At 35.5% G+C, this 72,089-nt stretch overlaps 2 protein-coding genes, 1 non-coding gene and 1 pseudogene across 4 annotated transcripts; 2 read left to right on the top strand and 2 right to left on the bottom strand.

Moving 5' to 3' along the window:
• Positions 1–2,550: 2,550 nt before the first annotated feature.
• On the top strand, positions 2,551–4,149 carry LOC143574602 (proteasome subunit alpha type-6-like; annotated as a pseudogene). The gene is made up of 8 exons (XR_013142629.1): positions 2,551–2,658; positions 2,750–2,832; positions 2,924–3,020; positions 3,119–3,177; positions 3,274–3,356; positions 3,743–3,838; positions 3,920–3,979; positions 4,057–4,149. The product of XR_013142629.1 is annotated as a proteasome subunit alpha type-6-like (transcript).
• A 1,937-nt stretch (positions 4,150–6,086) lies between these two features.
• On the top strand, positions 6,087–9,701 carry LOC143574601 (transcription initiation factor TFIID subunit 12b-like; the record flags this gene model as incomplete). The annotated part of the gene is made up of 8 exons (XM_077059187.1): positions 6,087–6,383; positions 6,892–7,092; positions 8,109–8,612; positions 8,812–8,886; positions 9,052–9,130; positions 9,344–9,408; positions 9,528–9,569; positions 9,645–9,701. Coding segments are annotated over exons 1-8 (1,320 nt in total), but the record flags the coding sequence as incomplete, so codon positions are not given.
• A 4,082-nt stretch (positions 9,702–13,783) lies between these two features.
• Positions 13,784–18,844, bottom strand: LOC143574597 (lipoxygenase 1, chloroplastic-like). The gene is made up of 8 exons (XM_077059184.1): positions 18,515–18,844; positions 17,644–17,924; positions 16,762–16,999; positions 15,806–16,141; positions 15,534–15,727; positions 15,154–15,455; positions 14,815–15,078; positions 13,784–14,730 (listed from the first exon to the last, which is right to left on the bottom strand). The coding sequence occupies exons 1-8, from the start codon at positions 18,840–18,842 to the stop codon at positions 13,974–13,976; spliced, it is 2,700 nt and encodes an 899-aa protein (XP_076915299.1). The 5' UTR covers positions 18,843–18,844; the 3' UTR covers positions 13,784–13,973.
• Positions 18,845–44,245: 25,401 nt separating this feature from the next.
• On the bottom strand, positions 44,246–44,327 carry TRNAS-GCU (transfer RNA serine (anticodon GCU)). Its single transcript has one exon. It is a non-coding gene; the product is annotated as a tRNA-Ser (tRNA).
• Between the last annotated feature and the right edge of the window lie 27,762 nt (positions 44,328–72,089).

Raw genomic sequence — 72,089 nt, 5'->3', positions numbered from 1 at the left:
TTTGATCAAGGTTTTGGGCTATGACTCTGACTATGGTCTAAGCCATATAATATAATAATAAAATAATATTTAGGCAGAACCCCTACCTTACGCGGGTATTTGGAGTTTATATGCCTAAGCTTGTATGGGCAGTACTTCTACTCTCTATCGCGTATTGAGGCTCAAACCGTCGGAACTTTGAAGCTTGGAACGCACTACGAGGTATGGCACGCAAAACGAGGCTAACTATGTGAAAGTGGTGGTGTTGGGTGTGAGAATGGAAATGCCGTGAGCCTCCCCTTTTATAGCCGAAATTGGGTACCATCACGTAGCGCGATGGTCCCTTTTACTTGGGCATCGCGTAGCGATGTTAGGGAATGACATGTGTTATGCTGACTCAGCCCTAGCGTCTGCCACGTGTCCCCCCGTTGCGACACGTGTCTAATGACTCATACAACCTCATCGCGTAGCGCGATGGTCCCTTCTACTTGGGCATCGCGTAGCGCGATGTTAGGGAATGACACGTGTTATGCTGACTCAGCCTTAGCGTCTGCCACGTGTCCCCCCCGTTGCGACACGTGTCTAGTGACTCATACAACCCCATCGCGTAGCGCGATGGTGTTGTTTCTGGGCTCATCGCGTAGCGCGATGGGTCCTGGAATAAGATTTTTCACTTTTGGTCCTTCGTCTTTGATAACTTGCCACTGCTTAATCTACTCTATATCGCGTACTACACCATAAACCGTCAGAGCTTCGGAACTTGGCACGTTCCACGAGGTCGGCACGCAAACCGAGGCTAACTATGTGTGTGAAAGTGTGTTGGAGGTGTGATTTGAATGTGCCGTGACCCCTTCCTTTTATAGCCGAATTTGGGATCCATCGCGTAGCGTGATGGTCCCTTGTCTTAAGCCATCGTGTAGCGCGATGTCAGGAAATTGACGCGTGGCTGCTAACTCAGCCCTAGCGTCTGCCACGTGTCATCCCGTCGCGACACGTGTCTGTTGCGTCATCATGGACCGTCGCGTAGCGCGATGGTCTTGAGGCTGGGCTCATCGCGTAGCGCGATGGGTTCCAGAATTCATATTTTTATTTTTAGTCGCTCGTCTTTGATAACTTGCCACTTCTTGATCATACTTCCATTTTCCAAAAATACTAAAGCGGCCCTTATGCAGCTCGCGGCGATGCGAGCGTGCGAAGTGCGCCATCAAAACGCCACATTACGCCCTAGTTCGTGTCCGTGCGCGTGCGCGTCGGGTGCTTCGCACCCTCCGCTAGGACTATGGAGAGTGGTTAGCCACATTAAAACATTTCTATGGAAACTTGCTTCCTTATAAAGAGCTTCCAATTCTTTTCTTGTTGTCATGTGGGATGAAAATTCCATTCCTTGTTTATAACCATGTAGAATGCTTCCATTTTCTTCCATCTTTCCATGTGGGATGGAATTTCCTAATTCCTTAATATAAGATGCTTTGTTTTTTTTTCTCTCCTTTCTCTCTCTTACTTGTTGTAAGAATATTTTTAATCCTTTAACTTTCAAAGTTGACATTTTTATTCCAAAATAATTAAGGGATTTTCTAGGATGTTACACTTTGAAACGAATTCGGGTTCGCGTTCGTTTCTTTGGCCGGTTGATCACCCATCGATCTTCGTCAAACCTTAGCCGCGAAAACAAGTCGTACTGTTGAACCTAGAAAAGAATTAAACCACCTTGTTTTTTTTGTTCTTCGTTAGCAGTAACAAAGAGGAAACAAAACTAACTTTTTTTTTCAAAGAATAAAACTCCTTTTGACGTTTTCTTTTCTTTCAATTTTCTCTTTTACGTAGCCTACCTGTCACCTATTCACCTTTTGTGACAAAGCTTTGTAGCCACAAAAACAATCTCTCGTGACCTTGTACGTGACTGCATAACCAAAAGAAAACCACATATTCCAATCGAAGACTTAAAGGAACCTGCTTTTTTCTCCACGTTCACCACCGTCGAACAGAAAAGAACAACCCTGTTTTTTTCCGGTTACCAAATCTCAGCCTGTCGCAGACCCTTGTCTCGATCGCTGACCCTTGCCTTAATTATTAGATCACAGCTCTCCTTACCGATCACGACTTTGATTGATAAACACCAACAGCTTAAACCGCTATGATACCAATTATGGTAATCAAAGAATGAAATCGACACAGACAATATGGCTAATATCCGAACTTTATTGATCAAGAAATCTGACTAAAAAACTTTATACAATTTGTCCCATACCCTAAACACGGTATATATATACTAACCTAAGCACGTTAGAATATATTTAGGACAGAATAAAATCAACATGATAATTATCTCCATCTAAACCTAAAATAGATTTTCTATAAAATAATTATCCATAAATAGGCCGATTACTTGCACGCCAAGATAACCGGTTCTTGTATCCCAAAGTCTCTCCACGCAATAGCCATAAGGCCACTCGGTAATTCCCCACAAAGGCCGTCTCTTTCAAGTCGGTAAGCATCCTTCATTAATCCCTCTTTCTTTCTTTCTTTCTTTCTTTCTTTGTAATTAGATGATGCTATTATTATTGGTTGGTTATGAAAACAACAGAATATGCGTTTAAAGCTGTGAAAGCAGCTGCGGTGACTTCAATTGGCGTTCGAGGCAAAGACTCTGTCTGTGTTGTCACCCAGAAGAAGGTCCCGGTGGGTCTAAAGCTTCAGATTATGTATTTTATTTAATTTATTGTATGTTTGCTTTAGGTTATTATGGTAATTTAATTTGGATTGGATACAGGACAAGCTGTTGGATCCAACCAGTGTTAAGACATCTTTTCCCGGTCACCAAGTTTCTTGGACTCTTGGCTACTGGCACCACAGGTTGCTGTTTTATCATAATTACTCTTTAATTTTTTAACTTTTAAACACTATGTGAGTTAAATGTACTGTTTCTGTTTCCTTTTTATTCCAGCTGATGCAAGGACCCTGGTTCAACAAGCAAGGAATGAAGCTGCCGAGTTTCGTTTTAAATATGGATATGAGATGCCTGTTGATGTATTGGCTCGATGGTAATCCCGTTTCATTTCTCATGCTTGGCTTGCTATTATAATGACTACAATATACAAAAATGGGTTGCTAATAGTTTTTGTGAAATTGTGTGTTGCAGGATTGCTGACAAATCTCAAGTCTATACTCAACATGCTTACATGAGACCACTTGGAGTAGGTTCGTTTCTTGCTTTTATGGGAGTCACTAAAACTTATTCTGCGTTTTTGTTTATTACTTGTCATGCGATCCATTGTTTTCGTTCGATTCCTACAGTGGCTATGGTTTTGGGTATTGATGATGAGAATGGGCCTCGACTCTTCAAATGTGATCCAGCAGGCCACTTCTTTGGTCATAAGGTGTGTGGAATTTCAAAATATGAATTTTATATTAACCAGAAGCAAACATTTTTCTAATATGATTTTGTTTCATTTATATCCTTTTTAAAAGTTCGAAATTTCATGCAAACACTTCTGAACTTCACAGTTCACACTATCATTACCCTGTTCAGAACACAAGAATATCATATCTAGTACAAGAAACAACACTAGTAAATGTTCTCTCTATTTTTTTTTTGTTGAAACGAAGAAAAAATAAATAAACTGTTTTATTCTATCTAAAGGGATGGGTAATCATGATATGTTTTGAGAGGGTAAATATGATATTACAAAATATAGAAGGATATGTATGCAATTGCAGCTCAACAAAGAGTTTTGATTTACAAAAAATTGTAATCTTTTGTCAGGTAACTAGTGCCTGGCTGAAAGAGCAAGAGGCAATTAACTTCCTGGAGAAGAAAATGAAAAATGATCCTGAGTTTTCTTATGACGAGACCGTACAGGTGCATTATTCTGTTTCTGGTCTGGTTCGTGAATCATGTTTTGAATTGAATTAACTAACATGCTGCATCCGCTGCTTACAGACTGCGATTTCTGCTTTGCAATCTGTCCTACAAGAAGACTTCAAGGCCAATGAGATTGAGGTATGAATATGAAAATTACACCTTGACAAGTTGTATATATGGTATTATAGTTATTTAGTTTTGAAGACTGTGAGCAGGTTGGAGTTGTGCGAAAGGAGAATCCAGCTTTTCATGTGCTGTCGACCGAGGTAATTGACGAGCACTTGACTGCCATAAGTGAACGTGATTAAGTGTTGTGTTTTTGAAAGTGAGTGAATGATTTATGTATGTTTTGCATCGATGATGTTATTTTCCTTGATACGTGGTACCTTTCGGTGATTGAAATAGGAGGTAAAGAGTAGTATAATCTCCCTGGAGACTGACTAGCTTCTATTTCAGCCAAAGTTTTTATATTTGTTATCCAAGCGTGATGGTGAGGATCATCAGCATTAAAACCAGCTGGCTTGAAATCTTAAATTAAAATTCTTTGAGCCAGGGTCAGGGATTTGAATTTCGGCAGGCAGTCTCTAAAAATCGATAAGGAAACGTAATGAATGTCATGTGATTGGGGGAGAATCTTATTGAATCCAATACATCAAGGGGTGTTCACGGTCCGATTTTGATAATTTTTAAGTTAAATTGTAAGCCAAACCTCTTTCGACTGTTGAAAACCGAAACCAAACCGTTACTGATTCCGTTTTAGTTTCACGGTCTAAATAAAAAGCTTTCAAATGAGTAGGCTGTTTTCATGATTGCAGCATTACCCTTACGTTTTGGGACTAAATGGATATTCAAGAGAAAAATGAATTAAAAAAAATAGTACCACCATAAATATGTTTACCATTTTAAAGTTTTGACAAACCGGATTTTAATAATCCCAACTAACTGTTGTTGGCCGATAATAATCCCAACTTAGTTTATTCTCAGTGGTGTTCCCAAATTTAAAAAATTTGGCTCTTAATGGTCACCCGTTAAATAAACCTAACCTTGTTAAGTTTTTTCCGAATTTCGAACTCATTGTTTAGGGTTTTTGATTGGAAGGAGGAGATAAGTCGATTGATGTAAACTTTAGCTCGATATGATGCTTCAAACGCCTTGATTAGTGCTTCAAATTAGGTGTTTGGACTTCAAATTAACAAAAGTTAAGCCGTTTAGAGCATTGTTTCAAGTTAAGTTTTACATCAATCAACTCGTATCCTTCTACCGATCAAAAGTCCTGAAAAATGAGTTTGAAATTCAGAAAAAAACTTAACGCCGTTAGGTTTTTCTTAACGGAGGACCATTGAGAGCCTTTTTTTTTAAATTTGGGACCACCAGTGAGAATAAACTAAGTTGGGACTATTATCGGCCAATAACATTTAGTTAGGATTATTAAAATCCAATTTGCCTAAAGTTTTTTTACGATTTTAAAAAGTCTTATCGAAAATGATACTCATTCTAGAATGGCCACTTCAAATAAAAATAATTCTTCAAATGCTAGAGAGCACTTTTAAAAGAGAGTTCTAACATCAAGTCCTCATGCTCATTGAAGGAATTGATTACGCAGAAAGCATCAAAAGAATATATGTCCAGTCTGTTCTAAATAAAAGGATAATATAAGTATTGATTCATCAAAAGAGAGTCAAGTATTCGAATATTAAGATTTTTATAAATCTTATATGTTAAATACGATTTTATAATTTTATGATTTAATCGACACAAATATAAATGAGTCTGCATGGCTCATAACAAACAAAAAGTTGGAGTTCCCATACCTGTAAATTTGATTATGAATATGACAAACAAGTGAAATAGAGGCCAAAAAAGCTCAAGTTTTCAAAGAGAGGCTTTAACACAAAAGTTTAACGATCTAGAAAATTAGGCACACATGAACGCAATAAAGAGAAGACAAAAAAGAAAACGTTTTTATAAAATGAGAGTGTTCTAAGTTTATCTTCATTTTCCTAGTTTTCCTTACATCCCTATTGTAATATACCTATGATGAAGTAAAAACTATTTCTATTTCCGTATAATAAAATGATTTAGAAATATTTTTCCTTTAAAAAGAAAAACACAATACGCTGAAGGTTTGGTCTAAAACAACCAACCTTATCAAACCCCCATTGTCATATCCCATTGAGACTGCAATTCAATTTTTTGTAATAATGGCGGATGGTTCGTCATCATCCCCAATTCAATCAATGGATCAATGTCAAACCCTAACAGACAACACCAGCATCACTCATTATTGGTTCAACAACAACAGCAGCATCATCCTAATTTCCAAATTCATCAACAACGATTGAATCACATACAAGAGCAGCAGTATACTACTACTACTACTAATAATAATAATAATTTGAGTGCGGGGGGCAATGCTGCTGCCGCTGCCAGAATTTACGGCCAGATCCAGCAGCAACAAATTGGGAATGCCAACTTGATGGGCCAAACCGGTCACCTCACAATGCTGCCCGGTCAAGCTGCACAGCTTAATTTACTAGCTTCGGTAACACTTCCCAAATGTAGCACTAATTATTACTATTTAGCAGTTAGCACAATGTCAATTCCATCAGTGTTGAGAAAGAAATAGGGCTGACAATTTCCTGTTAACACACGTGTCTTAAACAGAAGACCTGTTTAAGTCCGTTCCTGGCAGGTTAAACACCTGTTAATACCATAGTCATATTTTTTAATTTAAAAAATATATATTTATTGAAGTATGGTATGTATAAATGAAGACTTTTATGGTTTTTTGTTTCAAACAGGTTAAGGATTATTATGTTGAGGATTATGTATTTATGTATTAATTAAGAGTAAGACTTTTATGAAGTTTTAACCGGTTTCCAAACAGGTTCATGTTCGTATTTGGAACAAATGACACGATTAGTTTTTGATTTGTGTCCGTGTGTTATCGTGTTGTGTCTTGCCTGACCTGTTATGCCAGTCCTAGAACGAAAGGTTACCTTTTGTTATATCAATTTGATGTCTAAATTATTGTATAATTGAGTTTGCAGCCAAGGCAAAAAGCCGGGTTAGTTCAAGGGTCTCAATTTCATCAGGCAAACACAGGTGGGCAAGGAATTCAAATGGGAATGAATTCGATGGGCTCGTACACTCAAGTCAGGGCAAATGGGTCCCTTGCTTTTAACCAACAAAGGTTGAATCAGGCTGGTCAGATGCGACCACAGCAAAATAACGCACTAGCATCTGCTCAGGTATGCATATTATCAATCTTATATGTTAAATGCCAGGCCTTAGTAAACACTGTGCAGATAGGTTTCAGTAATACTTTTTATTTCAAGATTGCTAATAGCTGTATTTAAGAAGATGAAAGTTGTTTTCATGCTTCTTGGACTGGTCATGAAACTTTAATGTGCTATAGATGTGAAAATATGATGTTTTTCTATGATATTTTAGTGATGGAATGAGTGCATATAAGTGAATATGATGTTTATGCTATTATAACTTGTGGTTTGCTGATGTAATCGTAACTTGAGCTTGATGCTTTTGATATCTTCAGACGTTAAAGTTAAATTGTTTACTTGAACTTTTTTTGTTTGTGTTTTCTTGTTACGACTTACGAGAACATATGTATTTTTAGTTGATTGTATTATTTTAATATGCTGGATTTGAATATTGAAATAGGGCTGCCTCTTGAAACATACTGCCTTTGTTAAAGTTTCTTTCTTTTTTTAGTTTGAAAATCATTTGGTTCTTATTTTAATTAGATGTAGTTTCTTCTAGGTTCATGGTGAATAATTTTAGCAATAAGTGCAGGTGTATGATATACATCATAATAGTCATCTAGGGTTTGCCTCAAGTTATGCATAAGAAGATAAGTAGCATGAGTGTTAAACATCTACTTCTTTTAATAGATCAACATAATTGTTGGGAAATGAGTTCCGAATCTCTCATTAGATTGATGGTTTTTTTCCTTTTAATAAAAGATATAACGCATTTTTACCTTTTTATTTGTTCTTCATTTTCATCTCTTTTTCTTCATATCACTTATTAAAATTTAAAAGAATAAAAAATGGAACTTCTTCATCTTTTTAGAATAAAACACATTTATTTTCTTTGTATAAACGAGTTATCATGTTTCAAGTCGTATATGGGAAAGAACCATTTAAAATGAAGGAATTTTAAACTTAAATCATAGAACAATATTCGAATTTGTATATTTGTATCCTTGCTAATTTCATGAATTTATTTCTGGAAGTTGCAGGCACAGGGCTTGTCTCGAACATCATTCATGAACTCACAGTTGTCACAATTAGGTCAAAATGGTCAATTAACCATGATGCAGAACAATCTAACACAACAACAATGGTCAAAGCAAATGCCTGCCATGTCTGCACCCAATTCTCCTTCATTTCGACTTCAACAACAGAGGCAACAGGCACTGTTGAGTCAACAACTTCCTTCTTCTCAATTGAACAGTTCTATGTCTTTGAGCCAACAACAATTATCACAAATGGTTCAACAACACCAGCAGCTACCAAATCAGCAACAACCAATTGGCCATCAACAGCAACAATTGGCAACTCAGCAACAACTTTTTCTGCAACAGTCACCAAGAATTGCAGGATCTGCAGGCCAAAAATCACTAAGTTTAACCGGATCACAACCTGATGCAACCGCATCGGGGACCACCACGGGTGGCAGTTCAAGCCAAGGGACCGAGGCCAGCAATCATCTTCTCGGGAAAAGAAAAATACAAGATTTGGTTGCCCAGGTTGTTAGTCTATTTGAGATTCTGCATTTTAATAAGGCATATGAATTTAATATTATGCACGCGATTTAGGGATATAAAAACGAAATATCCAATATCAGGAAAAATTTTCAATAACTAAATTTTAGGATTTGATGATTCTTGTTCTAGTGAACTTGGTACAAAATTATTCGCATTTAGTGTTGTCTGTTTTGATGTTCAGGTAGATCCAAATGCAACTTTAGATCCTGAAGTTGAAGAGCTTCTTTTGATGCTTGCTGATGAGTTTATAGATTCGGTGAGACTCGCAAATATGTACCTTGTTATTTGTTTGTCAAGGTGGGCAAATGGGCGGGTTGTATAACGGGTCAAAACATTAAACATGTTCAGGCCACTAGGCCAGGTGAAACAACTCTGCTATACGTCACCAGAAAATGTTGAAAGTTGAATTGGTTATTTGTAGGTTACTTCATTTGCAGCAACGTTGGCAAAACATAGAAAATCGTCAATTGTAGAATCCAAAGATGTTTTGCTACACCTAGGTATGTGCTTCATCCTGACTGACACACTACAAATATTTTAAGTATTTAGTGAATCTCTTAATGGGTTGAACCTAAAGATGCACAAAAAGGTCTGAAAAGTATTTAGTGAATCCTAGAGTTATTTCTACTCACTTTGTGGAGTCTTGCATGCTCTGATATTGACAACTATTAACCAGCATTTAAGTAATGTGTAACATTTTGTATATTCTACAGAAAAGAATTATAAATTAACAATACCTGGATTCTCAAGTGAAGAAAGGAAACATGAACAAAAACATGTGAGTTCACTTTGTTTATTGCTAATGGCCTACACTATATTAAGTCATTGTTCATATAAATTTGGCATAAATTGGTTAATATTGCCTCCTCGTCTAATTATCTGAATTGTAATATGCAGCGGCAGGCAGCAAGTGATATCCACAAGAAGCGTTTGGATATGGTATGTGTCTGATCATATATATTATCAACTTGTGATAATTCATCTAAATAACTAAACTATCATTGATTAACTCAGATACAAGGACTGGTGGAGAATTCATATTCTGAAGCAAATATGATTAATCCTAAACCGGCCAGGCCTTCCGACCAGCTCATTCCTCATTCAATCTCTAATCAAAATCAGCAACACAGACAAGGCTTTTGATGGTTACTAGTTCAGTCTAGCCCAACTACTCAAATATCTGTCTGGTGTGTACCTTTTTTCTTCACTTTTTATTTCAAATTTCAGTTTCATCACTTCATGTTATTCTAATTTATACTACTCATTACTTATGAATGATTTGATCCAGACGGGAATAAAAATTAATCCTTCAAAGTAAACAAGCCAAATGGATCAAAAGTCACTCCAAATGCTTTTTTTTTTTTAATTCGTAAAACTTCTTAAATCATTTTATCGAAGGTCGTATTTGAAATAATACAATTCGTGTGATCATGTTTAACTTACCTATCATTTAAAAAAGTTGAACCAGAAAGTGGTTCGCGCAGCATAAAAAAGTTGGATCATTATTTAAAAATCATTGTTTAAAGCCCAACATTTGCAAACTTAATCGTTTTAACTAAATGGGCAGCATAAAAAAGTTTGATCACTCTTTTGATCATTGTCAACAAAAGTTGATTTGTGCTATGTTTCGGATCTTGTGTAGAATAAAAAAATCTAGTAAAAGGTAACTTGGTTAAATGGGTAGAACATGTTGAAAACACCCTAAGGTATCTTCCAAAAAAATTAGATTATTATTAAAAAGCCGTTGATCTAGTTCATGAGACATGAAACTAAACTGATATCAACAGTTATGAAGCGGATTTTACCCAACTTTAATTTCGTCATGTGTTTTTATCAAATTTTTGTCACTTGCTAATCATTTACCAAAAAAGGCTTATTTTTCCACATCTGCTATTTTATTTTGTAAGCTTGACCCTTTTGATTTTAATTACTGATTCATGTGTTGTATTTTTGCAGATTGGAGTGTGTGAATATAGGAGACAGGGAGATAGTTTCAGTGAACAAACTTAACAACATATAAGTTATGCAGCTTTTGTGGTAAAATCAATCCAGAACAAGTTTGATTTTTTTTTTTTTTTTTTTCCAAATAGTGGTTGCAAATGCTAAATCTTTTCCAGATTTTGTTATCATTCATTCTTATATGATTAAAAAGCTTTTCCTAATTAGATTACCATAACTATACATCATACAATGAATGCAATCATATTACATAGAATAAATTAGATGATTTGATATCAGTAGTCATATTACCATAACCCACCACACTATACAAACACCACTGATCATATGGCTTGTACACCTTTTATACAGCCTATATATACATCAATAATAAATAAAAGTTAGTTCTAAATGGATTAGATATATTTTTTAAAAAATTATGTTCTTTTCTAATTAATTTGTGTTTTTCAAAAACCAAAACTCATAAAGTAGTGGTTGTAAAGCATATTGAGGCATGACGCGAGATGATGATGGCTCGTATCTATGTAGTGGTGGCGGCTAAAAAACTGATGATAGATTGGGTCGATGATGGTGACTAAGGCTAAGGCGGAGATGGGTTGTCAAAGGTGGCGGAGAAAAATATCTAAATGACTAAATCTTGTAAGGGCTGGACCGCAACTTTAATTCATTGATATGGAAACAGCCTAAATGACTAAATCTAACACGCAAGGCTTTTGAGAATTAAGCCTAATGAGAAAAATGTGTCATGCATTTTCATGATATCACCCAAAATTCATAAACAGAGCACTCTTTTTTTATTTATTTATTCTTAGTTTAATGAATCAGATTTTGGTTGTAATATCTGACTAATTTACAAATGGGTCATATTTGGGTTGACATGTTTAAACCTTTTGATTAAACATTTCAACTTGCCGACATGCTTAGTTAAACAACCAATTTTACACATTTATCACAACCACTAACCCACCCGGTTAACTTGACTAGATAAATTGGTAACCTGAGTTGAATTTGGTTATACGATTTATGTGTGATTATCGTCGTCGGCTTTAACACGAATAAGTATATGGATTATATTCACATCCAGTTATTCAAAACGCCAACTTAACACGGTTGACAACCCCTAGATCAATATATAAAAATAATATGTCATAGGGTCCTAGTTTTCATATATCCTAAGAGATAAAGACAAAAAAAAATTTACAAAGTAAAATGTCTTTTAACTTCTATACAAGTTGTTGCTGACAAAAAAGAGGGTACACATTTACTAGACATGGTGTATGAATATAAATCCCCTATGTCATACTCATGTAGGGGACTAGGGGTCTACTTTCACTAGCCATAAAGATGCAGAGTCCAAATCAAATTCATTGTGTTCAATTATTAAAGCAAAAGTTGAACACATGGGTCAAATATATACTTCTCCACTAGAAGACATTGACAGAATTACAAATTTTGTCCTTTAAAAAAAGCCAAATTACGGTTCGTGTCCTTTTCTAAGTTTCCTTGCAGGCGGTGTACTTTAAACTTTTTTTTTCTACACGTTATGTCCTTTACGCTAACTGGGTTAGAAAAACTCAGTTAAGTATGACATGTGCCAGACATGTGATGGGCATAATTGTAATTTTAATATATCCCTCCTTTCTCTCTTCTTTCTCTCTAAGCCACCACCATCACCATAAATTCCGGCCACCATAAATTCCGGCCACCTCGTTGCAGATTCCATTCAACCCACCACCACCACCTCCTTCAGATCTTTAGTTCCTTTCTTCGATGACACTTCAATCAAACTCGCAAGCTTCATAAAATTCAATTTTGAATCATCTTGACCGGAAGCTATTACAGGTTTCAATGTGGAATCAACAATTTTGGGCTTTAAAACATCACCATTGAATACCGATTTCGACTTGCTCACATAACTATCATCTCTAGTAACCAACTCAGACGTCTTCACCGCCTCTTTCTCAAAATACAAACTCGAAACCGGCTTCGAAACCACACTGACCGTACTCGGTGAAGCATAACTCGACAAACTTGCCAAAGCCGAACCACCCGACTGCCCATTCCGGTCCCCACAACAGCTGGAAGCTCTCAGAATCATTTCATCAAACACTTGGTGGGTGTTTTCAAGATCCAGCAATTTAACAGCTTCCCTCTTCTGCTCTTCGGTCTGAAACCTCACAAAACACTTCTGCATCTCCACCAACACATTAAACAGCTCATCTGGGACATCGTTCCGCTTCTTTTGGCGGGCAATCGCTTCGATTTTCGCCTGTTCTTCGGTCTCCAGGTTCCGAATTAATAGATCAGACACAAACCCAGACAACTATTAACCCTAGATCGATCAATCGTTTAATCCTGACTATAAACGATCAATTAACCATAGGGTTAATGATCTACGCTCAAAAACGATTTAATGCTTACTTACCTGTATTGATGATTATACGAAGGTTATTAGGAGAATAAGTAGGCCGGCTATATGAGTAGAAGAACACTATAAATCAGAGGCTTATAACATAATTAACTATAGGGTTAATGACGGTGAGGGCTAGAATAAAGTATCTGCAAGATTAATTTGATTATATCATCAGTTTTCGTGTGATGGTGTTTGAGGAGTGGTTATGGTGATGATGTGGTAGAACAAAGTGTGTCTGATCTATTAACACATTGGTGAAACAGCAGAAGAAGAAGAAGAAGGGTAGGCAAAAAGACAAAACTACCCTCACATGCTTCTCACGTGATGGGATTTAACAGAGTTTTTCTAACCCAGTTAGCGTAAAGGACATAACTTGTAGGAAAAAAAAGTTTAAAGTACACCGCCTGCAAGGAAACTTAGAAAAGAACACGAACCGTAATTCGTCTTATTTTAAAGAACAAAATTTGTAATTATGTCCCACTACTAGAAACCAAACCTATACAACAGTCAACATTCAATTACACAAACTCCCAATTTTGACTTTTAAAGTCAAGACCCAGCCAAACAATCTTGCTCATGCAAGCCCCGTTAACTCAACAAACATTAAACTCGGCTAATTTCTTCGTCCTATGTTTCATACCTATATTCATTTACAGGTGAAACCGTACCAGGACACGAAATATGAAATATTGAAACACATATAACACCATTTCGTTCTCGGTTTAAAACAAGGTTTGTCCAAAACGACATTGTGAGCCAACATTTATTTAAAATCAACAAAAAAGTGATTCTGGCCTGAACTGGACCCGGGCACTAAACGGGCCAGACTATACTAACAACTTCCAGCCCGATGATGTCCGGTTTCGGTTGGTTTACCGGTTAGGGCAAACTTTGGTGCAACAAAAAATTGTTAAATCTTACAACTTAATACAACACCATTACACAATATATTACAAACAGGCAAAAGCAGTTCAAATAGATACACTATTTGGAACCCCTCTGCAAGTGACACCGGGTTGCGAACTGGGTGCAAGAAGTTCATATGGCAGCACGCCCGCACCACACCGGTTCTTTAAATCCGTGTCTCGGTTCCTTCTCTCAATCTCCTTCTCTATCCTCTGAATCTCAGTTGAAAACCCGTAAAAAGCTTCCACCATTTCTGCATCCCCGGTCCAGGTGTCGGTTTGTTGTCTCTCACCAATATACTCCTCATCAGGTGAATGAGTAGACAATGTGTCCACCACTGCCATATATTTTGTCGACTGCAACATACTTGGTAACGCAGACAGAAAATACTTCTGTGGATCTTCAAGAAAACTCGTGTATTCGGGGTCGTTTTCGTCTGGAATCAGTCGCCGCATTAGTGGCGGACGGTTTGGTACGAAGCCACCGTACGGGTATTGACCGAAGTTAAGCGCTGCATGTTGGGCTGAAGCTAGCCAGATGACGGTTGTCAAGATAGCAGTCACGTCGTCAGGGTTAGCCATCGTGGGCCACCACATCTCATGGCGGACATCCTCGTGGCCCACATTGATTGACTCTGTGTACCAAGCTTGGAGCTCTCTGTCATTGCATACGTGTGATGAGTTGGGATAGTATCGGGTCACATAAGTTTTAACCCATTTCTGTATGGCTTCCCAAATCAAAAGCCCATCAGCAGCATACGGGTAATCATCGATTAGAAGCTTCAGCCCATGTTTCTGGCTCGGGTCTGGAACCGCCATACCCCTATGAGGACAAACACAATCATCAATTATTCTAAGCAGTTTGATTAAAAAAATGATTATTAAAAATTAATGTTTACATATATACCTTCTTATGAGATCAGCTGGGAGACCTTCTAAATCAAAGCGCCAACTTTTATAAGCAGCAGCACTTATTTCCATAGCATAACGTCCAGGTGTAAAGCATTGTTCTATCACACCATCTGCGTTAATTAAGTTTTGGCGGGCAATTGCATTGATTTCTAACGTGTATCTCATATGCGGTTCCAAAAGCTTATATATTGGGTGCATAGCACTCAACTGTCTATGTGCAGACAATATAAACGGTTCCATGGTTGCATGTGTCCGTAACCTGGTTACAAAAGAGCAAGTTAGTTGATTCATATGATCAATACAAGAATGAAATTACATGTATTGGTGTGCTTACCAGTGGTTAGCAAGCTGGTGAACACCAGCATCATTAGAGCAGACATGTGCTTTAGCCAGTTGCCAGGCCCAATTGCTAGTGGCATCTATTGGTGGGCTGACCACACGTTTTGACTGTGAGCCGGGTAAGGCTCGTGGTAGACTAAGCTCAATTGCAATAGGCTTAAGTGTGCCTGATGGGTTCAAGTAAAATATGGTGCGGGTTGCATATGCTTTACGCCCATCAAGTGAGTTTATTCGGTCAAGAAATGGTAGATATATGTCATGGTAGTCGATTATGAATAGCTTATTTTGCTCCATAGCCTGTAAAAATGTACAAAATATTCATCATGTTTCGGTTACGTATCTCATTATTGAAATAATTGTACAAAGTATTTTCACCTGTTGTATGGTGAGGCCATTGAGATAACGTGAAATGTGTTCTTCTTTGAGGGCAGACTCTTGTACGCCATAGATTTCAGGGTCGAGTTGACTCACTGGTGGGAAAACTTTAAGCTTTTCTATGTTGACCGGGTTGACCCCCGCAAGCGCTTGCCGAGCAAATTCATCATCACGTAACCATGAAAATTTGTCCTCTACAAATACAAAAGAATACTATAATATTCCAGGCAGTTTTACAGTATTCATAACTGAATTACGAGTGTGATGCTTACTTGAAAGAATCTTGGGGACGTCATATTTGAGAAGGCCGCCACCCTGGCTAGACTCATGGAGCCTAGTCACCAAATTTGGCAACCGAAGTTTTTTTAATAAATCATCTTGAAGCCCAATTTTGAGGGGAAGCCCTTCACTGTAAAGACTCTCAATTTGTGAGAAACCCTTGAAGTCGTGTTTTTTTGAAATATTTGCCACCATTGAGGGCAAAAGATTATGTAGCACCGCCTTTAACCGACTCGTTGAGAATGTATTTTGCTTTGACTCATCAAATTGTTCGTCTCTTGGCACATATAACGGAAAAGGCTTCTCCACTCGACTCTCAGCTAAAATATCTGTAAAAATCACACAAAATTAGACGCTGTTACAGTAACTGTATCTCTAACAGGTCAAATCATAAAAGTTAGCTGAATGGAAAATAGATTGCATACAACCTTCTAAATCAATAAAACATTTTATTTAGAGACTTACTATTATTGTAATAATACTTTTTCTACAATCATCATTAGCATGTTCAACATTTGTAGTGAATCATGTTTACACACTAGTGGGAAAACACAACTTTATTAGCATATACACAAACAAATACTTTAATTAGAAATGGGCCACTCGGGTTACACTTTATCTCAAACGTGACAAATTGATTAAATCAAAAGGTTAAAGATAAAAAGGAAGCACCAAATTGCATTTTAATTTGATACAACTTCTAAAATGGCTTGCTGTATTTCTTGTAATACTATAAAAGGAAACATGCCAAACATTCTTACAAGTGGCCCCTAATTGTATGTTAATCAATACAGCTAATTAAATCACTTTACCCAAAAAAGAAAGTATGGTAATACTATATTTGCATAATCACTTTTAACAAGCAAACTATTCTGACTACCCAAAAAAATGCCTGTAATGGAACCGAAACTGTTACCCAACCCAGTAAAGGAGAGATTAAAAAACACACCAGTGTCACTCGGTAAGCGGCCCGTGCGACACCGCCTTGGATACGGGATCTTTTGACCACCTAATAACGGTCTAATAAAGTCATTTCCTCTGTCAGGATTTCCAAGATCATTGTAAACATCATAATCGTAAACTCGGTCTGATAACTTTCTCACTCCTTTCCCATCACCTCTTAAAGCTTTAAGCTCTTTTTCTCTTAGTAATTTTAGCCCGGCTGGCGTCTGATCTGGCAGATATGGCTGTTGAATTGTACAATAATATCCATAAGGTGTATGCATATACAAATTCTACACGTAATTGCTTTTATGCAAGTTGTCAATGAATTATTCATCAATTATATGATTTATATCTCATCTGATTAAAAGTTGATATAATTGTAAACTAGTTAAAGATTTTAACAACCAGTGACCCTTTTAGTTTTAGCAATAAACTTTAAATTAGGATATAAACCAACTTACATTTCTTTATCAACTTTTGCAGCCAGGTTACCTGCACAACCTTATTTTAGTTGTTTGTTTTCAATTGTTGATGTGACATTTTATTTGTCAGGTAGTTTATATGTAAATATAATTAATTCTTTAAAAATATCATATTGTTTCAAAGTTGTAGATATCTTTATTCAACGTTTTAACTATTTTTTCACATAGGCAATGTTGTGTATGTCAGATCGACTGCTAAATTCGGTAACAAATTGAAAGTTGGTTTATGAAATTTGGGAAAAACTGTAAACTTCATTTCTATACATTAAGTTTGTCCTATATTATATCAACTACTAGATGAACTTTGTGTCAACTGATCACGGTTTAACTTTATGTATGAAAGATCAATATTTGAATATTCAAGTTCCAACCTTTCTTATCAAACAACTAATAACAATAACTACCTGGTTAGAAAAGAAGATCCTGGGATCAGGATGATCAGTGGTGGACTGAACCCAAGAATTGCAAGGGAAATACACCGGGCCACACGCAAATCCTTCAATGGTAATACTCTCCAAATAAAACTCCTTTTGATGCTTATTAGTAATAGTAATTGCTCCAGGTATCCCAAAATCCGAATCAACCAAAATATCAGATGTGTAATTAACCTTTTCAGACTTGAGATTTGATTTCTGTTTCCAGTCTTTCAACAATGCTTCTTTACTCTTCTTTGGAGCCCTGGTTTCTTCACCATCAAATCAAATAAAAGCATCCAAATCATAAGTAACCAAAAAAAAAAAATCCTGTTAAAGAACAATATGGGTGCAAACTAGTCGCACTGCTCGCGAGCTACTCGAGATCAGTTCAGTAAAAAGCCCGAAACGAGCTAGCCCAAGCCTCAAGTAAACTCTTTAGTTATCGAGCCCAAGCTCGAAAATTTAGGCTTGTCGAAAACTTAATTTTTAAGTTTTAACTATTTTGGACTTCCCCGTATTAATATTGCACTGCAAAGCCGAGCTGCGAGCTCGAGCCAAGCTTAGGGTTGTTAAGGTTTTTCTCGATAGTAATAAAAATTAATTAACAAATAATAAATGAGCCGAGCCCGAGCCCGAGCCCGATCTGAACTTAAGCTTAAAAAAATGACTCAAGAACCGGGCTCGAGTTTTAGGAAAACAGCTCAAAATGAGCCAAGCTCAAGCTATAAGTCAAAACGAACCAAGCTCAAGCTATAAGTCAAAACGAACCAAGCTCGAGCCTAATCCAGCTTGGGCTCGGCTCGTTTACACCAGCAAGTGAATCTATTGACTGAGGCATTTGGTCGAACAGGTGGCGTACTTGGATCAATATCATTGCTGTAAAGCTGCAACACAACATTTCTTCCGATCTGATCAGCAAAGGCGTCAATCTTCTTGACGAGTGTGTCTTTGAAATCCTCCTGGTGCTTGTTCCGAACAGTCAGCACAGCTCTGACCTTGAAAGTAACCGCCTTTTCTGGTTTCACAAGCTTGGCTATGTCTTCGCTTATGGCCGCCTTCACCACCCGACCCCTCGTTCGACGAGTATTCACACGCAGTTGGTTCTGGTTATGTTTAAGAGTGCGTGAAAGAGGAAACATGGGTTTATCGGTTATGGAACGACCCATGATTTCTTTAGCAAGTGCCATGTTAATTACAGGTGAAGACTGAAGATGGGAAATTGGTGGGAAGCAAAGCAAGTGTGGTGTCTTATATAGAAATAATAATAATAATAATAATAATAATAATAATAATAATAATAATAATAAGGTGGAGTGAGTTTAATGATGACAACGACGAATATACCACCGGCCAATGGTAGTCCACTACGTACATCAATCCCACGTTTAACATTCGGAAATTGTTCTAGTGTACTTGCATTACACACCCACATTTATCATTATTTGAATTTCTTGAAAAGTTGGTGATGGTTTTGTTATTATTCCGGAATGAAAAGCTTGAAACAAGAAATAAATAAATAAGAAATGGTAGTAGTGAATCAGGTTTGTGTTTGATACAATTTTTTTAAATAGATTCGCGGTCTATTCTCAGGATACGCCGGTTCGAAGCAGCAGCGTACTGCCGGACTTGATTACTTGCCTGAAACGAAACCGTAGTAATGTTGTAGCAAAGAGTTAGAGAGAGTTGTGTGTTTTGGTGTGTCTAGAACTGATGCATTGGTTCTGGTTTTATAGCCATAAACCATTACTTGATAATGACCATTAAAGTGTAACAGTGCGGCAGTTTAAAACATTATGAAAATAATGATCATCAATAATCATTGACTAATAGTAACAGTTTTCTAAAATGCATTAGTTAATAGTCTAATCATTGACTAATAGTAATAGTTTTCTAAATGCATCAGTTAATAGTCTCAAAACATGTGCAAAAACTGCCTCACATGGGCCCGGGTTTTCGGAGTTGCATTCGTGTCCATGGGACGTGCGGGCATGCACGAGTTTGAAGCATTCCAGTCCAGAAACCCAATTTAGCACACCCCTCCCTGTGTGTGGGTAGGACTTGTGGTAAAATATGTCATAAAGATTCAATGCAGTAGTAAAGGCTATACATTATAAACAACTCCTCATTTTGTTCCCACATCGATATAGGACAAGCTTTTACCACTTTTATGTTTGAGACATTCATTCACACACTTATACCCAAAACTTTCAACAATCCCCTACATGAATAGAGGTTGAAACAACATTATTTTGATTAGACTTCAGCAGTTGAGTTTTGCATACAATAGGTAGGTGTTACCCTTTGAACCTTTGCTTATGAAGCGACTTAGCCCACTGGCTTTGAGTAGACAGTGATGTCTTTGAACTCGTTTGTCGTTTGTATAGACGACAATACACTTCACACATGACTGTTTCTGAAAAAGTAAGTCCTCATAGTTATGTTCGTTATGGTCATGAACATGAGCCTGGTTCTATGAGAGCCATTAAGTATTATTGTGCACCAACAATACTCTTCGAAACGACCCCACTTCTCTCTCACATAGGTGGTTCACCATGTACGGTTACCTTAATCGAATCATTAAAAGCCATAGGCTTAGCCTCACACTTGTCACTTTAGGAGTGGACTAGGAAGTTTACCAAACAATGTACTAAACTTCCTTTTAAATACGTAGGATTATCCCCCCCCCCCCCCCCACAGTGACCTCATTAATTCATACAATTAGGTTTTCCTATTGAACTCAATTCTGGGAATCTTTAGTCTGTTGAGTTAGTTTCCTTCATATGAACTTTAATTTTTCAAGGGCTTCAGTCCCATTCCCAATAACAACTTCTGAACTAACTCTCTACTTAGGCCTTTTGTTAGCGGATCCGCAATATTATCCTTTGGCTTTACATAGTCAACAATGATAATTCCTGTAGAGATTAGTTGTCGTACTGTATTATGTCTACGTCTGATATGTCTGTTCTTACCCTTATACATTATACTATGAGCTCTGCCAATTGCAGATTAGCTATCAAAATATTTACAAATGGCCGATGCCGGCTTAGGCCATCTTGGTATATCCTCAACAAATTGACGTAGTCAGTCTGCTTCTTCGCCCACTTTATCTAAGGCGATCAACTCTGATTCCATCGTGCTATAACCGTTTGCTTAGACGATTTCCACGACATGTGTAACATCTCGAAAAATTCCATATTAATTTTGGGCCAAAGATGACAACTTTGAAGGATGAGGGATTTAAAATTTCTTCAAAATAAACAGAAAATATAAAATATGGAGGTGAAAGCATCCATATTGAAGAATTAAGAAAAATAGATTCATCCCACATGAAAATGAAGAAAGTTCATCCCACATGGAAAGAAGAAAGAAAATGGAAGCATTCCATATGGGTATAAATAGGAAAGAAAACTTTCATCCCACATGAAAAGAAAAAAGAAAATGGAAGCTCTTTATAAGAAAGAAAGTTTCCATAGTAATATTCTTCTGTGGCTAACCACTCTCAGTAGTCCTAGCGTCTGTTGTGAAGCACCCGACGCGCACGCGCAAGGGCTCGAGCGATGGACGCAATATGGCACTTTGATGGCGCACTTTGCACTTTGGAAAGTACAAGGACTAAAAGCGGAAATCTGAATTTTTATCCTTCGCGTTACACGAACGGATCATGTATAAAGTCTTCGCGCTACGCGAAAGACAAAATAAATAAACCGGCATAAAGTGGCTTCGCGCTATGCGAAGAATTCAACCTTCTTCTCTTCGTGTTATGCGAAGGAGTAATAATGCATGTACGACATGTGTGGACACGTGGCGCCACGTGGTGAACCAGACGATGACTCATCAAATTGTATGGCGGTTCGCGCTACGCGAACGACCATAACCTTCCCCCTTCACGTGGCGCGAAGTAACTCAAAAGTTACTATAAATAGGAGGGTTCATGGCACAATCCTCTTCACACCAAAGCACCGTCATTCTCACACACTTAGCCTCGTTTTGCGTTCCAGTTCTTGTAGTGTGTGCCAAGCCCCGAAGTTCCGACGGTTTAAGCCTCAATACGCGATAGAGAGTAGAAGTGCTGCTCATACAAACTTAGGCATATAAACTCCGAATACCCGTGTAAGGTAGGGGTTCTGATGTGATGAAAGCGGTCTATAAAAACTTAACATAACCTAGACACTCTAGTTTTAAATTTATAAATCTAGACTCTTCTAATGCTAAAACACTAGACATGCAAGCGTAACTATTGACTATAGTAAAACCTAATGATGTCCGGGATATCGAACCCAAAGAACACTAGCAACACCTAAACTAGACTCTGACTAATAACTTAAATAAATAGTTTAATTGATTTTTGTGTATTTTATTTATTAACTAGTTTTTCTACACGACGTGTTGCGTCGGGGCAGCTGGCATAATCCCATCGTTGAAACTCGAGCGCTGGAAAAACCCAAGCGTTACGACAATGAGTTGATACGAATTTGGTCGGTACCTGCAGCGTTTTTTACGATATAGACACCATTGGTAAAATTTGAGAGTTAAAACCCAAAAAATTAATTCGTCAAATTAACATATAGGAAACAAAATATTTAAGACGATGTTTATTTGGTTGACAAACTCGGAAATAGTGGTAAAATACAAGCGTTGTCGGTCCCGAGCATTGGGGTAGTAAATCGTCACGAATTCGGTTGGTTTTGATTACATACCCTTACGGTGCCGGAAAAAAAAAACGAAAAAAATATAAAACTGGAGGCATTCCAACGACCAATATGGGGGGGTAGCGTTGTCTATCATGGGCTTTAAATAAGGCCGCGATTCTGCGCGAACTCGATCGGTTCCTTTTAGATTTGTTATGGATCCAGAACTAAAACAAAAAAAAAATAAAATAAAGTTTGGCCGGCTTCCATTATGTTTATTATGGTAACTGAAGTAAAATAAAATCACCAACCGGTGCCGCAAGTGGCCAATATGCCACTTGCGGCGGCCACTTGTGGCACCAAATTTGTTAATTATATATAGTAATCATTATAAACTAAAAAAATACTTCAAATAAAACTAACACTGACACTAACAGACTTTAAGGCGAACTCAAAGATAGGAGAAGCACTACCTAGGTTTAGAATCCTACTTGTGAATCTTGGATCTCTCTCGGCTATGGAAACTATGATGGCAACGGGATCTTAAAATACGACACCCTTAGACAGCCTATGGATCCCTGATCATTCTCCGGGTGTGGCCTAAAAGGAAACCTTAAGGGGCGTGTAAACTTATCGGTTGGTTGGATTACCTCTCAGTCTCTCTAACAATACTAAAGTACCCTAAAAGATATATTACCTCTCAGTCTCACTATCTCAATACACCCTAAAGTGCAAGGGGTAACCTAAGAACAATAAATAAAATATAGAATTACAATGAAAATATGGAAATCTAGGAAACCTCATGTCAGAGCATTCTAGCCTAAATACCTGATCCCAATGATAACCTGACTATCTATTACCTCTCAGTTTCTAAATAGGTAGAATACAAAAACTTAACAAATCACTAACCAATGTTCCTATGCATTACTACGTCTAGTAAAACCATAAAATAATCACAAACACACAGTAAGCGACCTAAATATGTGTCTATGACTGAAAGACTTTCAACAAGACACATACGGAACAAAGATCAATAATACATTCAAATTATATACGCAAGCACATCAAATCAATTATAGAAAGATTCTTTACTTTAGTATTATCCAACACTAGAAACCATAAACCAATAAAAATCCTCAAATCACAAAGTAGTCATCAAAAACCTATGTAGCTAGGGGGTTTAGCCAACAATCATACTCAAGAGTAAAACATAATAATTAGGTTCAAACATTGAATTCATAATGAAAATAATAAATTCAAACCGAAAAATAGTGTTATGAACGAGTATGTGTTGAGCTCTAACGCTCTCTAGTGGAACCAACGAGTGCTAACTTTTCTTGATTTTTCTCTCTTCGTACACCACAGGGCTACCCTTAGATGATCACTAAATAATTGCCCCTAGAATTCGTGACCTCCTTGGCGGCTATAGGGTTTTTTATTATTTTTATTCTTTGATTGATTTCAGCCACCATCCTTGGTGGTGGTCCCTTGACTTCTGGCCGTGGCCTATTTATTCCAAGTCTTCAAACGAAAAATAATTAACTTGTGGGTTGAAATTAATTCATCCTTATGAGCCCACTCGAACCATCTCTTTTTCTTCTGTATAGAATTTTAAAGAAAAACAGTTATTAACTATCATTTTTTTAATATATTAATATCTGACTCATTAATTGTGTGGGTAGTTATGTCTTATGTGACTGCATCTTTTTGAACGTAGCCAATCACTAAATGCAACTTCACATTGAAGACTTTATCATATTTTAATTTAGCAATTAATTTCACTTAAAAATTGTTTTTCTGATCAAATTCAATATTAGTGTAGTATTTTAATCTAATGTTCTTATAATTAAATGAGCCATATAAATTTGTTTGCATTTTCACTCGTTGATCTCAAGTATTAGTTAGAAAAATACTTTATTTAGCTTGTTGACATTTGAGACCAATAAAATCTATATATGAACTAACTAGATGAATTATTTAATAAAGAGTTAATGGTCATTTTCGTCCCTGTTGGTTGCTACTTTCACCACTTCAGTCCAAAATTTGTATTTTTGTCAATTTAGTCCTCATAGTTTTAAATATTAGCCAATTACGTCCTATCCGTCTAACGGCATCCAGCTATGCCGTTAGTTCAAGGGTATTTTTGTCTTTCTCCTTTTTATTTTGAGTTATTGGTCATTTTCGTCCCTGTGGTTTGATACTTTTGCCAATTCAGTCCAAAGTTTGAAATTTTGTCAATTTAAGTCAGTTTTTTTTCTATAACCCTAGAGAGCATTATCCAAGCCCAAAACAAGTCTGCATTTACTCTGTCGACAACAGTAATCATACCCCCTCCTCTAGTATTTAGTTTCTAGACGGTTCCTAAACTCTCCCCCATGGTGGAATTCAATGGTAAAGTGGTCAAAGCAATTCTGTGAAACCGAATTGTACGGAAAAAACTAAAAATCGTTTCTTTGACGAATGCATAATATTTAGGGTTTAGAGATTAACATATCATAACGAAAATCTGGGTCGTAATCAACTATTATACATTAATCAACAAAACAATTTTTAGTTTTTTCTGTATAATTCGGTTTCAGGGAATTACCTTGACCACTTTACCATTGAATTCCACCATGGAGAAGATTTTAGGAAATGTCTAGAAACTAAATATAAGGGGTATGATTACTGTTGTCAACAGATTAAATGCATACCATTATTTGAGGTTGGTCGATGGTTTTGGGCTTGAATTATGCTCTTCAGGGTTATAAACAAAACACATAAAAAATAAAAGAAACTGAATTAAACTGAACATTAAATTGACAAATTTTCAAACTTTGGACTGAATTGGCAAAGATATCAAACCACAGGGACTAAAATGACCATTAAAAGGAGAAAGACAAAAATACCCTTAAACTAACGGCATAGCTGGATGCCGTTAGACGGATGGGACGTAATTGGCTAATATTTAAAACTATGAGGACTAAATTGACAAAATTAAAAATTTTGGACTGAAGTGGCGAAAGTAGCAAACCACAAGGACGAAAATGGCCATTAACTCTTTAATAAAAACAACTATAAAATTACTCAAAAGTGTAGGGAATAGTTATAATATTTATATATAATTTAGCTCATATCAAATATCCCCACACTTAAACCTTTTTCGTCCCTGAAAAAGTTAATTTGTAATGGAATCATAATTCAAAACTGATCTTTAAAACATATATCTTATCTTTTAAGCACAGATAAAAGCAAAAACCGCCATTGCCGATATTGTTGTCCACTTAAACCCAGCCACCAGCCTTTCAAGCCCCCAATCATATTTAAGAATATAATTCAAGTTATATCAATTAACCCATGCGTCTCACACCTAAAGAGTTGCAAATCCACCTACCCCCATCTCAAGCATAACCAAGACTAATTAAATAGGGTTGAAGCAGACAAGTTCAACTTATCACTATAAGCTAAGAACCTTTTATTAGTAAGCAGAATTTGCGCTTAGGTGGAGTTTAAATGGATGAACGGCCAAGTGAGGTCGTACGAGCAATTCCTAGCCTAAAACTATATTATCGGATTGTTTCACCCGAGCTGCTACCCAGTATATGACGGTCCCAGGCGTCTATTCCTAGTATTTCCTAAACGTATTTATTGACTAAAAACCTCGAGCCCCAATAGTGTATCCTCAGAGTCACCATCCCCTTGGTAACATGTAAACCCTCGGCCCCGTCAAGTATGTGCCTTTTGGCCTCTTTTTCTAATCTTTGGATGCTCATTCGCATCTTTTGCGGCACTTTTTTTTTTGAAACTTTTGCAGTACTAATTTTTTTTTCTTTTTTGTTTTGTTTTTTCTTTCTTTTTTTTTGTGCACTTAGGCTAATATATAACTATTTTCTAAGCTCGTATAAAAAATGGACATGGCTGGGCGCCACCACTCGTTATGTACTTTCATAAAACCGAGTGGTATGCTACTTTTAAGTGCATTTAATTCTTACCACCTCAAGGTAGTCAGATTGCGGTAATACTTCCTGTACCTTAGTGAATTTTCAGCTTCGCTATCCACACTCTAGATGAGAACCCATAAAATTTATGATCTATTAAGTATATTAATAATATTCATGGGAAACTTTTCAAAGCTAGTTGAGCCTACCGACACATCCCAAGCTTAGTGTGTTATCTTTATTTAAATATCTTATACTAGGATAGAGCCCGTGTAATACACGGGTGGTTAAAAACAACAAAAAAATTAAATTTACTAATATACATGATAACAAATCTCTAAAAGCCTCTTTGAATAAAACATTGGATGTTAACTTAATTGCTTAATGATTTTCTGGTATTAATTATAAGCGAATTAACAACATATCATTTATAAGTCAAGAAATCCAACACAGTAACTACTTAAGTAGAGTTGGTAAACATATTTAGTTTGAAACATGAGATCTTGGGTTCGAGACTTGTATCACACAATAATTTATTTTCAAAATTTTACAAAGTGTTATCTTCATATGAAGATGACTGTATTTAAAGAGAAACCAGGTCATGGGTTATAACATAACTAAACAGGTTCATGCTCCATATTATGTTTAGAAGAAGAGATGATAAAATGGGAAACTGCTCACATGACATCTATGTGGCATCCTATGTGAAAGCCCTAGAATGATGGCATGTGGAAAAATCATGTTGCTTTAATATATAGTTAGATAGATATTAGTAGTTTTAAAAGACCAATCTTAAATTTTTCTATTATTTTCCATTTTGTTGCAAAACTTTTAGTTCAAGGGACACTTTTTTTAATTTTTTTTTTATCTTTTTTGAATTTTTATATTTTTTATATATTTTTTAAACCTTTTTTATTAAAATTATATACCTTTTCTTTCTTTCTTTTTTTATTTTTTACTACCTACAAACGTCAGTTTCCCATCCCCACACTTAAATTTCACACTGTCCTCAATGTGAGACATTAAAAAGACACGAATAAAGTAGAAACAAAAATAAAGTGGAACAGACTCCCCTAGTAAATTGTAGTGGTCGTGTGTCATGAGTCGTGTTCCGTGCCCTCGAATTCAAATGCAGTCAGCAAACTATGTTCAGATAAAGTAATATCTCACGAATGAAAGCGGCAATCCTGAAGCAAGTGGCATCCCCACACTTGTTTAAAACCATAGTTCTTCAGCCATCTCATAAGCAACCCTGGAATAACTGTAATCAAGAGAAGAAACACCCGACAAAACAAAGAAATAAAAATAAAAATGAAAATAAAATAAAAAGAAAAGATATTACCGGGTTGCCTCCCGGGAAGCGCTAAGTTTATAGAAGAGTTTTCAGCCGGACTCGCTCCCATAACCTCAATCAGGAGGCTTCTCCTTATCCACTTCCCATCTGTGCTCCCCAACACTCTTCATGGTCAGGAAGGAATCAATTGTAAAGCTCTCATGGGCCCCAAAATATAAATTCAGCTCGGGTCACCAACTCTTGAATTTTCGAGGACCGAAATGTATGATATGTATGTAATCCAAAAGGTGTTCATCCCTACATAATGATTCTGTGAAGTTACATGGGTATGACAAATTCCTACGCACAATTCGATCCCTGAGCCTCGCCATCCTTTCTCTTCTAGCCAATTTTTCAAACCTCGACACGTCCCGAATGGATATTGAGTACGGTTTGTATTTTGGTTTATCGGATTCCAGGTGTAATGTCGTAGTAACTGAGTCACTTACTACCTCATGGTTCTCCTCACAAGGCTCCATCTTGATCCACACTCTTGGCTCGTTATATAGTATATCCTCAAGAAGCTTTAAATCACCTAGTGTGTCAAACTCTGTTTTTTCACAACAAGGAGTGAGAAAATCTAATAACTCGTCACCAAATTCCAGCTCCTATGAATGAATGTGCTCCTCCTCCATGTCATTTTCCATCCTCTTATCAATTTCAACCACAGTGTCATGAGGCAGCTCTACGACCCCTATCTCCTCAGCACCCTAAAAGTCATCATCAATGGGTTTTGATCCATAATACCAAGGCGTGGGATACTGATGAGTTGAATTAACTTCTTGTTGTACTGAAGATGGGACTTCATCATCCATTATCGTCTCCGGTTCTGACTCTGACTGAAGATCTTCGTTATTCATCATAAACTCCAAGTCTGAAACTACTGGTTTTATCGCACCTGTGGCAATTTGAATAGCAAACAAGTTTCCTTCTGTATCATAAAAGGAAATATTTCGTGGTTTCGGAATCGCCTTGATATGATCTATTATAGCCTGAATTTTCCAATCTCTTTCTTCCCATGCCGCTCTCATCTGTTCAAGTGATTCTTCTCGTGTTTCATATCGCTGCGGCTGCGAATATGGGTTAGCATCGTAGTCCATGGAGTACCCCGACGAATTTAGACAACATATAGTAAAATGGGGTCCTCCACAGATCTCACGCATGATGTAAATAAATAAAAGACTCACTAGGCTAATCACAAAATACAGAAATACACGGACTCACAAGACACCACAACTCAAGACACAAAAAGACCAATAATATAATAATAATAATAATAATAATAATAATAATAGATTACAAAAAATTACTAGACACATTAAAAAGACTACCTAAGACCTATTAGACGTAAACAATTAGACACACAAATAAGACCAATTAATAATTAAGTCAATCAAAGCTAGTTTCGACCTATCACTAAGTATCCCCGGCAACGACGCCAAAAACTTAATGTGCTGAAAGCGGTCTATAAAAACTTAACATAACCTAGACACTCTAGTTTTAAATTTGTAAATCTAGACTCTCCTAATGCTAGACCACTAAACAGGCAAGTGTACCTATCGACTGTATTAAAGCCTAATGAAGTTCGGGACATCGAACCCAAAGGACACTAACGACACCTAAACTAGACTCTGACTAATAAATTAAATAAATAGATTTAATTGATTTTTATGTTTTTTATTTATTAATTATAAACTAAAAAAATACTTAAACTAAAACTAACACTGACACTAACAGACTTTAAGACGAACTCAAAGATAGGAGAAGCACTACCTAGGTTTAGAATCCTATTTGTGAATCTTGGATCTCTCTCGGCTATGAAAACTATGATGGAACCGGGATCTTAAAATACGACACCCTTAGACAACCTATGGATCCCTGATCATTCTTCGGGTGTGACCTAAAAGGAAACCTTAAGGGGTGTATAAACTTACCGGTTGGTTGGATTACCTCTAAGTCTCACTATTTCAATAAAAACCCTAAAGTGCAAGGAGTAACCTAAGAACAATAAATAAGATACGGAATTACAATGAAAATATGGAAATATAGGAAACCTCCTGTCAGAGTGTTCTAGCCAAAATATCTAATCCCAAGGATAACCCGACTATCTATTACCTCTCAGTCTCTAGATAGGTAGAATATAAGATTTAACAAATCACTAACCAATGTTCCTATGGATTACTACGTCTAGTAAAACTATAAAATAATCACAAACACACAGTAAGCGACCTAAATATGTGTCTATAACTGAAAGAATTTCAACAAGACACATACGGAACAAAGATCAATAATACATCAAAATTATATACGCAAACACATCAAATCAATTATAGAAAGATTCTTTACTTTAGTTTTATCCAACACTAGAAACCATAAACCAATAAAAATCCTCAAATTACGAAGTACTCATCAAAAACCTAGGTAGTTAGGAAGTTTAGCCAACAATCATACTCAAGAGTAAGACATAATAATTATGTTCAAACACTGAATTCATAATGAAAATAATAATTTCAAACCGGAAAATAGTTTTATGAACGAGTAGGTCTTGAGCTCTAACGCTCTCTAGTGGAACCAACACGTGCTAACTTTTTTTGATTTTTCTCTCTTCGTACACCGTAAGGGCACCCACAGATGATCACCAAATAATTGCCCCTAGAATTCGTGACAGTTAGCAGCTGTAGGGTTTTTTTTCTTTGATTGATTTCAGGGTGGCGGTCCCTTGACTTCTGGCCGTGACCTACTTATTCCAAGTCTTCAAACCAAAAATAATTAACTTGTGGGCTGAAATTAGTCCATTCTTATGAGCCCACTCGAACCATCTATTTTTCTTCTATATAAGAAAAACAGTTATTAACTATCATTTTTTTTAATATATTAATAATTAACTTAATAATTGTGTGGGTATGTCTTATGTGAGTGCATCTTTTTAAACGTAGCCAATCACTAATTGCAAATTTACATTGAAGATTTTATCATATTTTAATTTAGCCATTAATTTCACTTAAAATTGTTATTCTGACATCAAATTCAATATTAGTGTAGTATTTTAATCTAATGTTCTAATAATTAAATGAGCCATAAAAAATTTGTTTGCATTTTCACTCATTGATCTCAAGTATTAGTTAAAAAAAATACTTTATTTAGCTCGTTGACATATGAGACCAATAAAATCTATATATGAACTATATTTTAATCTAATGTTCTAATAATTAAATAAGCCATATAAATTTGTTTGCATTTTCACTCGTTGATCTCAAGTATTAGTTAAACAAAAATACTTTATTTAGCTCGTTGACATTTGAGACCAATAAAATCTATATATGAACTAACTAGATGAATTATTTAATAAAAACAATCATAAAATTACTCAAAATTGTAGGGAATAGTTATAATATTTAATAAAAGTATTATTTTGTTACTAAGGCTTAGACCATAGTCGGGGGTATAAACCAAACCTTGATCATAATTATATTTACATAAGTTTTATACATACAAAGGTTATAGCTAAAATTGTTTTGGTCAAAAATTGACAAAGGTGATTTCGTAACCAAATTAGTAAATGGGACTCGGTGCTTGCTTGAAATGAACGTAAAAGTGCTAGAACACAGAGATTTGTTGCGAGGAAAAAATCCGTTATCCTGAGGATAACAAGAAAAAAACCCCGGGTGATGAAAACTATCACCACCAGTTTATTAATAACAAAATCGGTTACAAGTGGTAGAGCTAAATTGGATCGTGATTACAAAGTGCGAAACTGCTAAGTCTCGAGTGCTAGAAGGTGTGTGTTATGATCCAAGTATGGCTCTATTTATACAAAAGAGTAACTAACAAGAATTCCTCTAAATTAGGATATGACTAACTAATTCTAATTAGCCGTTCCTACTTTTCCGGAGATGATTGATTCCTTCCAATTTAGCAACGTTTCCTTTTTAATCACGCTTTATTTGAAGTAAGTCAACTATAATTCCGAATCTTTTGGCAATCGTGGTCATATCTCTTGACCTGGTAAACAAGGAAAATAGCGAACAAATTGTTAATTAAACAATACATTTAGGATACCTGCTACCTTGGAGGATACCGTATCTTGGAATCATCCCGAACATATTGCTTGCTAAGGATACCGAAAATCCGTGCCCTAACAAAAATAATGTTTCTTAATGATTAAGAAACATAAGCTTTTACATACAAGATGAGATAGACTAATATAGTTTATTCATGATTAAGAAACACAGTTTTGTATATACAAAGGATATAGTTAAAATTTATGTTTCTTCATAACTAGGAAACATAAGATTTTACATACGAAGATTATAGTCATTTAATGTTTCTTCTTGAAGAAGAAACCTATCAGTAGATGTTTCTTCCTGAAAGAAGAAACTCAACACATGATTTGTAAATAAATGGAAAGACTACGAGTCTAAATATTATATTCAAACAAATGATCAGTCAAAGTTTAAAGCTATCAAAACCAGACTAAAGGTCTGTAGTTGGATGAAGAGACGATCCGGGTATTTATATAAACCTATTTTATTATTGGTCAATCATCATTCATTTACAAAGGTTTTCAAATAAGATCACCACATCATTCAGAAAAGACAATCACAGGTGATTACGTTAAACCTTTTACAGTCAGTCATTAAGATAAACGGGTTGTTTATCTTAACAAGTCAGTCATATGTTTATATGAGATTACGTGATCTCTGAATTTAAGGGATTACGTGATCCCTAAGTCACAAGGTAGAAAATAAAAGCAACTCAGACCGAGTACACATGGGTCTTGATCCAAATATATCTGTCTATCCTATCAAGCAACACTACGTGGCCGCAGGTTAGCAGTCATAACGAAAGTTCTCCAATGGGCATATCAGTTCCCAGAGAACCATAATTGTGTGTATGGCAAGTGGCACAAGTCCCAGAAATAAGAGACGTTTCTGCCGAGCGTGTTCAATAAAATTATCTTGTCAGTCAAAGATTTAATAAATATTTTTAGAGTCAACGATTCACCAGCATATTGCTGACGTATTTTTCCCCCACATTTCAGGGAAATAGATATAGCACACCTAGCAAGGGATAAGAGATACCCATGGAATAGATGCTCGCTATATGGACATGGCCAAGTTTTAATTATTAAAATATTGTAAACAAAGATCAAACAAGGTTTGTAAATCAAGCACTTGGATATTTATTATCCGAGAAGTTTCAAAATAAATTAATATTTATTTGTAACCAAAGTTTTCCGCTAAATAACCCACAACTCTGATATATTTACAAAACAGGTACCAACTATGGCTCACACACCAAAGGCCCTAAGTCGGGTTGTGACAATATGGCTGCATCTCCAAGTGTGAATACATACCCACTTGTTTCTCTCGTATCATTCATGTCAGATATCCAATTTACATCACAGTGTCATTCGATAACTATTGGATATCTGTTATAATGCAACCCGTATTCTCGAGTGTATCTTAAGCACCGAAACAACTGAATCACATAGTTCCAATGAATTGAACTTGGGTTGCTCGTGTATTTACTTAGCTTGCTCACAACATGTGCTAAGTCTAGTTTAGTACAACTCATCAGATATATCAAGCTGCCGATAACTCTTGAGTATTCCAATTAGTTAACGGGTTCACCGATATTCTTAGCTAGATGTTGACTTGTGTCAATGGGAGTTCTAGCAACATTAGAGTCATTTGCATTAAACTTCTCAAGAATTTTATTCGCGTAGTGGGATTGACTTAAAACAAGTCCACTTTGGGTTCGTGTAATTTTAACTCCAAGAATCACCACATCCGCAAAACCCATGTCTTTTATGTCAAATCTTGTTTTTGGCATGTTCTTTGTGGGCATTATGATTTTGTCATTATTTCCATCAATGAGCATATCATCTACATATAGACACAGAATGACATATCCATCTGATGTGTTCTTCACATATACACATTTGTCACATTCATTGATTTTGAACCCAATATGAAGCATGACATGATCAAACTTTTGGTACCATTGTTTTGGAGCTTGTTTCAATCCATACAAGGATTTTACAAGTTTACACACTTTCTTTTCTTACCCAATGGCTATGAAGCCTTCAGGTTGCTCCTTGTAAATCTCTTCCTCCAGATTTCCATTCAAGAAAGCTGTTCTCACATCTATTTGGTGAACTTTCAAATTTCTAATGGGGGCAATGGAAAGCACCAACTTGATGGAGGTTATTCCCGTAACTGGTTAATATGTATCAAATAATCTAAACCTTCTCGTTGTTTATATCCTTTGATCACCAACCTTGCCTTGTATTTATCGATGGTGCCATCTGGTTTCATCTTCTTCTTAATCCATCGATATCCTAGTGGTTTGCATCCTTGAGGAAGATCCACTAGTCCCAAGTATGATTTTGTAAAATAGAATCTACCTCACCTTTGATGGCCTCCCTCCACTGAGGTACTTCTGAGGAACTCACCGCTTGTTGGTACGTTTGAGATTCTTCTTCTACCATGTAGGTAAGGAACTTGACAAAATACTAAGCGGATGATGTGTGTAAGGAAAATATAAGTGGAAAAATGGCTAGACAAAGGGTTTATCCTAAATTCCTCAATGGTTTATGCCATGTATATGTATATGGTTTTAAAATGCAATCCCAAAAACAAGTTCTACCTTACAATAATTACCCGGCTCTCTCAATTGCCTGCAAAAACATGAGAAAAAATAATGATGAGGCCAACTCATGGAAACGGGCGGAATGTGTAACTTTTGCAAGGTAAGAATGTGAATCTTGTTTGTCATGCTTAAAGGTATGTCTTTTTAAAGATTTTCGGCTTGAATGTCTTAAATATTTGTGCTTTGACAAAACAATTAAAGTTGAATTAAAATTGCTTAGTGGTTATTATTTGCTACAAAAAATTTTCTTAAGAGTTTTGCAAAAAATCTAAGTTTGGACAAACAAAGTTCGTAAAATTCCTTCTCCACACTTAAATTGTGCAACGCCCTCGTTGTACAACAAAAAACTATAAAAGTGAAATGCGTAAGAGAGAGAACAGAAAACTCCCCTGATCCAGCAAACTGCCAGAAGTGCCTCTAAAGACCTGACAACGCGTGAAAGCATCCAAAACAAAAGAAACCATCACATGCCATTGACATACTAACAAACACATTATAAACCCATCATATATAATAAAAGCATCCAACAAACATAATCCCAAAACCAACACAATCCAAACCATCAAAATATAGTTTGCAACAAAACAAAATACTTAAAAGAAACACACAAATGGGTTGTACCAACGAGGGAAAACGGTGCAACCCTACATACTACCATAGCCGAATACGCTTATAAACGGGTGGCTCTATGATATTAAAAATTATTATACGACCCGTTTAAATAAAAAGTGTTTTAGAAAAAAAATCAACAAACGGGTCATGCCATCAACATTTAAATTTACCCGGACCAAACCTGATACAGTTTATGTAGTGAAGAAGGCGATCATCTCGGCATTTTATTATACTTTTGATGTGTTCATATGGCCATTGACACGCCTTGAACTTTGGTTGGTCCGACTTTCTCCATGCCCTCTCCAGTGGTGTTTTTGATTTGGGTGGCGATCCACCATCATGCTCATCCATGGGCGGACATTCTTTGGTGCAAGGAAGTGAATCGGATGTCACCATAGTCATTGGTTTGTTGGTGAACCCATTCACTTGTAGCTTTTCTTCTTGGTGCGGCTCTTTCATGACTTCCACGGTTGGTTCTCCAAATAATAAGGCTTCCAATTCATTAAGATCACCAACTAGATCGAACTCTTCTTCATTGACTTCCATGAGTGGTATACCTAACAACGCATCCCCAAACTCGTCTTCCCACGATGGAATAATATGAACCGGAGGTGGGACTTTTGCGGTACTTTGTGGGCTTGAGAATTGCACTTTGTCCATTATGGTCCCCGGTTCTTGAGTTTGCTCCAACACAACAATGGATAAGGGTTTTGGTGCTTTAATTTCATCCTCATCATCCCAATATATGTTGTGATTCGTGTAGCAAGGCAAACTCTCCCGTCGATAGTTAGCACAAAGTTAATTGATCACAATACTTTGGGCCTCTATTCTACGGAGTTGTTCCTCATATTCACGAGGATCGAGCATCGGCAGTGGTATCCCAACATCTTGTATGCCTTTGTCAAGCATCACGTCCCAACATTTCATTCTTTGTTCCCAATACTCTAGAAATCCCGGGCTAAGCTCAAGTTAGAAAGGTGGTGTGTCGGGACCCTCAAATGGTTGTGAATAAGGGTAAGGTTCTTCATTTAAATATGTGGGGCACCCACTTGAATAATAACAATCATGTGTGTGATGGGGTTCTCCACATATCTCGCACCAAACCTCCATGTGATAATTCTCGTTATCATAATGGTATCATTCACAATAATCTCCATAGCAGTGATGCTCCATAGGAATTACTGCAAGGAACACTCAAACAAAAGAATCACGGACACCACATATACATGAAATACAAATGAACTGAATAATGAATAAACCAAAAAAATATAAAAAATAACACACATACACAAAGTAGCTACAAAAAAAAATCACTAAACAAATAAAAGACACTAAAAATTGAAATAAAAATAAAAATAAGATGAATAAAAATGAAATAAAGTAAAATAAAGTAGATCGAAAATATAAACAAGGCTATATCAAAGACTCGGATCGTTCTAAAAAATCACCGTGCCCCCGGCAACGGCGCCAAAAACTTGACGTGTGTGAATATATATATAAATTTGGATAAAAGTTCCACACAAATCGGGTTTTAAAAATAGGTTTTCACCTATAATTAAACCACACACGAAAGGCAAGTGTACCTATCGTTTGTAATAAAGTGTCGGCAAGAATCGAGTGTCAATCCATGGATACGGTAATTTTCTAGTACTAAATCTTTGTAAATGACTAACCGAACAAAGAAATCTTAATTTGAGTTTTTAACTAACTAAACTAGCATACAATGAAAACAAAGCAAGTAAAAATACAAGAAACAATCAATCCAACAAGACTACCTAGACACGCATCCACTCTACTAATGTGATAAAATAGCAATGATATGGTAAACATCATGAATCTAAACATAAATACTAGATTACAATCAAGAAACCTAATACTAACAAATAATCATCATGATGGGCTTCCAATCAAGAATCAAAGGAAAGCTAGCATGAACAACATTCTAACCACCTAAGATTACACTAAATTAGCTAAATTCATGAATTAAACATCAACTTATGAAACTTTAACTAGTAAGTCATCACCAAGTCAAGAATCATAACAACACTCATCAATTTTCCAATATCAAGTGTAGGGTTTCATGCTCATCAATAATATTATAACCAAACTAATCTTTACTAGTCATTCCTAACTTAGCAATGTAAACAAAGAAAGCATGAACATTCAAAGTTTACAAACAAACATCTAGAACATAGTTTTCCAACATGAATGCCTAAACATTTGTAAGACTAACAAGGTATGCAATTCTAACAAGCATGAACACCATCAATATTAACTCATAACTTCAACATTTCCTTGAAAGAAAACCAAATTACCATAACCATACATAGATAAAAATCACAATAGTAAAAGCTTCAACAATGTCTAGATAGTAAAGGTCTTAGCCCATAAGGCTTAATGCAACTACAATCAATCTAAAAATAAGCTTACAAAACATGCTCTTAAACATAGAAATGCAAACTAAAATCAAGAAAGGATTGAAGGATGGAATGATGAATCTTATGTTGGTGGAAGCCTCCAAGAATCCCCTAAAATTGCTGCACTTGATTGAGAGAAAATCCCCAAAACTCCACACCATAAATGAAAAGAATTGAAGGCTTATAAGCTGTCTGGTCACTTGGCACGGTCGTGCCCAGATATAGTAAGTCAATGTTTTGCTTTCTCCCGACCAATTTTGCAGTTTTCTCTGATTTGGCACGGTCATGCCAAAAAGTGGCACGGTCGTGCGGCTCGGCACTGGAAAGTGCACTGGCAAGCATGGTCATGCAGGTCAGCACTGGCAAGTGCACTGGCAAGCATGGTCGTGCAGGTCTGGCAGAATGCTTATTTTGTCCCCGAAACGCCCTCTTTTCATGTTTTCTTTGTCGGGCGGGCGCCCGGACCTGCAAATTTACAAATAACTCAAATAAGTACCTAAAACAATGAATTTGCATGGAGTTCGGGATAAATATGAAGGTAATTTGATGCAATAAGATGTACACTTTGTGTTACATCAGAACTCAAGGCCGAAGGATTTTTTCAGTCCTTTGTCATTTATTCTTTCTAATTTCAACTTCCTCTGTCTCAGTTTGTTCTCAAGGTCCATCTCTTGCACCCTCGTTCTCTAGAACAATTTCCTCAACCGGTCAAGAACAACTCGGTTTTTCTTTACCCAAGCATGGGAAAACATGTTCAAACCATGATGCATCTTTTGATTCTATTACGGTGCCGTTGTTTATTCTAGGGTTCTTAGAATCATGCACAAGAAACCGATATGCACCATCAGGACGGGTGTATCCAATAAGTACACAATCCACTGTTTTGGGTTCTATTAGTAGGCGTCTTAGTGGTGTCACTACTACCTTGGCTAGGCACCCCCACACTCGCAAGCATTTATATGATGGTTTATTTCACGTACATAATTCGTATGGCGTTACATCTTTCTTCTTATTGGGTATCATGTTTAAGACATAATTCGCAGATAAGATTGCTTCCCCCCACAGGTCTTGGCTTATCCCAGAACTTATCATCATGGCATTCATCATGTTTTTCAAAGTGCGGTATTTACGTTTCGTCATGCCATTTGATTAAGGGGAGTAAAGATGCGTTTCCATCTTTTTCACACAAATCAACAAAAGGTGAAATATATTCACCTCCTTAGTCGCTCCTTACTTTTTTGAATTTTCGATTTAGTTGATTCTCAACTTTGGATTTTAACAAGATAAACCTTGTTATTCGCCCAATCAAGTTAACTTCGGTTACCAAAACCAAGAGTTCCGTGACCATAGCAACAAGGTTATCAACCTCACAAACCATATTCACTTGTCGAGCATTTTCTTTCTTTGGAAAGTTGCACTCGTTGGCCCTATGGCCTTACGTTCGAAAATTGTAGCAAGTTTCTTGGAACTTCTTTTTCCCAACTCTCCCATTAGGACCAAGGTTGGAACCTTTCCCATAATTATACTTTCCACCCTTTTCACCGTTCTTATTACCCTCTGAAGATTGGTCGTGCTCAACAACATTGGCCTTTGTTGTTGCAGAACCATCAACCATTTTAGTGCAGTTTTGTTATCTTCTTCAATACAAATATGGACAACAAGATCTTCAATGGTCATTTCCTTCCGCTTATGCTTGAGATAGTTCTTGAAATCAACCCAACTTGGTGGTAGCTTTTCAATCATAGCAGCAACTTGGAATGGCTCGCTTAGCCTCATTCATTCCGCATGAATATCATGAACAATAACTTGTAACTCTTAGACTTGGCTCATGAAGTTTTTGAGTCTATCATTTTAAAGTCCAAGAACTTAGCCACCATATTCTATTTTGTATTTACAGTCCAAAGACTCCCATAATTCTTTGACAGTCTTGGCTTTGCAATACACATTGTATAGTGCGTCCACCATACCATTCAAAACATAATTCGGGCACAAGAAATCTGAATGATTCCAAGCATAAACTGCGCTCACTGATTGAGCATTCATTTCTCTGGTTGGGGAGCGGTGAGCACCACTGGTTGAAATTCACACCGGTGAATTTCTCAGTATGAGATGTACTGTCTCACGCAAGCCTGGGTTTTCGAACCTGCATTTGTGTCCGCAGGACGTGCGGGCACGCACGAGTTCGAAGAAATTCCAGTCCAGAAACCCAATTTTGCACCCCCCCCCCCTCACAAGCGCGCGGGTAGGACTTGTGGTAAAACATGCCATAAAGATTCAATTGAGTGGGACAAGCTTTTACCACTTTTATATTTGAGAAATTCATTTACACACTTGTACCCAAAACTTCCAACAGGTTTTTCCAATCTTAGGTACAGCGGGTGGGGGTGTCAAACTCTCCTCACCCGAGTTTGCTTAGGTTGAGCTAGCACACCACCTATGGCTTCCGGGGTGATGGAGTGAGGCTGATTGATTAGTTGTGTGGTTGTTGTGGATTTAAAGAGGAGTGCCCTTCCCACTCTTATAGTATTCTAGGATAGAAGTCTATAACTCTATGTATTACAAGAGTTGATAAATTTAAAATTTAATAGTTAGTAATTGAAACGCTTTTTAAATGTTTGAATAAATTTTATGGCTGTGATGTGTATCAAGTTTATAATTATATTTATGAATGCATTTGATCCATTTAGACTATTGTTTCATTGTAATGATCTACACAAGATTATTCAAGATTGACAGAATTAGCATTTGTATCATGATTATTGAAGAATTTCTGTCATTAAACTCTCCTTGTAGGTTATTGATTTTGGTCAAACTATTTTAATTTTAAAAATGATCTTATTTAAGATAACAATTTACCAAGTAATTGGTGATAATTAATTTTAATTAACTTTAAATAACAAAGCTCACTACAAAATTAAAAATCTAAATTGTTGTCAATTTAGCTACTTAAAATTGATAAATCGGATTTAAACATGAAAATAAGGGTGAGGAAACACAAAATAATAACATTTAGCAGCAGATTTATTTGTTTATTATATAAAGAATCTTACTTTAAATATATTAAAACAAAGATCAGCCCCTTTATTCTTCTTGCGAACTGCATTGTTGCAAAATTTGAAGTAATGATCCACTTAACATGTATATATTCACACTTATTCAAAGAATACTGATTTTACATATAAAATAATAAAGCAGAGATGTTTATTTAATATTATGGAAAAGAATATTGTTTTTAGTTATTGGATGCTATTGAACTATATGCCCACACTTGGAGTTGGATTAGTTAACTAATAATGCTACTACTTTGGTCCACATGTTTAAAGGAACATACCTATATTTAAGTATGATATTTTAACTACAACTAGTATTCTAGTATTCGTACCCGCGCGTTGCGGCGGATCACGTTAACTGCATTAGATATATTACCAACAAAAACCATGTTGTAATCTAACTCGTTACCAATAAAATACAAATTTCAACTTGTAATCCGACCTGCTACCAACAAAATACAAATACAAATCCAGATTCTTTACATCGTTAACGAAATGGGGAAAAAGGTCAATGCCCAAAACCTTTGGAACTTTATATAGCAAACGAAACCAGACCATCAAATCTAAATTTACGCGTGACAACATTTTGACACTAAACCAAACGAAATTTCAACCCACTTACAATTTGCACTATGTGACCTCCAATACTTTTAACTCGTATGCTCGTTCCATAGAAAAAACTGAACCCAGAAACAAATCTGATCCCTTCTAGTTTACTGAACCTGTGTTTGGTACACCCATATCAACAAATCAAACTTAAGCTGCAGATTGGAGTTAATGTTATTAAAACTGTGAATGTGCACTACTTGAAAGGACCAAACTACCCCTAGTTGTAAAGTCGACGCGCTACAAATTTGATGAATACCCATAACAAAACTATTTAAAATATAAAGCATAGACCAAAAGAGAATAAAAAAATTCTTGCTATATCCAAATTGACCGAAATGCCCATGCTATATCGAACAATTTATTTTATTTAAGTAAATGAACGAATATGAACATCATGTTTAGTTTGTTCATTTACGTTCATGAACGTTTGTTTATGTTTGTTCATTTGTGTTTGTTCGTTTAACCATGTGAATTTTTAAAACAAATTAATTTATTTATTTACATTCGTGAACGTTTGCTTATGTTTGTCCGATTGTTTCCGCATTGCATCCTCATCCTCAGTTGACATGGAACAAACATAACAAAATATTCCATAACTAAAGATCATTAACAATAATGCATAAACACCAACACAATCATTTTAATATCTAAATGAAATTTACACAAAGAAATAGAACAAATGACACCGAAGCTATTTATGTCCAGAAAGAAGCAGTGTCACAAATTAAATGAACCAATTTTAGACTCCATCCCTAATTAAATAAAGTCAATAACCATATAGGGGGAGGGGAAACAGGGGCTGGCTAATACAAATGCAGACCGGTTAGCCAAACACCACACCAGAGACTTCGCGAAGGAGGAAGAATCAAACAGAAATCTGATGATGATGATGGTGGTGTTAGAGGGAAGGTGAGGAGATGGGCACGTGACAGTAGACCCACTAACCCAATTTTTATCATGCTTCAATGTCTTGTATATAGAGCTTGCTTGATAGATTGTATTTTTGGTGAATTATGCGAGAGGAAGAAGATTTGCTTTTTAAATATGCATTATGCATTTAATGAAACGGTAAAAATAAAAAAAAAGATTATGCTCTTAAAGACAAAGCATAAATCAATTCTTTAAAACACGAGGGACATAAAGTATATGACCAAGCATACATCAGACACGAGGGACACACAATGGAAAACAAAAAAACAAAAAAAACAAATCGTTTAACAAACAACTTAAATGTATAATCTAACGAGTAACTTGGATTTTTTTTTCTTTGTGGTATTTTTTTTAGTGGGAGTCATAGAAAGAGACAAGTCGTGTAAATACACTAGCTAGAGTTATGATGATTGAAATGACACCCATTCGTCATAGTGTGATGATATATTGGACCATTTAGAAATTATATTATTAAGATATTATATAGAAATCTGAGAACCCACATGCAAAACCCGACAAGATTTTAGGGAATTTTCTGATTTGATATCATTAACTTAAAATAAACATACAAAGTTGTTTATATACAAAAGAAACAAACAAAAGTAGCTCAATTAAATGAAACTAACGAACTTTGGTACAAAAATTCGATGTGAACTTACGTACGAAACATTGTTTCCGATGGCACCCGTATACATGATGACACTTTATTCAAGTTAGTTTTGTCCACTAACACGAACTGTGATAAATACAACATCAACATGATTGTTTCAAAACGTGTTGTTCCTGACACATAAGCAGGCCCACGTCAGACCGTCTCTGTCTCTGACCCATCACATGAGAGGTAAATCAGCCTCACTTAATGATAAGGTGATTGGCACTTAGGATTATTTTCGAACTCACAGCCTCTAGGCTATTGTTCCAAGTCTTGCAACATCAACATAATTGGATAAATATACTATTTATTTTCGTTGTTAATAACTAGTGTTTAAACCCACGTTTCATGGCGGGGTCATAGATTGAGGATGCATATTTTCCGTTTGTTGGTTTTACCGTTAGTTGGCCTTTTAAGGTTGTAGTAGACCACGTATGCACAAAGTAGTGTCTTAACAATTTAGACAGTTATATGATCAACATTATTTACCTATACATGTGGATTAGATATACATAACAAATGGCCACATGGTTTGTTTGGTTTATGGCTGCAGTTCATACATGGCTTCATTTTGCATCCAAAAAGCGTGTGTTTTTTTTCCTCTGCCAAACTACTACTGTCCTAGTTGTAATACCAAAAGCCTCTCATTTTCATCAGCTAAGTTGAGTGGGTGTCCTCGCTTGGCTTCGGTGGTATCTGTTATTGAGAATGTGGTTGTGTTAGCCTTTATGTGTGTATAAGTTATAAACGGTTTTGTAACTTTTGGGTGTTACCTGGCGTGTCTATTGGAATTAATCAAGACTTTAAGCTAAGTATTTAATTAATAGAAGCTTGGGTGTTAACATGAAATTAATATTAATTTTGTAATTAACTTATATAGCCTAGAATGTGGCTGTTGTCATCGTCACATTAGCAAACCAGTGCCAAGGGTAAATTACACCCCTTCGTCACCTATAAATACCTTGTAATTCATTCATTTGAAACATACAATCCTAAATTCAATAAACATATTTTCTCTATTCATTCCCTATTTTTACCAGTGTCACATTGAAGCTGACGTTTTGCTTGTAGGTGATGAGTTTGCCATGGTACATTGAAATTAACTTCTATTTGCTCCCTCTGAATAATTTTATTGAAGGCTTTATCTTCAGCCGGAAAGAATAAAATATTCTCATAACTCTTAATAGATATTACATGCTATTTTTCATGTTCATTCCCTTTGAGGATCAGTCGTGGACTCGTGGGTGTTTCCTTGTTCTCTTTTACCGGCATTGTGATGGTTATCGTCTTTTTTCTCTCTCCTTCTATGTTTTTGATGTTTACTATCCATATGATTGATGATACAATCTTAATATAAACCATGAAATTTCTGTTAATTGACTAGCCATATGATTGATGATACAATCTTAATATAAACCATGAAATTTCTGTTAATTGACTAGAAAAGTTGCTGCCCAAGTATGAAAATACAACCAGTTCAGTGATATAATGATATTTTTCTATAGGAGGGAATGATCAGAATTAAGATAAAGGATATAAAGAGCATTGATCTTTCGAGTGGTTAATATGACTATTTAATTTATGTTTACCTATCAGTTACCTGCAAGTGATGTTGTTGCTTCATCTTATCATAATCAAGTTGTCGTTAATACACATTTACACAAGTTTCTGCCTACAAATGGGTAAATCAGGGTGCTTAATTTTTTTTATAAACAATAAAGTTACTAAAGCATGCATAAAGTAAATAAAAAAAACATATTCGTGTAATATAAAAAGGCAAAAGGAAAGCGACGCCTGAGAGATTCGAACTCTCGCGGGGAAACCCCATGTACTTAGCAGGCACACGCCTTAACCACTCGGCCAAAGCGTCACTTGATGATATGCTTTTGTATATATTATCTCTTATCTCTATGACACAGACCTAAGTCCAAAACAATTTATTTGATTAGTATTTTGTTAAACTTGATTATATGTTACAAAACAGTTTAATAAGAAAATAAAAAATATGAGATTTTCGTTCACCACGTTAAACGACAATAAACAGATACAAAACCCAAAAGTGTACTGGACTAATTTACTTAATCCAACAAGTGGTACATTGCATTTATTTGCATCCGTTGGCTGTACAAAAATATAAACCAAAATAAGCCCAATTCCCAGCATCATGTTTGGATGCATGTTGTTTCAAGAAAATACAAGCCCAAATAAGGGAAACCCGATGGTACTGTAGTAAGCAGACTATTATTCTAATCATTATCCAGTTAACAACAAAACACCCAATTTAGTGGTGCGAATACCGATTGATTGGTTTCTGGGTTGTCGGGTTATAAACCGAACCGGTTTTTGACCAAACGGTCAAAACCAGATAATGTCAATAATTGTTTACGGTTTTGTAACCAGTTTCTATGCTTGAAATCTATAACCATGAAAGCTGGCTAGGTTATTAACCAAATTTTACAAATCTTAAGGTATGGTAATTAGGTATAGTTTCTACGTAACTGTGTGATTGGCTGATTGCTTTAAAAAAAATTAAAATTTCATTATAAAAGCAAACAATTATGTGCATTTTCTAATCAGTTGTTCGATAAATTTTTTAAAAAGAATTGCAAACATTTTGAGTTTGGTTTGCGTTTAAGTTCATCGTTTTCTATATCTACTTAGCATTGTCTGTCTATGGACAAAGAAAAAGATATAAAGATAGAATGAAATACGGGGCATACATTAATCATTACTGCTATTTAACTTCACGCCTCTTAATACATGAAGGGAATGGTGTCCCACCGTAAGTTTTCAAACAAATGTGTATACGGCTGGACTCTCCTTGGAGGAGAGAAGGGTTTGTGCATAAGAAAACGATGTTAATTTCTTGATGGACCCCTCTGCAAGCCCCAAATGTGGGTATCCTTAGGTTGTTGAATGAGGTTTTTAATGCTAATAAATATGAAATTAAAATAAATTTTGTATACTACCTAGTATTTCATAAATCATACTATTCAAACGAGTAGGTTGGCTAGTTAAGAGAGAAATGAAAGGTGGTGGTGAAGAGGGTAGGTTGAGCCATATATTATTAGGATAATATAATGAATGATTATTTTGAGTTTAGCAGGTACTAAAAGATACACGTATAATCTGATGTTTGAGTTGCAAATTTTAAATGAAGTGAGACTGTTTCCCCGTTAAAACTATAGAATTCTTAAGTGTTGAAAAGAATATAAGTTGACATATTGATTAGATTGATTGATTATAAAAGATGTAAAGCTAAATCGATCTGAGTTTAAGTAGCAAATTAAAGAGAGAATTTGGTTGGTATCTTTTTATGTAAAGTAGTTTGAACTTTGAAAACTCTAGTATATTAATTTTATACACTTTATTATATTTAAAAATATTATGCCATAGAATTTATATATAGGAAAATAAATAATAAGCCATTGATGATCTTGAAAATTTAAAGAGTCAAACTAATGAGCTATCTTCTCCGGTATTATGCATATGGCTTGTATTCTTCTTTTTTTTTTAAGTAATTGTATACTTTTTTTGTTTACCATGAGACTTGAACCCTGACTATTTAGTTATGAATTTTTTGAATCCTAACATATTGGTATTTAGAGAAAAATCCCCTATAAAATTTGCCCATATTCGGTTTAAAAGTTTATATGAGTTGGCTAGTTTGGGTCAAAGTAAATCAAATTGGGTAAATTTAGGGAATATTTTTTTAGCTTTTAATAAGTTGATACAAATCACTTTATATGTATCTTGAAAATTTGTGTGGTGAGGGTGAGTAGGTTGAGCCACTAAGGTAATGACTGTTATTTTTGGGTTTAGTGGTCACCCCAAGAAACATAGATGTTGTGTTGAGTCGTTAAAATTTCAAGGGAGCTAGTTTTAATGGGTTGTATGCTTCTATTTATATAAATAATAATAAATAAAAAGTTTATAGTCCTAAATTTTATTTTTTTTAAGGGCGTAATTCACATTTATTGGATTACATCGAAACAGAAGGCAAACGGGCAACAAGCTGCGCCGCTACCCCTTTTTGAATCGCAAAACTCAATCTTTTAAAAAGAATAAGAAACTATATTTCAAAAGAAAAAAAAAAGAATAAGAAACTAAGCACATACAAGCTAAATTTTATACAAACCAACTATCAGGAAACTTTCTATTGTATTATTCGAACGAGCTAGCAAGCTAACTTCAGCCGGTATTAGTTTATATGTGAGGCAGCTTGCTCTCTGTCACAGAGCAATATTTTTTAGACTCCGTATGAGTCTGAAAGCGGACAATTCGTTCGCTTATTATCAGACTACTGATTTCGTCCCGTTTTGGACTCATCAGGTGAGCGGCAACAATTCGTGCCCAACAATGTGTTTGTCATGCATGCACAACTAAACATGTACGCCTCTCTTTCCCGTTGACACCATGACCGATGAAGTTCAGGACTAGATAGCAAACCAAAGTTTGCACATTCAAGCAATTTGATATTCAAATATTTAATCCGTGACATCTTGTTAGTTTCTAAATCGAATAAAAAATGCAATCAATCAAATTTTTAAAAATCAATGCAAATTAAAGTAATCCTAAAGTTGTTTTGATTTATAAAATGTAAAAAAAGTCAGATTATGTATATTAATTAATTAATGCCTACCCATCTAGAGGACGACTCATGAAAGGGTGGCTCAATATTGTATTAATTGTAAATGAATAAGTTATAGTAAATGAATCACGTTAGCAATTAAAAAACATAATAAATGATATATGGAATACGAAAACATATCTCAAAGGCTTGAGCCGGTGCACGTCGGCCATGTAAACGTGGAAATAATATGGCCAATAGGTTTCATTACTTTCGGAAAATGATATATGTGGGTGGATAACTACTTAATATATATCTTTTCAAAAAAATTGTTGAATTTTGAAAATAATCTTCATTACAAGTTTAAAATGCACATAAATCGTTATATTTCAGTCGTTTACCATCAATTACCATTCATTTAAAATACAATAATTTGTATCTTGTATTTTTAAACGCAGTTTTTATTGTTATTTTAACTATAAGTTTATCACACATTTATGTTAAAACTTCACATACTCTATTATAATTCAGTGCAATCTAACTAACGTATTTGTAGTTTGTACACATGAACTATATACTATTAACACATTTTTACTCATCATTTATATGAAATTTATTTAAAACATGTGTCAATAAATGGTTACATTTCTAGTCGTAATTAGATAACATGGGGATTTTTATGTAAAAAAAATTTGTGTGTATTAATAAACGTGTATAAAGTGAAAGGTAATAAATTTATATCTTATATAATAAACAAAAAAAAATGCTACTCTTAAATAATCAACACCAATTACCCGTAGTACAAAGTCAATCGCAGTTTTCTTTTAACAGGAAGTGGGCCGCTGGGCATAGAAGTTTATGACAAGTGTACATTCTGCTGGCAACTAATATTAATATATTATTGTTTAAAGTAAAGTACAAATAGTCCTTTTAGTTTGTACAATATTACATAGCTACCTTTAAACGTAAAAATTATACCACTAGACCTAAAGTATCTACAAAATAAATGATGAATCTTTCCAATGTAAAACTTCAACCCAATAAGTTCAAGTTTTTATATAGACTACCGTTTGGGTTAGTCAGTTGCGATGATGGCAGTTCGTGTGACCCAAGCATATTAAAAGGAGGCTGGGTGTTAAGATGAAGACAACAAGAAAGGGGTGGTTAGATGGACTTTTGAGATTCAATGCAGATGTAGCTAGTGATGGCGGTGTGCCACCCGATCAAGCAAATAATTGGCGATTATAGTTTGGTGTTTTAGTTACAATTATAGAAGAGTAACATCATTTTGTAAAATATCTAACAATACTATTTATTGGATATGATTTCAAAAACTTAATAAGTGACATGTTTTGAACCTTGAAGGACATAGTATTAAATATTTAAGGACCACCAATAGAAATCACTACCAACCACCTTCCATACCGTTACACATTGTTGTGTATATATTTAACTGATCCGCCAACATGGATTCTCATTCTACTCACATTGTTATTCCATCTCCTAATCATTTAATACTCTCCCAATAAAACCACTCTTATTCTTCAATGTCTATGGCTGTTATTGAAGACACGATGGTGATGTCAGCCACGGAACTACTAGTGTTCGCAAAGTGCGACTGCTGCGGATTAATGGAAGAGTGCACTCAAGCGTACATGAATAATATTCGACAAACGTACCAAGGTAACTGGTTCTGCGGGTTGTGTGGAGAAGCGGTGAAAGACGAGATTGCAAGAACCAAAGGGCTGATCAGCACCCAAGAAGCCGTGGCACGTCACATGAACTTTTGCTGAAAATCAATGTGTCCGGATTCACCTCCTGTGGTCTTGGTTGACGCCATGAGACAGATTCTTCGGAGACGTGTGGATTCGTCTAGATCGTTATTAAGGTCGAGGCCAAATAGCCCTTCCAAGGGTAGAAAGAGCCTTCGACTTAGTCGATCCGAGAGTTGTATGCTCACTCTTGCTCTTGAATCCGAGTCCTATACGGATTTGGAAGAATTATGAATTGATTGGGAAAAAGGTATAATAATGGGTTGTGTTGTCAAAAAATTTAAGTTTTTATAGATTTTGTTTATTTTGGAGTTTATATGTGTTCCTAGTGAGAAAAATAATATGTTTGATAAGGATATATTTAGTGTTTTGAAATGTACATATGATTGGGTTTCTCTATCCTCAAGTAATGAATATGCATATCAATGCATACAACTAGAATAAATCTTATATATCTTCAACTAAATTAAAATTGAAGAACTATAGTCTATAACATATAAAATCTATGAAAATTGGATTTTATTTATCCAAAGTATTAACCATTACTCAATTTTAATTCCTTCTGAAAGTTTAACTACTGATAATCTTAATTTTTAATTTTATAAGCAATAACAATTCTAGTCTAATAGATCGTTAAGTTTATTTATTGATTTATTTATTGCTGATGACTTGTGATGTGGTAAATATATGACAATGACTAGGGTTTTTCATTATGTACAAGGCTTACATATAAAAAAAACTTAGTTGGGTGCAGCTAAGTGATCGAGAACTTCATAGTTAAAGGGTGATCGAAAGGATTTTTTTTCTCTTCTTTGTCACACCTTAACCTGCGGCGAAATGCGGGGTTGCGAATTGTTGGTTCACAACTTACAAGACACTATCATGCAAAAGTTATATGACAATATCTAATTTATTTATTTAAATTCAACCAAGTACACAAGTCTCAATCAATTACAAATAAACCAAAACAATTAAAATTATAACATCTTGTCTTTTTATTAATAATCTAAAGTCTTTTCTAATTGATCTTCAAGCACTTCAATCATCCAAAGAATAACCTGGAATATGCATATAAAATATATATATTTTTCAACAGCATATGTTGAGTAAGTAATCATTAGATTTTTAATGTAATAATATAATATATAATAACAAATAAGCAAATCAATATTGTGAGTATCAACTATTATATATTGAACAAATAATGAGCAAATAATTAGTGTCGTTTGAACATTGCCTAGCGAATCGGGCCTTGCCTACTAAGACGAAAGAAATACAAACAAAGGTGTCGGTTGACCATTGCCTAGCAGATCGGGTTTGGCTACTAAGACGGCGTATGATCATACTTTAACGTGATTATGACGGACCTCTCCGAATGCGATAAATAAACAAGTAACAAGTAAGCAAATAGCATATAACATTCAATTGATCAACAACACAATATTTGAGATTTGCAAGTGATGCAATTAAGACATATAAAAGTATTATAAGGTACGCATAAGGTCCCTAAAAGGTTTATAAACAATTAAAATGGAGAGTGATTACTCACCTTAATAAATAATGAGCTAAATAATAAAATTAGAATAATAAACAAGTCCCGAGCCATAAGCAAGCTGACTGATCTGACACGAACTGACCTGGAAGTTTGAGACAATAAACTAAAATTAAAAACGAGAACATAACTGCTGGAATCAGATCAAACGGATGTATAAAACTCAAGATATCATATTTTAAAGATTTAAACGAGCTGGTACTGTTCAGAATCCAAACTCCGAGTCGGGAGTCAGGTCCTGGACAGCACACTCAAAATTTCAAAACAAACATAAAAGTCTTTTGGTCCGAAAGCTAGTTCCGACCAGAAGTTAGAGAAATTGAGTAGTCAAAAGATTTGACTATTATGCCCTTAAACGGGTCGGGATCAAATTGACCACCGAGACTCCCTCAATATGTGAAATTAACTGAGGGCTTTTGTTTAGGATATAATAATCTATGATTTTATAGAAGACAACTTACCCGGAAGATGAATGGAACAAGAAGATAAACAAGGTCAAAGGTTTTGAAGCACCAAAGTCAAACCGAAGAATAAAGAACTTGAGGAAGAACACATATAATTATAGGGAATTCGGATTTGGGGTGACAGTGGCTGATGTTGTAGAAGGTTTTAGGGTTTTGTGATAGATTATTACAAACAATAAAGGTTAAAAATCGTTTGTTAATAGTATAAGATGTAAACGAACTCGTTTTGGAAGTAAATCAAACAATAAACCTGAAAGATTTAATCTTATTGAACAAGAAAATGAGTTAGATAGTTAAAATAGGTCTAGGTACATTTACTTGGAGCTTACATGTCGTTTTAAATTGGTTAGGAAAAGATTTAGAGCATCAAAAATGAATAAACGAATAAAAAAACAAACTTTTGCTAATCTGCACGTTGTCCGCGCTACGCGGCCAACTTAGGGAAATCCATCGCAACGCACGGTGGGTATATTTTACCAGATTTTTCCAAAATGTCACATTTAGTCCCTGTACTTACATAAATTCATTTTTAGCCATTTTAAGCGATTTTAAAGGTTTCTAAGCATTGTTTAACGAGTTTGAAAGTTAGGAGAATATAAAATAAGTTAAACCAAGTTAACGACTAACAAATACTAGATTTAAATAATTCAAAAGATCCGAAATATATTCTGAGTCGGGTTAAACATAAACGATTCAAATACGAAAAATCCAAGATGCTACATTCTTACCCTCCCTTAGATTCGCCTCTTTGTGTCTAAGGCAGAACCGAAGTCTAGCTTGATTTTCAATTTCAACTAAAACTTTTTAACAAAAGATTGTTTCTCTTCATCTTAGTGATTTTTGTTTATTCCAATTGTCCCTAAATATGTTAATAATGAGAAGAAGGCAAAACTTACCTTATTGGAAAGCGTTAATAATGAAAAGAAGGCAAGATTTACCTTTGTTAGGGATGAAAATTATGGTAGCATAATGATTTCTAGAGAACGATGGGCCAGGGTGTCACAATTTGTTTATGATTATTCGTTTTCACATGTTATATTGGATCTATATCCCATTTCTATGACTCCCTTCTTTTAAACTAGAATGAAAAGAGGACAAATAAAATTTCTCAATATCCTTCTCTACCGTCTAATTTCTATCCGTCGGCTCAATACTTCTCGACTGCTTTGAGTATCTTGTAAAATTTGGGTAAACACCAGCCACTAATGTTAGGTTTGTTTATGGAAGATGAAGACTTAAAGAGAGACAATGTTTTGTTAAAAAGTTTTATGTAAAATTGATAAACAAATTAAGGTGCTATCATTTGTTAGATTTGTATTTTTTAAAAGGTTCTTGGTTCTAAGTTCTAACCTTGCACAGGCCCTATCTTTTATATGCAAGCCTTGTATTTTCATAATATTCATTTAAAAAAAATCCAAGTTATTGTCATATCACATGCCACATCATTAGAAATAAATGTAACTAACGATTTATTAGACTTAGATTGTTATTGGCAACAAAAATGAAAATTGTAATTGCCACTAGTTAGATTTCTTAGTATAGATTAATATTGACCAATATTTTTCTTTTTTTCTTTTTATTAGTATTTTTGAATAACCAACATTATAAAACCAGCAAAAGCTAGTTAGTTAAAATCTTGTGGCTTAGTGACAGGAGGCTTGGGCTATTTAATGGAGACTCAAGTTCGATCCTCATTAGTGTCACCGTTGGTGGATTATGATAATGAAAGATTTGAGTTATTGTCACACCCCGACCAATGAAGGCGGAAACGTCGAGGCGCGACATGATTGCTCATTGCACAACGACACTATAAAGTTACAATATTTAAACAACTCATTTAAATCCATATCATCATAAATAACACAACAATTGTTCATACAAAATGCCAAATAGATAGATAAACAAATAACTTGTTCTTTCATTTTCTAATATCCTAAAGCCAAGATGATAAGTTTCTTAAAGTAATCCAATCAAGCTAACATCAAACCTGTAACATTGCATAAAATAGAGTTTGTCAACACAAAGGTTGGTGAGCAATTTTCATAGTTTTGGACAAAGTATATAGTATGAAATCCACAACTAGTATATGAAAACAATAAATAATAGCAACAATTTAGATAATTAAACCGTCAATAAGAATACATTGACGACAATAATGAAATCGTCAATAAGAATACATTGACGACACCTTTCTATATGGGGATACCGTATATACTCGAAATTAACGTATGATCATACTTTGATGAGGCTACCCGCCTTAGCATTCAAGAGGCTACCCGCCTTAGCATTCAAGAATTTGCACACAATCATGTAAAGCATATAACACCAAATCAAGCATTTATTTAAGTAAACATATACAATAAGTGTTGTGGTTAAGACTTAAGTATAAATCATTTGAATTTGAATAAGTATGCAATGCCACCCCCAAAATGAAAGATGAAAAACGGGGGATGAAAAAGAACTCACATTAACAAGTAATTTGAAAGATAGTGTCATGAATAATCGGAGAGATCGGTTTAACGAGTAAGACCTATATTAAATGGGTCTTGTGTTAGTAGGTAGTCTTGGAAGGGTTTAAAATAAAATACATGACAAATAAAGTAAATAAAATAAAGTTTAGGATTTAAAATGTAAATATTTGAGAAATTAAAGAAACGAGTTTTGTAAAATAAGTTTACTCGAAACCGGGTCTCGGTATTCTATTCATTAGTTTTTTTTTCTTTTTTTTACTCAACCTATGTTAAGTAATAATGTGGGTTAAAATGAAATATTGCAAAACCCTTGGTTATAAGAATACCAAAACGAGGTTTAAACGAGTGTTCGGGTTTGTCGGTTCGAGACTTGATAATTGACCAAGCTCAAAGTTAACTTCCCAAAATAATAAATGTTATAAGATAACTCAATAAAATCAAAATAGACTTAACCAAGTATGTAGTTCTATTGTGAAGAACCTTAACGTTCGTTAAGCGAGTATACGCCGAACTTGTTATAAGATCAAGTTGGTTATCGACATGCCAAGTATGTTTAGAAATTAACTAAAATTGATTTAAAATATAATCTTGAAGAAAAATATGAGTTTTGGTGGCTAAAAACACACTTGTGTGTCTTAAGCGAGTGAACTCGGTTTAGTTCGGTTTTTGGTTCGGTCCTTGACTTGGAATAAGACCGAGGATGGTTACCACATACCCAATTACCATGGAACTTGTAAAATAACTTATAAATAATAATAGTCAAGTTTTACATTCAAAAAGTTAACAATAAAGCTTTTAAACGAAAGTTCGGTTTTTGGTTCGGTTCTCAACTCGGGATGAAACTGAGGCTAGTCACCACATACCCAATACCATAGAACTTGACAAATATGAACAATAAACTAAAATATGCAGAAGTTAAGCAAGTATAACAAGTTATATGGTTAGATTTGTTAAATATATAAACAAGGACTACAAAGTGCTCCATGTAACATTGCCTTACTAGCCCGGCATTTCAACCGGCCGAGACCGGATAAATGAAAGACCAAAGGTAAACAAGGAGTGTATATTATATATATGTTTTAACATCAAGCTTTAAGTATCGAGAAGTTAGTTAAAATGAAAAATAAGCTTAGTTTGACCTTGAGAGTCAAACTATGAAGAACAACCTTAGAATTTAAGAATTTGAGAGAGAAATGAGGAAATGAGCAAGCATAAATGAAGAAGATGGGTGTGTATATATAGGGTAAGTTGAATGGGTCTTTCATAAAGGGTGTTTCATGAAAATGGGTTGGTTATAGACCCAAGAAAGCACAAACTACAAATGGGTCTTTCAAGTCTTCATTTTGGTAGTTTTAGTCCCTGGAGTTCGTTTTGAGCGTTTTCGAGGCATTTTAAGAACCGAAAAGGGTGTTTTTTTAGATCCAACAAATATAAAACAAATATATAACATAAAATTCATCATTTTGATAATATCGAAAGGTTCAGGATACAAAACGGTTTAGGTTTACATTAAGAATACAAGTATAAAATAACCCGAAATTGACAATGTCACAGTATCCCCTACTTGAGGAAATTTCGTCCCAAAATTAAGATGATGTAAACAAATGTGGATATTTCTCCTTCATCGAGTCTTCTCGTTCCCATGTAAACTCCGCGCCACGCCGTGATTCCCATTGAACTTTAACTAACTTGATGCGACTTCGCTTGGTTTTCTTTTCGTTGCGGTCCATGATTTCAACGGGTCTTTCAACCATGATCATTGATTCATTGACATGTACTTCGTCGAGAGGTATATGGAGATTACCTTCAGCTAAGCACTTCTTGAGATTTGAAACATGAAAGGTCGGATGAACACCAGTGAGTTCTTCCGGTAGTTCGAGTCGGCAGGCTACTTTTCTGACTCGCTCAAGAATCTTGAATGGGCCAACAAAACGGGGAGCTAGTTTTCCTTTCTTTCCAAAACGAACAACTCCTTTCCAAGGGGATACATTGAGAAAGACGAGATCATCGGCATTGAATTCGATCGGTTTTCGCCGTTTGTCGGCGTAGCTCTTTTGTCGACTTCTAGCGGCAAGTAGGTTCTTGTGGATTTGGTCGATATGGTCGGTGGCTTCTTGGACCATTTCGGGTCCAGTAATTTGACCATCACCGATTTCATTCCAACTAATGGGGGAACGACATTTGCGACCGTAGAGAACTTCGAAAGGAAGCATACCGATCCTAGAATGGAAACTGTTATTGTAAGAGAATTCAATGTAAGGAATGTGAGAATCCCAATTCCCACCAAAATCGAGTACACACGCTTGAAGCATGTCCTCAAGTGTTTGAATCGTACGTTCGGATTGTCCATCCGTTTGAGGATGATAAGCGGTGCTAAGATCAAGACGAGTTCCCAAGGTTTCTTGAAGTGATCGCCAAAAATGAGACGTGAATCGAGCATCGCGATCGGAGATGAAAGTCAAAGGTAAGCCATGGCGATACACGATTTCGCGAACGTAGATTTGGGTAAGTTGCTCAGCGGAGTATTTTTTTCGAATTGGAATGAAGTGAGCGGACTTGGTTAATCGGTCAATAATCACCCAAATGCTATCGTTGCCTTTTTTAGTAGTGGGTAGTTTCATTATAAAGTCAATAGCAATGTCTTCCCATTTCCATATGGGAATCGGTGGTTGCTCGAGTAACCCAAAGGGTTTTTGATGTTCGGCTTTGACTTTAGAGCAAGTAAGACATTTCGAAACGTACGTTGCTACGTCTTTCTTCATACCCGGCCACCAAAAGGTAGAACGAAGATCGAAATACATTTTATCCGCACTGGGATGAACAGAATATCGTGACTTGTGAGCTTCGTCGAGTATGCAAGTACGAAGGTCATCGCGATCGGGAACCCATAAACGATTGAGATAATACAATAAGCCATCGGGTTTTGTTTCAAGTTGAAGCTCGGCTCCACATGACATTTCGTCGTACATGTTGCCTTCGTCAAGGGAGGTACATTGGGCTTGATAGATTTTGGCTTGGATATCGGTTTGAACGGTGACACTAAGAAGCAAGACGGATTTGAAATTAACCTTTCGACTAAGGGCATCGGCCATAACATTCGTTTTACCGGGATGGTAGCGAATCTCGCAATCGTAGTCACTAAGTAACTCAGCCCATCGTCGTTGTCTCATGTTGAGATCTTTTTGGTCAAAAATGTGCTGAAGGCTTTTGTGGTCGGTAAAAACCACACATTTCGTTCCGTAAAGGTAATGTCTCCAAATTTGAGTGCGAAAACAACGGCACCAAGTTCAAGATTATGAGTCGTGTAGTTCTTCTTGTTGACCTTGAGTTGCCTTGAAGCATACACGATAACTTGACCTCGTTGCATGAGAACACAACCAAGACCTTGATGAGAAGCATCGCAAAATACTACAAAGTCGTCGTTTCCATCGGGAAGGGTTAGAACGGGAGCATTGCAAAGCATGTGTTTAAGAGTATTAAAGGCTTCTTCTTGTTTGGATCCCCATTCATAAGGCTTTCCTTTTTGAGTTAGGGAAGTGAGGGGTAAAGAGATCTTGGAAAAATTTTGGATGAAACGCCGATATATCCGGCCAAACCGAGGAAAGGTCGAATTTCCGTGGGTGTAGTCGGAGTCTTCCAATCTTTGACGGCTTCGATTTTTGCGGGATCAACATGAATACCCTTGTCGTTGACGATGTGTCCCAAAAATTGAACTTCCTCTAGCCAAAATTCACATTTTGAGAATTTGGCGTAAAGTCGTTCGTTTCTTAAGACTTCGAGAATGGAATGCAAGTGATACTCATGTTCGACCTTGGTTTTGGAAAAGATGAGGATGTCATCAATAAAGACAATGACGAATTTATCTAGAAACGGTTTGCAAACGCGGTTCATGAGATCCATAAATACCGGGGGTGCGTTGGTTAAACCGAAAGGCATGACTAGAAATTCGAAATGTCCATATCGAGTACGGAATGCGGTTTTTGGGATGTCTTCTTCGCGAATACGCAATGGGTGATATCTCGATCGAAGATCGATTTTTGATAAACAAGTCGCGCCTAGAAGTTGATCGAAGAGGTCGTCAATTTGTGGCAAAGGATATAGATTTTTAATAGTAAGTTTGTTAAGCTCACGATAGTCGATGCACATACGAAACGAACCATCTTTCTTTTTCATGAAGAGGACGGGAACGCCCCAAGGAGATGAGCTTGGACGAATAAAGCCTTTGTCGAAAAGTTCTTCGAGTTGGTTTGATAACTCTTGCATTTCCGACGGGGCTAAACGGTAAGGAGCTTTAGCTACGGGCATTGCTCCGGGCACCAGATCGATTCGGAATTCTACCGGGCAAATGGGTGGAAGACCGGTGACGTCTTCGGGAAAGACATCGAGGAAGTCACAGACGATGGAGATGTCTTGGATTTTTCTTTCTTTAAGGTCTTTAACCACCACTTGAGCTAGGAACGGAACATACGTTTAGCGCAAATATTTTTGGGATTGAGAGTATGACATAAGGTTAAGCCTTTTAGGAGTAGTCTTGCCGTGGACCTTGAGTGTTTTACCGTTTACAAGCGAGATTTAAATGATTTTATCATAACAAACGACTTCGGCACGGTGCAAAGATAACCAATCCATGCTTACTATGATATCGAAACTTCCCATTTGCATCGGGATAAGTTCGATCGAAAATTTCGCTTACAAAGAGTGAGAATACAATCACGAATGACCGAGTTGATTGTGATGGAATTTCCGTTGGCGACTTCGACGGAAAAAGGTCTAGAGAGTTTAGTGCGAGGTACGGCAAGTATAGACTCAAATTTTAATGAAATAAAACTCCTATCGGCACCAGTGTCAAATAAAATTGAAGCCAAATATTCGTTCACTAGAAACATACCGTTCACAACGTCGTTTGCGACTTGAGCTTGATTGGCGTTTATCATGAAAGGACGCCCTTGGGTACCGGGATTTCCTTGTGGTGCTTGGGGTAGAGGAGGAGGTGCTTGGATGGCTTGAATTGGTTGGATGAGAGGTGCATTTAGTTGTGGGATTTGAGGTTGGTAGGTTTGGACTTGGTAAGCTTGGGTTTGGTAATAAGGCACGGTTACGCCTTGGGCTTGGTTTGCGTAACGAGTCGGGGACAATTTTTGCGGAAATGGTTAGGGTCTCCACAATTATAGCAAGCTCGGGGTTGTTGTGGGTTTTGCGGGATTTGCGGGTTGTTTCTTGGTGGAGCGGGATGTCCACGAGGTGCGTTTCGACATGTGGTATTGAAGTGACCATAACGGTTGCAAATGGTGCAATGGAGACAAGTCATGTTTGAGGGATGGTGAAATTGACATTGTTGCATAATGGATGAGGACCAATGTAGTGTTTTCGGTTTGGAGGAGCTTGAGATTGTTGTTGGGTTTGTTGTGGGTGGGTGACGGCATAGTTTCGGTGATTGGGCTTGAATTTCTTCTTGGCTTGGTGGGATGAGTTGGAGTAATTTATGGCTTGAGGAGGTGGATCAACTTTGATTTGAGGGGTTGGTTCGGGTTTACTCTTGTCACACTTTTTCTTGATCGAAAGGGTACCCGCCTTGACATAGTTTTCGGAGAGGGCTCCGGCTAGTGTAATAGCGTCTTCAAGTTTTGCCGGTTTACTACTCATTACTGAGTCACGGATTAGCATGGGCAAACCCCCGATGTATTTGTCAATTTTGCATTCGAGCGGGGTGACCAAGTGAGGAACAAGAGTGCTCAACTCGTGAAAACGGAGTGAGTAGGCGGCGTTATCACCACTTTCTTACTTAAGTTCCCAAAACTCGGCTTCGACATTTTGGAGCTCGTGTTTTGGGCAGAATTTCTTCATCATAAGTTCTTTAAGCTCGGTCCATGGGAGAGCCATGGCGATTTCCGCCCCTTGGAGATGCATAACACTACCCCACCATGTAAGAGTGGTTTCCTCAAACATGCTCGAAGCAAAATTAGTTTTCTTCGCTTCGGGGCACTCGCTGTGTCGGAACACACTTTCCATCTTTTCAAACCATTGAAACAAGGTAGTCGCACAGTTCGTACCAAGGAATTTGGTTGGTTTAGCACCGGTAAATTGTTTGTACAAGTAGGGAGTGGGTTTGGGTTCAACGGGTGCAACAACGGGTGGAGGTTGGTTTGCTTGCAAGTGAGTTAGGAGTTCGGGAATCACAGCGGTGACTTGTTCGGCTACTAAAGCGGTCATCTTGCGTTTGGAGTCCTTGTGGTAGTGGCGTCGTAGCGGAGGCATTCTAAAAATTATAAAGAATTGTAGTGAGTTTGAGGGCATTGAGTTTAAAATAGAAGATGTATGTAACCATTTTTTTTACGTGAATCCTAGTGTCATGAGGATAAGAATGTTAGTAGAAACAAAGTTTATACATAAACCAAATGATAAAAACGTATATATAAGTACATGTTTCAAAGTTTCGAGAATTTAAAATTTGAACGTTTTGAAGTGTTGAAATTTGTATACAGTCGGAAAAATCGTACATGAACCACCATGATTTGATATTCCGAAAAAAAATAACAAAATTTCTTGTAAGCATATATATAGTCGGGAAAATCATACATGAATCACCATGATTTGGTATCCCGGCAATAAAAACTTATGTAAAAGTAATATATATATGGAGTCGAACATGTGCACGTAAAACCGCGTCTTTCATGTTGTTGACTCAAATCATGATAATAACATACAATAAAACGGAGATACAACGAGATGTTAAAAACACTTGTCCACGTATTACCGTGGCTTTTATGTTTTCAACACCAAAAATAAGGAGGCGACCGGAACGCTCGCATTCAACAACTTAAAGTGTCGGCTCATATAACTCGCGTTGCTTGACCTAGAAACCAACACTAAACCCAATCATCCCAGGTAAGTAAATCACCTTCGATTCTTGAAATCTTTTTGTCAAATGATCGAATCAAGTGTTTCGTTCCCTACGGTCATCACAAAACAAATTATAGAACCTAGCTTTAAGGAGATTGTAAACAACGAGATCCAAGTTAAGCTTGTGATCCATAAAACACAATATAAATACTAATGTTTTGTTTTAAGGTAAAAATACCTTAGAATACTATTGAAAGTGTGTGTATGTATACATTTATGATGAGATAGATTTTTAAACAAGTTTATAAATAATTAAATAAATGCAATAAACAATCAATTAGGGTAAACACGTATGAGCACACGTATAGGGACCCTAGAGCATAAACTATACTAGGCTGTTATGTCTAACCACCTATCCTATAGTCGATGGCTCTGATACCAATCTGTCACACCCCGACCAATGAAGGCAGAAACGTCGAGGCGCGATATGATTGCTCATTGCACAACGACACTATAAAGTTACAATATTTAAACAACTCATTTAAATCTATATCATCATAAATAACACAACAATTGTTCATACAAAATGCCAAATAGATAGATAAACAAATAACTTGTTCTTTCATTTTCTAATATCCTAAAGCCAAGATGATAAGTTTCTTCAAGTAATCCAATCAAGCTAACATCAAACCTGTAACATACCATAAAATAAAGTTTGTCAACACAAAGGTTGGTGAGCAATTTCATAGTTTTGGACAATAAGTATATAGTATGAAATCCACAACTAGTATATGAAAACAATAAATAATAGCAACAATTTAGATAATTAAACCGTCAATAAGAATACATTGACGACAATAATGAAATCATCAATAAGAATACATTGACGACACCTTTTTATATGGGGATACCATATATACTCGGAAGTAACGTATGATCATACTTTGGTGAGCCTTAGCATTCAAGAGGCTACCCGCCTTAGCATTCAAGAATTTGCACATAATCATGTAAAGCATATAACACCAAATCGAGCATTTATTTAAGTAAACATAAAATAAGTGTTGTGGTTTAAAACTCAAGTATAAATCATTTGAATTTGAATAAGTATGCAATGCCACCCCCAAAATGAAAGATGAAAAACAGGGGATGAAAAAGTACTCACATTAACAAGTAACTTGAAAGATAGTGTCGTGAATAATCGGAGAGATCGGTTTAACGAGTAATGTGACATTCGTCAATTTCGGGTCTTGTTTGTATTCGTTTTTGTATTTGTTTATTATGTAAACCGACCTGATTTGTAAACCGAAGCTTATGTTATAATCAAAATGATGGATTTATGTTACAATATTGTTTCACACTTGTTTGTTGGGTCTTGAAAACATCCTACCTTTATTTTTATTTTTATTTATTTATTTATTTATTATTATTTTTTTGTTGTTTTGTGTTTTTGTCTTGATCCATTTTGCATGAAAACTCTTGTGTCTCACACCCATATTTGACCACCAACATTACCCTCTATATACACCACCTTTCCTCTTCATTTTCCCTTGCTACAACTCCAAAAAAAAAAACTCCCTCAAACATCAAAGATTCAAGGTTATCTTCTTAAGTGTTCTTGAAGGATTTTGGTCTTTCATCTTAATTAGTTTATGTAGCCTTATTAATACTTGTTTATGGTTGTGCAACATATATATAATACACACCCCTTGTTTACCTTTGGTAGTTACTTCTCCGATTCCGGTCGGTGAGGTTTCGGACCACATAAGGCAAGGCTTCATGGAGGACTTCGTGTCCTTGATATATATACATCTATATAACTTCTTCATACATATTAATCTTGCTTATTTTAGTTTGTTGGTCATGTTTACAAGTTCCATGGTTATGGGTTTCTAAAAGTCTATGCTTCGGTTTAACCGTAAATAGCTCTAAACCGTAAACCGAACTTTGTTACTAGTTTTGTTTGTTTAAACATACTTAGTGTTAGATCTAAGTTTCTAAAATCATTTTTACAAATTCTATGGTTATGGGTTTGTAGAATCTTACATCGGTCTTAACCCGAAACACGATCCGAACCGAAAACCGAACTTTTGTTTAAAAACTTTATTGTTAACTTTTGGTATTTTTTTTATTTGTACATTATTATACAAGTTATTTAGTGTTTGGACATGTGGAAACCATCTATGAACTTGTTGTAAGATGGAAACCGAACCAAACCGATTCTTGCTCGCTTAAGACACACAAGTGTGTTTTTTTTAGCCATCAAGACTTGTATATTTCTTTAAAAATAGTTACAAATTGATTTTTAAATATTTTCTTAAGTACTTGAAAATGTTGGATCCAACTTGATCTCATAACAAAGTTTGGACCGACAAAACCGAACACTCGCTTAACGTGCGTTGTTAGTTCTAAAACAATGGAACTACATACTTGGTTAAGTCTTATTAAATTTTATTGAGTTATCTTATAACATTCAATATTTTGGAAAGTTGACTTTGGGTTTGACCAATTATCAAGACCCAAACCGACAACCCGAACACTCGATAAAAAAAACCCGTTTTAGTATCTTTATTCCAAAGGGATTTGCATTCTTGCACTTTACCCACCTTATTACTTAACATAGGTTGAGTAAATATTAAGGTTAGATACTTTAACCCGATTTCGAGCAAACTTACATTTTTAAAGGGTTATTATTATAAATTCTTAAATAGTCACATTTTAAACCTTGAACTTTAATTATTTACATTTCTCAACATTTATTTTGTTTAAAGACCTTCAAGACAACCTTTCTAAATTCAAGACTTCTTTTCTTTTTAGGCATTGTGCGTTAAACTCGTCGTTCCGACAAATCTCCAAATTATCATCTTTCAAGTTTACTACTTGAAGGTGAGTACTTCATACCCCATTTTCCATCTTTTATTTTGGGGGTGACATTTCATACTTATTCAACAAAATGCTTTATATTTGAATCTTAAAACAAAAACGTAGTTGTATACTTTACCTATATAATTGCTTGATTTGGTGTTCTATGCTTATATGCCTATGTGTTTATCGCTTTTGGTTGGTGGAACTATAAAATCCTAGACTATTTGGCATCCCCTTATAGCAAGGTGTCTTTAACGTAATGCAATTAACGATAACTATAAAATCCTAGACTATTTGGCATCCCCTTATAGCTAGGTGTCGCTAATATGTTTAGCGATATCTATTTATCCAAATTACCACTTTTATTTATCGTTTCGTATGCAAGTTTTGTGGCTATCTTTATTATATACTAATATGATTAAACTTATGAATTGCTCACCGACCTTTGTGTTGACAAACTTTATTTTATGAAATGTTGCAGGTTTGCATCTTGGTTGATTTATGATTGTGAAGAAAACGACATCAAAGACCTTAGGATATTAGTAAAAATGAACAATATCAATTTGCCATATTTTGTGATATCTTGTTTATGGTTATTTTATGGATAATTGTTATGTGACATTTTCGATGTTGTGAAATTAAATGAGTTTATTAAATACTGTCACTTTAATTAGTGTCATGTGCTTATGGACAATCGTTACACCTCGGCATGTTCCGCCGCCTTTGGTCGGGGTGTGACAAGAAAGACCTATATTCAAGCATCATATGTCACTAAATTCAAGCCATCCAAGCACCTCATTAGTGTCACCTTTGGTGGATTATGATAATGAAAGATTTGAGTTATGCTTTGCGAGGTCGTTAGCTCGAATCCCGGGCCCACCCGGGTTTTCATCCCATTGTGTGTTACGTCAGATAGCTCTTGTGGTGGCACAACAATTGTCAAGTGGCACTCGATGGTATGGTTTTCCGGGGTACGCCCAAGCTAAACTCTGAAGCCAGCGTGGGACCTGTTAAGACAACATAGACTGGCCAGAGTGGGGCAACAAGACTCTCAAAGTTTGAAAAAACACGGTGGGCTAACATACAAGAAAGTCATTGTTCCAAAAAAAAAAAAGTAACAAAAGCTAGTTAAAACAAAGGTGTTAGAGCATTCTCATCCCATCCATCATCTTCTCCCCCGTCTTTAAATTTAAAAAAAAAAATCTACTAAAAACCAACTCCATCTCATACACTATTTGTTTACCCCAACCTTAAATTATAAAAAGTTGTTAAATACCAACTTTTTATATATAAAAAGTTACTATCCATCATTCTTTAAATTATTGTGAGTATATAAAAACGAGAAATATAATAAAATAATTGTTTGTGAATATGATAAAGATAAAAATAATGGATGGGTTGTGAAAATTTTTTAAAAATAAGTATTAGATTTTGAAAAGTATGTATTTTAATTAAATTATAGGTTAAAAAATAAACGAATAAAATGTGAATGTTCTTAGATTACAACAATAGGATTAAAGTTCTTTTGTCTTCACTCGAGAAATGACATCATTCCCAAATCTCCAAACGTCTATCAAGCTGTAAGAATACTAGACGCAGTTAATAGTCTGTATTGTAAAGATTCAAATCTCCCAAAATATAAGTCTTCACTTAAAATATACTAGGAGTGATTGTTTTAACTATTTGCAAAAAAGTTCAGGGTTCCTAGTTTTATGAATGACTTGGACCATGGTTGGTTGGTTCAAATGAGGAAGCACCGCTAATGGAACATTCCGATTGTGTCATTTTGGAGCATTTTGAAACTTGCGATTTGAGAGCGTCTTTTGAGCTTATTATGAGTTTTTGAAGCCTCTAGGAGTTGAAATCAAACCTTGATACCTAGTACCAGGAGGGGGGGGGGGCGGGGGGGGGGGGGGGGGGGGTTAAAGGGTGAAAAACTGAGTTGTAATGGTCTAAAACGGTCATATGGACTTTAACAGTAATAGCCGGTCATTAGCTGTAGTAAAAACCAGTTTTGGTTAACCAATTCCTAACCGTCATTGGTTAATAACCAGTTTCGATCGGTTTTGATACAATTAGCGGGTTAGGATTTGCACCTCTAGCCTAATACATGATTTATTCACAGATCAGTGGGCCTGCATTCACCATTTTCAAAGGGATCGAACGGTCCAATGTTGAGAACTTGAGATAATCGTTCTGACCATGGGCTTTATGAACCCACCTTGAGGCATTAGTCAACTCAAGGCCCATTAGCTATTCTTAAACCTATTTTGGTTCTTTAGGCATTCAAGCATATGCATCATATCACTAAATTCTAGGTTTAGTGAACTAATTATGTACATTTTCATCCTTGCAAATAACAATGACTTTAAAAAAAAACCCGAAGTTTACTTGATAAAAAATAGATGTAAAATTTTGTGAAAGATCTATTGGGCCGGGCTTAGCCTATTGATTTGAGCCCAACCAACCTCTTTTTTAAGTCTTTTCTTACCTGATTGCCTGATTCTTGGTTTCTTACAAGTTACAATCACTTTAAAAGCATATAAGCTCTACTACTTTTTAAATCAGATTTACTGATTATAATTAAGGGCCTTCTATCTTAGTGGTCCAGGAAAAGATGGGTAAATAAAAAGCATATACTAGATTGAATACACACACATATAGGGGATGTATCATGCGAGAAGTGATTTTATAGCGAGAAGTGCGAGAAGAAAATGATAACCCTTGATTATGTTTGATCTATGACATATAATCAACATGGCAATATTGTAATTTTGTGGTTCCTCATTTTAATGGATTCTAAGACAAAAGGATATGTTAGTCTTTTGAATAGTAGAAAGATTTGAAACTCCTCTTATCATAATTAATATTTAAACTTTTAGCCACCTTCATCTCTCAACATTAATTATTCCAAAATTATTAAAATCATCAATATTAACAAAATAATACACCATTGTCAATCATTTGAAATCCAATTGCTCAAGTAAATGTTTCCATAATTCATAATACGTGTGGGCTGTTAAAAATATTATGTAGGTTTGTGTTAAATTTCTTATGCTCTTGTATATAATCTGTTTACGTTTATGTAGTTATGTTAATTTGGTAATTTGGTTATGCTCATATATATGATCTTGTTTTGCGCATACATATAATTTTGTGTGTTTATGTTAATCTAGTTTTCTGATATGTATAATCTGGTATCATACATTTAAATAGTTTATTTGTGTAGGTTGTTCAAATTTTGTGTAGGTATATGTTAATTTGTTTATTCAAATATATAGCTGTGTAGTTTTTTTTCATAATTTGTGTAGGTATATGTTAATTTGATTCTCCAAATATATATAAACTATGTATGTTGTTCAAAATTTGTATAGGTATATATTAATTTGGTTCTCCAAATATATATACCTTGTGTAGGTTGTTAAAAGATTGTGTATGTATATGTTAATTTGTTCTCCAAATATATATGCATAGTGTAGGTTGTTAAAAGATAGTGTAGGTATATGTTAATCTGGTTCTCCAAATATATATACATTGTGTAAGTTGTTAAAAGTTTGTATAAGTATATGTTAACCTGATTCTCAAAATACGTATATACTGTGTAGGCATTTAAAAATTTCTGTAGGTGTTTGTTGGTTGTGTACCTACCTATTTCCCTATGTGCGGATATACCTGAATGTCTACGTACGTACGTTCCTACGTGCTTAGGTACCTACGCGCCTACGTATGTATATGCTATGTAATTATGTAAATACATACATCCATAAAGTGTATGGCGTACGTATGAGTTTCATATATGTTTTGTAGTAAGTTTTTTTATGTGTTAATTTTTATTTTGAGTATGTATTGTTTGATGTAAGAAAAGATGAATTGTGTAACAAATAAATCTAATTTTATGTTGGTTGATTAGAGATATTTGATTATCAATATGACAAAGTAAAACTTAATATGTATAAACTCAGAATTTAAAGAAATAAATCTGGATAAAATGAATGCAATCGTAGCTAGATAATAATAATAATAATAATAATAATATATACGATTTGACAAATAATAATGAAAACAATTATTTGTAACTTCGAGGATGATTAAGACATACCATAAATAAAAATAAACATTTTTTAGTGTTATACCTTTAGCATCAATTAAATAATAATAATAAAAGAAAATATATGATTAGTTGGTTTTATTTTTCGCATTTCTCGTTATAAGAAAACTTTTGAAATGAACCAAATCCTATATATATATATAGGGTAAGGTTAAAATAAAAACCTACTTGAGTTGTGAAAACTCGCGAAAACCCTATGTAACATCGTTTTTTTTTTGTTACATGTAATATATGTTGTAACATTTAATACAAAACATTGAAACATAAAAAAAAATGTTTTGCTATTTTTTAACATTTTTTTACTAATTTTTATATATGTTTTCAGGAGAGAGAAAAAGTTATATTTATATTTACATTTTTTATTCACTTTAATTGTGGACCACAAGATTTAAATATTAATTAAAAACATGTGGTTGAGAATGAGTTTCTAGAGTTTTCACAACTCAAGTGGGTTTTCATTTTATACTTAGCCTATATATATATATAAACTCAAGTATGCAATGGTAGAGGCTTGAAACAGTTACCTTTTAGTTGCATATATATAACTAGAGGTGTACAAAACCGGTTTTAAACTCAAACCGAACTGGTTTATAAACTGAACCGGTTTAGTCAACGGTTGGTCAAAACCGGTTTGACTCAAACCGGTTCGGTTTATAAACCGGTTTAGATACAAGATAGGCCGACCTGGTCACGTCGGTTTGGTTCGGTTTATAAACTGGTTTTTCTCAAACCGGTTCGGTTTTAAAACCGGTTTGTTAGATCTTAAGGGGAACCGGTCCTAAAACCGGATGTTTGGGTCGGTTTGAGAACCGGTTTGAATGAAACCAGTTTTGAACCCAAACCGGTTCGGTTCGGTTTGCCTAAAACCGGTTTCAAACCTGCTTTTTAGTACACCTCTACATATAACTAAACCAAGTAACTAGTAGAACAATTTACATGTGTAACCGTCAAAATATTCCGTGTAACTCGACTTTCAAATATAACTCGGTATATTTTAATTCTATTAAGTAAAGCAATGGAGCATAAAATATGTCATATATAAATTTTAAAAATAGTGAACAGTGTTAAAAGACAGTATTGGTTTTTGCCTAACTTTAGGATAAGTCCATTTCGAATCCCATATGTTTGTTAGTTATGAACCAAATCAACTTACAAGTGCAAACATGTGATAGTGGCACAAAATGCATGCTAGCATACACTTTAAACCTTTGTATGATTGCATATATTTATCAACATTCTTTCGTCTTTATTTACTTTATAATTTGTAAATATAAAACCTTTTATGTGATCACTCTTTATAAATATAGATTATAGATTATCAATAAAGGGTGGTACGGAAGATCTTAATGGACGGTTTGGTAGAGATCAAAAGTTCATGGACCAAGTTGAATAACTTGGTGTCATAATTATCTTTTAATTATTATTAATAAATTAGAAGTCTAGTATGATTATGTTTCATAGTTTGAATATGATTAGAATTGCGGGTGTTATATAAACCTATCAAAAGGTTTATTTTTAGTGTGGTAGAAAATATTTTGTTCTTGTTTTCTTATTAATGAAAAGAGTCGCATAAACGTTTTATGCAATATCGTCTTTATGTTCTTGATTCACTTGTCTTAGGTTTAACAACTTATGTGTGGAGATTTGCCTCATTCACATTGCCTTTTCACCTGTCTTGTAACACATAGCCTCCATTGTTTAGTTAATAGACATTGTGACATGTTTAACTAACTTTGTTCCTACCCGGCTACAAAACCCATTCAAAAATATTATGAACCGCTTTTGCCATGAAATCTTCTCCACCATGCACATCCCAAATCTATTTGTTTGTCTAATCTGAGAAAGAAGGCAGTCGTAAAACTCAAACCACTTCATCTAATTATATCACCTCTGCCCATCGCACTGCTGTGGATGCCCACCTCATATCCAAGAGTCATTGACCCTTCTTTGGTGGATTGAATAGTTCTTAATTTTTTATGACTCAAGGAAATAGAGTCTATGAAATCAAGTTTTAAAGGCATAATTTCAAATCCAACAATTTTGCCAAAGAAATAGCAATCCCATTACCAACCTTCTTCCTCATCCTGTTTAAGGGATGATGCATTTATCACTAAGTTTATCAATCGACATCACCATTTTCTCCCAAATATTCTTCCCTTTAATTTCCTGATTGCCGTCATTGACATCCTCTTTATGGCCATGAATTGAATTTATTTCTTTTAACACGCAATTCCTTAAGATTATTAACGAGATTCCAAACGCCACTTTTGTAATAACACCTTACAAAACCTCTCCAAACTACCAATCCCATCTAACACCATGAAAATACTCTATCTAAGTTTGAGCTAAAAACATCAATTCTGAAAGAATAAGGGTCAAAAATGAAAATTCTGATTTTTAAGTTCTTCACGCTACGCGAAGCAGACAGTGAAACTATTTCGCGCTACATGAAGTAGCAGGAACAGAAACCGAGATAATGATGTTTCGCGCTACGCGAAGCAGTCCTTCGCGCTACGCGAAACCACGTTAAGTAACCGAATACACATGTTCAACCACGTGCCAACACGTGGCACGATTGTACAGGCCACGTGTCATGATGTGGCAGAATGTTTCTTCGCGCGACGCGAACGGCTTGTCCTTATCGCGACGCGAAGCAGACAAAAATCGACTATAAAAGGGGCAGTTACGGGTTGAGTTCAAATCACCCCAAATCACCATTCTAAACACACACTTAACCTAGAATTCCGTGCCCTAAGCTTCCCGGCTTTCCGATGGCTTATTTTCTCCAAGTTTGCGCAAGAAACGAAGTTCTGAGGCTCTGATAACATTCAACCACCCCCTTTAAGCGAAGCAATACGACGAGTTGCTGATCTTTTCTTGTTCTCATTCTCGAATGATCGCTTAAGGTAGCAATTATGCTTAAGTTACTTCATTACATAGTTATTTAAGAGCTAGTTAAGAGTATAGTCGTTAAACTGTAAATGGTTTTTTTAAATAATGTTTTTACAAAGGAAATGGCATTACTTTTATATGAAGTGATGCTATCAAAACTATATATTTTGACGGGCATGTAGTAACTGTAAGGGGGATATCATTAGTAGTAAGTTTCTTGCCTAAGGAAAAGTAATTTGTAGAAATCTCAATTAACCGCGGGACCTGTTTACTTACCTGGAGAAACTTACCAATATGATAGAACCTATTAAACCAAAGCATGCTATCACAAACATCATATGTAAATACAAGTGTATTTTCATAAACAACTATAATTCTATCAAAGTTAAATCGGACCTAAGGTCTGCAGATTAATCAAGAAACACCGTCAAGGTAGTTATGCAAACCTATTTCAAATATTGGTTAACAACATACAGACAGAAAAGGTTTCCAAACGACACAGAACTGACAATCACAGGTGAATACGTTAAACCTTTTATAGACATTTAGTTTTACTCTTGTAGTAAACATGTTGTTTATTGCAAAGAATCCGATAAATGTTTGCATGATATTACATATCTCTAAAATCGTTATAATACAAAATAGAAAATAAAAAACAACTTAGACCGATTACACATGTGTCTAGATCTATACATAACTGACCAATTGGCATACAAAACCCAAGTTAGTCATAACCGATTCTCCAATTAGGGTAACATAGTTCAGGGAAGCTGTCTCCAAACAGAGGCTATGTAACTCGGGGAACTCTTGAATTGTGTGTGTAGGGCAGTGATACAAATCCCAGGAATGACAGGCATTCCTGCTGAGATTGTGAAACAGAAAACTATGTTTGTATTTAACGATTTTTATAAATTATTTTAAAGTCAGTCAACGATTCACCAGCTCATCGCTGACGTATTTTTTCCAACCATTGCAAGTCATTAAGTGCAGGTAGCAATAGACAAGGATTAAAGTCATGAAGTTAGGTGATCGCGATACAAGATGGCTCATTTTGAATATATTCCTTGTAATAATATAAAACAATAGTTTTGTAACCGAATACTCGGGTGTTTAATTCCCGAGGAGTTTTCAATGTAAACTAATATTTTATAAAAATCTTCCACTAAAATTAAATTCGCAACTCTGATATATTTATAAAATAGGTACCAACTAATAGTCACACTCTTAGGCCCTGAATCAGAGTGTGACACCCCAACTCCTTTTATCTTTACCCACTAAAACCAAGTTCCATTTCACTCAGAAATTTTTCTAGCATTTCCCACTTCTCCCCAATGAATTTAGCACATAAGGATTCTAGTAATGTATTTACCTAACCATCATAAGAAATAGTGGGCATGTAATATACACCAATAAAACCCAACAAAGAAGATAAAGCATAGATATCCCACAGATGGATAGCATGTTATCCTTCCATTGGATAGTTTCGATTGAAACCTAGCGACTATAACTTGCCAACCTTGCATTCTTACCATAGAAAATTGTTCCCCACACCTGCATCGTGTAAACTAGACTTATTTAAGTTTATTTTTGGCTCGACCAGAAGTCAAATGAAAACAACTAATTAAAAGCCACAACAATATTCGTCATATTAGTATCACACCACTCTCCAACAACAAGCACATCATCAATGATCAACCTGAAACAAACGAGAAAGATAGAATTTATCTTTTCCCCCTAACTCCTCTTAAAATGTCAGCTGCAACACTATCTTAAAATGTATAGTAAAGACCTTCCATAGCAAAAATAAATAGAAAATGAGACAAAAATATCTCTCTGTTTTATACCCTTTGGGACTCCAATGTCGAATCTGTGACCAACAAAGGATGGGCCCTTTAGATGGTTTTTTTTTTTTTTTACACGGCAACTTTCATTATCCATTTTTATTTTTAGAAATTAAAGTAATAAAGGATGGCTTACAACAAGACCTACACTGTTCCTTCAAGGATGGCTTATACTTTTCGTATTAATTATTCGGATCCTTCAAGGTGGTATTGCACCAAGTTTACACTCCCTCTCAATACCAACTTCCACTGTTCCTCCA

The sequence above is a fragment of the Bidens hawaiensis genome, unplaced genomic scaffold (assembly GCF_021521415.1).
Source record: "Bidens hawaiensis isolate Kalapana, Puna unplaced genomic scaffold, B.hawaiensis_p1.1 tig00027066_1, whole genome shotgun sequence".
In the NCBI taxonomy this organism is placed as follows: Eukaryota; Viridiplantae; Streptophyta; class Magnoliopsida; order Asterales; family Asteraceae; genus Bidens; species Bidens hawaiensis.
The sequence above is the reverse complement of the archived record's forward strand: the minus strand, read 5'-3'. Positions and strand labels throughout refer to the sequence as shown.

Excerpts from the sequence above, each read along its gene's own strand:
- LOC143574597 (XM_077059184.1), bottom strand. The coding sequence starts at position 18,842 with ATGGCACTTGCTAAAGAAATCATGGGTCGTTCCATAACCGATAAACCC. Across the intron at positions 17,000-17,643 it reads GGATCTTCTTTTCTAACCAG|CCATATCTGCCAGATCAGAC; the intron begins GTAGTTATTGTT and ends ACAATTCAACAG. Across the intron at positions 16,142-16,761 it reads CCGCTTACCGAGTGACACTG|ATATTTTAGCTGAGAGTCGA; the intron begins GTGTGTTTTTTA and ends TGATTTTTACAG.